The sequence below is a fragment of the Acipenser ruthenus genome, chromosome 4 (genome assembly GCF_902713425.1).
Source record: "Acipenser ruthenus chromosome 4, fAciRut3.2 maternal haplotype, whole genome shotgun sequence".
Lineage (NCBI taxonomy): Eukaryota > Metazoa > Chordata > Actinopteri > Acipenseriformes > Acipenseridae > Acipenser > Acipenser ruthenus.
Genome location: NC_081192.1, coordinates 46,368,092 through 46,429,825, shown reverse-complemented (window position 1 = coordinate 46,429,825; position 61,734 = coordinate 46,368,092). Strand labels below are relative to the sequence as shown.

The 61,734-nt window shown below is 39.5% G+C and overlaps 1 protein-coding gene across 2 annotated transcripts; it reads left to right on the top strand.

Annotated features, from left to right (window-relative positions):
• The first annotated feature begins 6,655 nt into the window (after window positions 1-6,655).
• Window positions 6,656-46,145, top strand: LOC117400647 (probable C-mannosyltransferase DPY19L4). 2 transcript variants are annotated; one of them, XM_034000876.3, is made up of 20 exons: window positions 6,656-6,765; window positions 15,397-15,498; window positions 16,438-16,551; window positions 20,802-20,926; window positions 21,559-21,649; window positions 23,994-24,115; window positions 24,431-24,576; window positions 24,685-24,808; window positions 26,301-26,435; window positions 27,027-27,158; window positions 27,261-27,362; window positions 27,772-27,842; window positions 31,740-31,898; window positions 33,044-33,163; window positions 36,694-36,814; window positions 38,460-38,516; window positions 40,400-40,482; window positions 42,213-42,345; window positions 43,359-43,517; window positions 45,213-46,145. In XM_034000876.3, exons 2-20 carry the CDS (start codon window positions 15,402-15,404, stop codon window positions 45,375-45,377), a joined length of 2,256 nt encoding a protein of 751 aa, XP_033856767.3. In that variant the 5' UTR covers window positions 6,656-6,765; window positions 15,397-15,401; the 3' UTR covers window positions 45,378-46,145. The 2 variants fall into 2 exon arrangements, with proteins under 2 accessions (XP_033856767.3, XP_033856766.3); XM_034000875.3 differs by lacking the exon at window positions 6,656-6,765 and adding an exon at window positions 13,442-13,669.
• Window positions 46,146-61,734: the final 15,589 nt, after the last annotated feature.

The following is a 61,734-nucleotide window of genomic DNA, read 5'->3' as shown; positions in this document are numbered from 1 at the left end:
AGTTATAATTTATTATATATATATATATATATATATATATATATATATTACACACACACAGTATATATATATATATATATATATATATATATATATATATATATATATATATATATATATATATATATATATATATATAGGAAATAGAGGTTAGTTGCAACCACAGTTTCTCATTCAAGTTCAGTGCTGGACTGTCTCCAGTCCTTAGGCTCATGCACCCCTTATATAACCTCCCGTTGTTTCCTGCCGCTGTTCAGTCAACCAGTCACATCCAAGCTCTGCAACCCCCGAAAAACAGCAACACACATTCTCCCCACTCATTCACTCACTCCCCCTTCCCATGCTAAATAACGGTGTGACCCGTTCCCCTTAACAATACATGTAACATAAAAGACAGACGAGACAAACTGAACAGACAGCAAGTCCTGCAACATAGCAATTGTTTGGGTCGTTACAATATATTTTTAAATTTGAAAATAAAAATATATGAAGGCATGACGACCTTTATGTACAAAAATCTTCACTAATATATAACTGAACAATAACTATTGAGTATTTATTTTCATTTCATACAGTATTAAATGGCAGTGTTTATATCTGCTAGTGAAAAATAAATAAAGATAGATAAAGAAAGAAAGAAAGAAAGAAAGAAACGTCTATGTATTGATGTATGTATTCATTTATTTCAAATATACAGTGGCTCTCAAAAGTATTCACCCCCCTTGGACTTTTCCACAGTTTACTGTGTTACAACATGGAATCAAAATTGATGACTTAGGAGTTTTTGCCACTGATCAACACAAAAAAAGTCCATAATGTCAAAGTGAAAAATAAAATCTACAAATTGTTCTAAATTAATTACAAATATAAAACAGAAAATAATTGATTGCATAAGTATTCACCCCCTTTGCTAGGACACACCTAAATAAGCTCTGGTGCAACCAATTGTCTTTATAAGTCACATAATTAGTTGAATGGAGTCCACCTGTGTGCAATTAAGGTGTTTCACATAATTTCAGGTTAAATACACCTGTCTCTGGGAGGTCCCACAGTTGGTTAGTACATTTCCTAACAAAAACTACATCATGAAGACGAAGGAACATTCAAAGCAAATCCGGAATAAGGTTCTTCAAAAGCACCAATCAGGGGTAGGATATATGAACATTTCCAAGGCATTGAATATCCCCTGGAGCACAGTAAAGTCCATTATTAAGAAATGGAGAGAATATGGCACAACTGTGAATCTGTCTAGAACAGGCTGTCCTCAAAAACTGAGTATCCGGGCGAGAAGGGCACTCGTCAGGGAGGCCACCAAGAGGCCTATGGTAACTCTAAAGGAGTTACAGTCTTCCACGGCTGAGCTGGGAGACACTGTGCATACGGCAACATAGCCCGGGTGCTTCACAAAACTGGCCTTTATGGGAGAGTGGCAAAAAGAAAGCTATTGTTGAAAAAACTCACATCAAATCTCGGCTAGAGTTTGCCAGAAGGCATGTGGGAGACTCTGAGACCATCATCCTGAGAACACCATCCCTACCGTGAAACACGGTGGTGGCAGCATCATGCTATGGGGATGCTTCTCTGCATCAGGGCCTGGAAAGCTCGTGAAGATAGAGGGCAAAATGGATGCAGCAAAGTACAGAGAAATCCTGGAGGAAAACCTGCTGAAGTCTGCAAGAGACCTGGGAGAAGATTAATCTTCCAGCAGGACAATGACCCCAAACATACAGCCAAAGCCACACTGGAGTGGCTTAAAAACAAAAAGGTCAATGACCTGGAGTGGCCAAGTCAAAGCCCAGACCTCAATCCAATTGAGAATATGTGGAGAGTTGAAAATTGCTGTTCACCAAAGGTCCCCATCCAACTTGGCGGAGCTTGAGCAATTTTACAAAGAAGAATGGGCTAAAATTGCAGTGTCCAGATGTGCAAAGCTGGTAGAGACTTATCCAAAAAGACACATGGCTGTAATTGCTACCAAAGGTGCCTCTACCAAGTATTGACTCAAGGGGGTGAATACTTATGCAGTCAATTATTTTCTGTTTTGTATTTGTAATTAATTTAGAACAATTTGTAGATTTTATTTTTCACTTTGACATTATGGACTTTTTTGTGTTGATCAGTGGCAAAAATTAATTAATTCAATTTTGATTCCATGTTGTAACATAATAAAATGTGGAAAAGTCCAAGGTGGGGGGTGAATACTTTTGAGAGCCACTGTATAGGCTATCCTTCAGCATATAGCTAATTCTCAGAAATTATCGTTACTTTTTGTCCAATGGGGACCACAAACAGCATTACTGTCATCAACCAGTATCGAGAGGAAACCGTACTTCCTTGCATCAATAGGGACCACAATGAGCGTTACACTGACAGGAAACAAAACTTTTTTCAGATCTAAACAAAGTTATAGATTAAATATATATAAAAGGCAGGATTTGAACCCTAACTAGTCATACTTTCACTCAACTACATAACCACTACGTTACACAGATTCACATCTTAACCCTTTCAACAGACTAGGCTACTATTAACATTTACCCTATCCAAACAGCAATATATAGGTTGAACAATTTTGCTATTCCCGTAATATGTGTGTGTGTTATAAGTGAAAAAAGAAGTGATATCTGAAACAAAAACACACTGGAAATGTGATAAAACCCCAAGTTACCAAAAGTGCCCAGCCATTTAAAGTGGAGATATCAAAAACACCAGCCAAGTTTGAACAAACCATTGGGCCAACCTTGCCCAGCACAAAGCAAATAGGCACAATTGTAAAAGCGGTGGGGGTCAAGGTTCTTCTAACTTAGCTTGTGTTTTTTTATGTAAGTTAGAAGAAACAATTGGGGCAACTTTGGCCCCCATCGGTTTTACAGTTGTGTCTATTTGCTTTGTGCTGGGCAAGGTTGTCCCAATGGTTTCTTGACACTTGGCTGGTGTTTTTGATATCTCCACTTTAAATGGCTAGGCACTTTTGATAACTTGCCGTTTTTTCACATTTCCAATGTGTTTTTGTTTCAGATAGATTTAACTATTGTCCTAACATCCCTACACCACTGGGCAATAGTCTCCCTCTGACATGTGATTGGTTCACTTCACTGTCAGTCCCGCTCCTTTTCAAAGGAATGTACCGCTCGTCCCCTGCACTCCCCACAGGAGAAAATGGCTGAATGTGACGAACTGCTCAACAGCGACTCTGTGAGTTAACAGAAAATTAATTACAAAACATACTACAAAAGAAAGATGCTCCAAACACTAAAATGGTGAACGTCACTGTCACCGTTTTCTGACTTTCTGAAATTTAAACAAATTCAACTCGACGATGTAAACAAATATGATGGCTGGGATCTAAACTGTATTATGCAGCAGTCAGCAAGCCAGACAGAGAGCTGTACACCAAAAAGACTTTGATAACTATGCGGTATGAACTTCAAAAACATTTTCTGTTATTTATTTATTTACTTATACAGGATCAGCTATATTTAAACAAGATATATACTCGCCCTCCTTCTCCACCTTCTTGCCCCTCTCAGACTCTGACCGCTCCTCCCTGCTCCAGGGTCACAAACCCACCACGTGTGCCTTGGACCCCCTCCCCACTCACCTCTTTCAAGCTGCTGCTCCTGCTCTACTCCCCTTCATCTCCTCCCTCCTCAACACCTCTCTACTTTCTGGTATCTTTCCCTCTGCCTTCAAAAAAGCCTCTATCACTCCCCTCCTCAAAAAACCTACCCTCGACCCCACCTCCCTCCAGAGCTACCGTCCTGTCTCCCTCCTACCCTTCCTCTCCAAAACCCTCGAGCGGACTGTACACCGCCAGCTCTCTGCTTTCCTGTCCAACCACTCTCTGCTTGACCCTCTCCAATCTGGCTTCTGCTCTGCTCACTCCACTGAAACCGCCCTCCTGTCTGTCACCAACTCACTTAAGTGTGCCCGAGCTGCCTCTCTCTCCTCTGTCCTAATTCTCCTCGACCTCTCTGCTGCCTTTGACACTGTTGATCACTCTATTCTACTATCATCTCTTGCTGACCTGGGGATCTCTGGCACTGCTCTGGCCTGGTTCTCCTCCTACCTCTCCAACCGCACTTACCAGGTAACCTGGCGCGGAGCAACCTCCACACCTCACCCTCTCTTAACTGGAGTCCCCCAAGGGTCAGTCTTGGGTCCTCTCCTGTTCTCTCTCTACACCCGCTCCCTGGGCCCCCTCATCGCATCCTATGGTTTCTCATACCATTTCTATGCTGATGATGCTCAGATTCTCCTCTCCTTCCCCACCTCTGACTCCACCATCTCCTCCCCTATCTCTACCTGTCTGTCTGCTATTTCCTCCTGGATGCACTCGCATCACCTCAAACTCAACCTCTCTAAATCTGACCTCCTTTTCTTTCCCTCCTCCTCCTCCCCCTCCTCTGATCTCTCTATCTCTGTTCCTCTGGAATCTACCACACTCTCTCCCTCTTCCTCCGCTAAGAACCTTGGAGTCACCCTGGACCCCTGCCTCTCTTATTCCCAGCACATCTCCACTCTGGCACGCACCTGCCGATTCTTCCTGAGCAACATCCGAAGAATCCGACCCTTCCTCACCAACTACGCTACCCAGCTCCTGGTCCAGGCCCTGGTACTCTCCCGCCTAGACTACTGCAACTCCCTCCTGACTGGCCTCCCTGCGTCCGCCACCCGTCCGCTCCAGCTCATCCAGAACTCTGCTGCCCGCCTGGTGTTCTCTCTGCCTCGCTTCGCCCACGCTACTCCACTACTCCGCTTGCTCCACTGGCTCCCGATCACCGCTCGCATCCAGTTCAAGACTCTTGTACTAGCCTACATATGCCTTGACCAGACTGCACCCAGCTACCTCCAGACCCTCATCTCTCCCTACACCCCCACTCGACCTCTCCGCTCCGCCTGCACTAGAAGACTGGCTCTACCTCCGCTACGCTCCCCTGCCTCCAGAGCCCGCTCCTTCTCCACCCTTGCTCCGCAGTGGTGGAATGACCTTCCTACAGATGTCAGGACTGCCCAGTCCCTGAACACATTCCAGCGCCTCCTTAAGACTCACCTCTTCAAACAGCACCTGTAGAACTCCTCTGTTTGTATCCTGGGACACTGTCACCCTTCATTTAAATGTGCTTTATTTTGCTCTTATCTGCCCCCTATTTTACTGCATTTAATCCTGTACTTCAGAATACTGTAATCTGCCAAGTGTTTAACCTGTAGTATTTTGTATTTAATCATATCTTGATGTAACTATCACTATTATCTGCTGTATTATTGAATTGTGGTTTGTCACACTTGAACAAAAGTTATTGTATTTCTTGCTCTTATTGTATTACTTGTATTGTAACACTTGAAATGTATTTGCTTACGATTGTAAGTCGCCCTGGATAAGGGCGTCTGCTAAGAAATAAATAATTATAATAATAATAATATATAAAGTCATATTTACTATCTAACCTTGCCTCACTTATTTTCTTGACAGATTTGTGTATTAAATACATACTGCAGACTCAGCCATAGTGGAAAATTAAATGCCCCTCGGGAAGACTATTGTTACCTCCAGGGTGCAATGCCACTGTTTAGATCAATTGAACAGACCCCAGAACTAATTACAGGTACCTGAATACAACCTTTTTTGGTAACAAATACACATTATAAGGCCTGGTTTATGACTACTTTCACTCTTATATTGCATTTGGGTTGTAGCAGCTCCCCAAAATTGTAGTTTTAGTAACAATTTTAAAAGTAAAACATTCTTGGAAAGGATTACTCAATTCATAAGCAGACTTTCTATATAGCAGTAAAGTCAGTCATCTAGAATCGTGGCTGCTTTTCAAAACCTCTGGAACTCAGCAAGCTGGCAATAACAAAGGACCTAGCTGCAGACATGTGAGGAACCAGCCAGGCTTTGCTGTTTTGAAACGGTATGAACAGTATGTATAATAAAAGGTCCAATAGGAGTCTTTCATCTGGTAAAAGATTTCTGTGAAAAATAATTAATACAAAGGGAATTCACGCCCCCAAACTGAAATCAAAACAAAACACAGTTAACACTGACCTTGTTACGGCATGTAGTGTTGGCATAATTTGAACAAAAGGGAAAGCCAGTTTCTGTTAACTTGAATTCATGGATTAGTAGGACTCAACACAACATTATGCAGTATATGCTATTTCCCACAAAAGTGCTTTATTTACAAGTCATTACTGAATTCCAGTGAATATGTATAGTTAGCAACACTTACCACATAAAAACAAAAACGTGAAAATAAAGAGCTGTAAAATATATTATTGCCTATATAAAAATTGAAAAAAACTTGGCACATGGATTCTATTTCTAAGAATGCTATGGTCTCTACACAGGGCAATAAGTGCAGGTCTGACAAGTACAGGACCAAAGTTACATCCTTATAAGGGAGTGGGATCAGAGACAGTTACACGTGATGCATGTGTACTGTCTGCTCTGACTGTGCTTGACAGCTATCCATGTTTAACCAGACTGAATCTTCTGCAGAGGGGTCAGGCAGCACTGGCAACACTTGTTTATCACATTGCAGAGAAGGGCTAAAAATAAACTAGTGGTTAATGGGTAATATTATTTGCAGTGCAGTGAGAATATTTAGACTTGCATTTTATCCCAGTGACAACAAGAGAAGGTCAACATCAGATGCTGGGAGGCCTGGAGGTTGATGTGGCCAATAGGTAAATAGAAATGTTAAAGGGCCTACAAATTATTCGCAAAAAGTGGTCAACAAAGAACTGGGAAAGCATTTTGAGGTAAGGCCAAAAACATTCAGAGTATACACAGCTTTGTTTATAGTTCTTTAGAAGGTGTATATCAGAAAGCTGTTGTGACTTAACTGTCTATTAAAAATCTGTATGATATGTGAGTTTATTTGGTTACTTATTTATTTATTTATTTATTTTATGTTGACAACGAAGAGAAAGCAATTGATCTAAGACCAAAATAAATCTGAGTGAGAGCAGAGAGAAACAAACAAAACAGAGAAAAGGTAACAAAGACGTGAGGTGTGGCAGAAACATTCCTTCACCCACCCTGTGGAACACAGTCACGAGTCCCCAGAAAATGTTAGGTTACTTAGTGTAACCCTTGTTCCCTGAAAGAGAAGGATGACCACCAACGAACATTATGTATGGGATATGCCTGCCCATTGGGTAGGTATCGCTGAGCTGTCTATACCAGAGCTGCCGATAGGCCCCTTCCTGGGATGATGCACTCGGTCCCACCCACCGAGGGATTAAAACCATCATCCTGATGAAGCCATTTCTCTTTTTCCATCGAACCCGTGAGAGCGAACGATGCGACCTCGCGGTTGGTGGTTATATTCTCTTTCAGGGAACCAGGTTTACGGTAAGTAACCCAACGTTCCCTTTCAAGTCGAAGATGACCACCAACAAACATTATGTATTGGATAATGTATACCAGAGCCGTCGCGATGGAGAAGTAACAGCAGCATATGAGGGATGCATCAGAACCGCATAACCGAAGGGTTAGCGGTGTGAGCTTACACCCTCAAGGACCCTCGTGCCTAACGAAGGCAGGGCAGGATCTACCACCTTAAGGCGGTAGAACCTGGAGAAAGTATGCGGTGTAGCCCAGCTAGCTGCAGTATAAATGTCAGACAGAGGCCCCTCTGAAGATAGCCCAAGATGTAGCCAACCCTCTAGTGGAGTGTGGGGCTACCCGGCCAGGTGGGGGCAAGCCAACACCATCATACGCCGTCGAGACTGTGTCCACAATCCAATGTGACAGACGCTGCTTTGAGAGGGGCTGTCCTAGGGTCCGTGTCCCGTGACAGACAAAGAGCTGGTCAGACTGACGCAGAGCTCTTGTCCTATCCACATAGCATCTCAATGCCCGCACTGGGCAGAGGAAATGCATGCTCTCATCCTCCATTAAAGCAAATGGTGGTGGATGGATGGACTCCAGTTCCACAGACTGATTAATGTGGAAGGCTGTGATTGCCTTTGGGAGGAAAGCAAGGTTGGTGCGCAGAGACACCCTGCTGTCATCTTCCCAAATACGCATGCAGGAGCTGTACACAGACAGCGCCTGCAGCTCACTGACCCACTTAGCGGCGGTGATAGCCACTAGGAAGGCTGTCTTCATAGACAGGTACTTCAACTCTATGGAGTGTATGGGCTCAAACAGGGCCTTGTGAGAGCCTCCAGTACAATATTAAGGCTCCATTCGGGGAGAACAGTCCTCCTGGGAGGGTGTAATCGCAGAGCGCCTTTAAGAAATCGGGTAGCCAAGAAATGCGCACCCGGAGACACCAAATCTATGGGGGCATGGCATGCAGAGATAGCCGCTAAACACACCTTCAAAGTGGAAGGTGACCTACCAGCATCAAGCAGTTCTTGCAAAAACTGTAAGATAACTGGCATTGGGCAAGATATTGGGTCATGGCTACCAGCCAGACACCAAGCTTGGAAATACCTCCACTTCTAGGTGTACAAAGATCTAGTGGAGTCTGCCCTAGCGCACTGCAACATACCCACAACCGCATCTAATAGCTCTAGGGCTAACCAGCGGTTCCTTTCAGGGGACAGACCCATAGCCAGAACCTGCCCGGTTCCTGGTGCCAAAGAGTGCCTCTTGCTTGCCTGAGGAGATCCATGCGCAGTGGGATCTCCCAGCGCTGGCCATGTAACAGCTAGCACAGAGTCGAAAACCAGATACTCCTGGGCCACTTGGGGGCCACTAGGAGAACTGACGCTTCCTCTAACCGGACCTTTTTGAGAAAGCTGTGCTCGTAGCACATGCGAAGCATACCCAGCTGAATGGCCAATATGGCTGCGGCCATCAGACCCAATAGTTTCTGGCACAATAGGAGGGTGACCTGCGATCCCTGTTGGAACATAAGAAAGTTTGCAAACGAGAGGAGGCCATTCAGTCCATCTTGCTCGTTTAGTTGTTAGTAGCTTATTGATCCCAGAATCTCATCAAGCAGCTTCTTGAAGGATCCCAGGGTGTCAGCTTCAACAACATTACTGGGGAGTTGGTTCCAGACCCTCACAATTCTCTGTGTAAAAAAGTGCCTCCTATTTTCTGTTCTGAATGCCCCTTTATCTAATCTCCATTTGTGACCCCTGGTTTCAGTATCTCCCATATGATATTTATAATGCACATTTGTATTGCCTGCATGCAATACTTTACACTTGTCTCTATTAAATGTCATTTGCCATGTGTCTGCCCAGTTCTGGATAGCTGTAACTCTGTTGTATGACAGGTATGTGCGCATCCTACTGGAGTCCAGTCGGAGCCCTAAGTACGTTGTGCATCGTTGATGGCGAGGCCCAGCCTCGCCAGATGCTCTGTCACGACCGCTGTGTGGGCTACTGCTCCCTCTCGCGACTGGGAATAGATCAACCAGTCGTTGAGATAGTTTATTACTCTGATCCCCTGCAGCCGCAGGGTGGCCAGGATAGCGTCCACGCACTTTGAAAACGGATGAGAAGCTAGGGAGAGGCCGAATGGCAGCACAGCAAACTTGTAAATGCTTCCCTGAAAAGATAAGAGGAGATACTTCCTGTGCTCTGGACGAATGGGAACGTGAAAGTACATGTCCCATAAGTCCACGATGGTGAACCAGTCGCTCGGCCAGACGGACTGGAGGACGTGACAATGAGTCAGCATCTGGAACCTCCTTTCTTTCAAGGACCCGTTTAGGAGCCTCAGATCTAGGATGGGGTGAAAGTCGCCATCTTTTTTGGGTACCAGAAAATACCTTGAGCAGTACCCCTCTCCGTGAGAGGTGGGGTCTACAAGACAAATGGCTTGCTTGCACAGCAAGGTGGCCACTTCCTTCTGAAGTCGAGGCCTGGAGAGGGTCTGTCACGAAAGTATTCGTGATACCTCGAAAGGGAGGTCCCAAGCGGAAATGAAGCTCATAACCATTTTGCATGGTGGCGAGAACCCAGGTGTCCGAGGTGCAAGCACGCCAGTACTGTAGCTGTTGTCCCGAAAAGGGGGTCTGAGGCCGCCAGCCTTCAGGGGCCCTGCTCGGGCTGCTGAGGCTGCGGCGGGGCACATTTGGGTCGGCTGTCTAGGGCGCTGGCCCTGGAAATGTCTCCTGGGATTGTGTGGCTGGTGTGTGGGCTGACCACATCCTGCATTCCTTCAGCCGGCCGGGTGGGCCTGGTTGTTTGCTGCTGGTGTGCCCTGTAGGCGATGCCTTAGGTCACCCAGCGAAGCTGTGAGGACTGGAACTGTCCTGGTGACAGTCCGCGTCTGAGGAGCTGGCAAGCGGTTCGACCTGCCCCACGCGGAAGTGCGGGGAGGGAGCAACGCGGCCACCTGCCGGTACGCCTCGCATTCCCGGTGGGATCTCTGTAAGATCTCCTCCACAGCTGGCCCAAAGGTATGTCCTGGGGATATAGGTCTAGCAGCACGGCCGTATCCGCATCAGGAACTCTGGCTTGCCCTTGGAGACCGGAGATCTGCAGCAGTGTGCTGGACAGGAGACATAGCTCCGTGGCCACTGGCTCAGGGAGCGGGGCATCGCGCAGTACACCGTCCATATAGGCCGTGAGCACACTCTTCGTGTTTGACAGTTGCCTGCATACACCCGCTTGAGATGCGTTTCCGTCACCTTGCATTGAGGATTCTGGCACGCCGGGTCTCTAGCCAATCCACCCACTGACGGGGACTTAACCAGGGCCATGATGGTGTAGTCTACTTTCAAGAAAGACAACCACACGCGGGTGACTGCACAGGCAGTCGCTCACACAAAACAGACAGATAACAAAGAGCGGCCTACCACGCAAGTGAGGAGGCCGCTGAAAAAACAAAAAGGAGAAATGCTCGGAATTTCAAAGTCGTTGATTCTGGGAAAGTGGCGAGCCAGCTTTCAGCATGAATGCAAGGAAAATACAATCAACTCGTTTTGACTTGAGAAGCTCTTTTCTATCAACACGCTCAGCTCAACACAGAGGTCTTACCGTACAGTCTTGAGAAGGAAAAAAGAGCAATGGCTTCCTCAGGATGACGGTTTTAATCCCTCGGTGGGCAGGACCGAGTGCATCATCCCAAGAAGGGGCCTATCGGCAGCTCTGGTATAGAGAGCTCAGCAGTACCTACCCAATGAGCAGACATATCCCATACATAATGTTCGTTGGTGGTCGTCTTCGAATTGAAAGGGAACATTCCTTCACCCACCCTGTGGAACACTGTCATTTTTTTATTTTTTATTATTGAAAACCCACTTATTCATAACGCTTTTCTTGCAATCCAAGAAACCAATAATAAAATGTGTGCTAATGACTATTTTCATTTTCGATAGAGCCAACATTCCAACATTTCAGTACGTTTAACAAACATTTGTCAAGGAGGTGGAGGCACTTACAGCTTTTGATGCATTGATAACTAGACTAGTTCAAGATCTGCAGTTAGCAAAGACATGGAACTCCAGGTTTGTGTCTGCGGCTGGAGCAAGGCGACAACGGTCAGGGGTTTGAAGATTCATCAAGGGATTGATCAGTACTTCTTACTAAGTCAGTCAAGTCAGGTCGAAAGAAATCCAGCAACAGGAAGCAAACCACAGTTCGCAGGATATCAGCACCCCTGTCATAGACGTGAGGAGGACTTGCATGGACACAGCTAGTGATGAACCTAATGATCCTTGTGAACCCGGTCAGACAAACCAGCATATGAGAGAAAAGAACCTCAACGGGCACAAGCCTGGAGTTAAATGGCCAAGAGCTTGTGAGAAAACTGCGTGGGACACAGTAAACACAGATCTCTATGCATTGGAAAGGTTAAGTGGAACAGTTGAAAAGAAGCTGGATAAATTTGGGGACATCATCTACGCATATGGAAGCGAGAGGTTTGGAGTTGAAAAAAGGAAGGAAAAAGTACAAACTATTCCTGGAAAGTCTAGACGGTAGCAGGAGATTGAACGCTTAGTTGAGCTGAGGAAACAATGGAGAAGAGCAGAACTCAAACTCAAAAGGGACTCAAACTGTTACAAAAGGGTCATAAAAGACAAGCTTGCAACATTGCGCAGAGCTGAGTGCTACAAAAAGAAGGAGGGTGTGAGAACTATCTTTTATAAAGACCCATTCAAATTTGTAAAGAAGTTATTCCAATTACAAATTCAATTAGCTAAAAGGAGAGGAAGGAGTTCCATGTGACATTCCTGGATTTGGCTAATGCATATGGTTCAGTGCCACATGAACTTCTTTGGGCAGCATTTCATTTTTTCAGTGTACCGATGACAATAACAAAGTTAGTGAAAGCCTACTTTGGAGATTGCAATTTAGTTTTTCAACTTCAGAATTCAGCACTACATGGCAATGCCTAGAAGTTGGAATAATGGCAGGATGCACCATTTCACCACTGGCTTTTACCATGGCAATGAAAGTAATCATTAGGGCATCAAAATGGGTAGTGGGAGGACAGCGCTTGGCTTCTGGAATGCAACTACCAATTCGAGCATACATGGATGAAATGACAACCATGACTACAACAGTAGCCTGCACTAATTGGTTATTGGGCAGATTAACCAATAACATTGAATGGGCACGAATGCAATTCAAGCCCACTAAATCAAGGAGCATCTCTATAATTAAAGGTAAAGTAGTAGATAAAATGTTCAACATTAATGGCGAGGCAATACCAACAGCGTCTGAGAAGTGAAAAGTCTTGGGAGATGGTACGATGGGGATCTAAAGGACACAGTTCTTACCAATACCCATCATACACATTTATTTATTTATTTCTTAGCAGACACCCTTATCCAGGGCAACTTACAATTGTTACAAGATATCACTTTATACATGATTTCACATTAAACATACAATTACCCATTTATACAGTTGGGTTTTTACTGGAGCAATCTAGGTAAAGTACCTTGCTCAAGGGTACATCAGCAGTGTCCCCCACCTGGGATTGAACCCACGACCCTCCGGTCCAGAGTCCTGCTGCCCTACACATGGGGTATCCCCTCCAACTCAGCACGACAGGACCATCATGACAGTAAAAATAGGCATAATTAAGCGTTCTTACCTTTGTATAAGTTAGTGATCTGTGTCAGCCGCACGAAGAGCACAGCGTGTGGTTTTCCCTAACTCTACTGCGCAGAATAAATTATTTTTTTTTTCTATGGGTAAATATCGAGACTTTCTTCCTATGCATCGGGATGCGGGACATTTGCTAGGAAATCGGGACTGTCCCGACCATATAGGGACTGTTGGCATGCACATATTCTGTATATCATTCATAAAATGCTAAGGCATGAATTAGAATGCAAAAAGTAAAGAAATCAATAAGTGTACATAATGATCTTTCAGATCATTGATAGTGCAAACTGAAGTGCAATCAAACAATACACAACAGCTCAGCCCCACTTTAAATAAAGTGAAAAATGCATGTTTTTACATGCCTATGTATAACACAATACGCCTCGGATACCAGCCGGACGCAGTTCAATGTTACACAAACCAAACGATGTGCTTTTTTTTTTTGGCGGATGAGGAAGTGAATACGCTTTCCCGAATGACAGTCAGAGATTATGTTATTTATTTTGGTTAATTGTTAAATTAAAAGCAGTGATCTGTTTTTTTATTTAAAAATATTTGCTTTTTGTAAATAGCATACCTTGATTTGTTGTTGTTGCTGGCACTCTGGATGGACCAGGTTTGACTGACTAAGCCACCGGTATGATAAAGCTTAACCATTTGTGTACTCTACGTACTCTACTTTCTCTTACTTTCTTACATTTCCAGTGGTGTTTCTTGTTAACTTATCACAGCTAGACCAATTAGCGAAATAAATTAACAAATTATACAAATCGTGTACACGTGGGGCGAACTAGTCGTAATAATACGTTTGCAGGGCAAGCCGTTTTTCTTCATGAACATAACTAACTATACTGAAAATGCTGTGAATTGACAGAGTTTCATTGCAAGCTGTTTGTTTACACGCGGACTGTCTCAGCTTTCAATAAACAATGTTGATATTTTTCTGGAAGCTGTCAGCCAGTGTATGGGTCCAACATCAAATTCACAAATTAGCTGCAGTAAGAGTCGCAGTTTAAACATTTTATAAACATAAATAGAATACTGAACATTAGCACTGAAAGTCATATAGGTTTAATTAACTGTTCGTGGTTTTAAGGGAGGCAGGAAGCTTGTGTCCTTTAAACCACTAATCTTGGACTACCTTATCTTAAGGTAACATTAAGTAGTTCAAGATGAATGCTAAACCAGCCGATAATGTGCAATGGAGCCAACTGTCCTTTATTTTGAGCCCAGGTTCCTCATTAGCTATACATTATGATTTGATTGAGTGACAATGAAATGCACAATTTCATTTTCACCTTTTATGCCTGGAATGTGGGCAGCTGCAGTTGTACTCTGGAAGTCACCTTTTTTGTTGTTTGTTTGTTTCACAACAGATAAGACAACATTTGCTACAGGCAAATTATGCTGTGATTTGTAGTTCATGATTTAATAGGCCTAATACCAGTTTTCATTTGTCATTACAAGAAAATCTAGAACATTTGTGGTTCACTAATTCAAAGAAATAGGTTCACTCCGTGACTATTTTTAAGTTGTGGTTTGCAATGGTGGTACTATTTGAAGCATACAGTGTACCAGCTTGGCAAGTGGTGGGAGTCTTCTTGAGTTTACCTGTAGAGTCACTTGCAGACCAAGGTTATAGTCTCTTACTGCAGCCTGTCTACTGTCTTTCGTTATTTATGAATGTAGGGATATTGCAGTGTCTGTTCTGACCTAATCTCAGCACAAGTGTAGCAGAACTGTTTACCCACCTCAATAACGAATATATCGTTATACACTTGTCATGATCAGAAATCTCTTTTTTTACATTCAAGACACGTTTTTAAAAAGTATCTGTTGCAAATATAAATAATGTGATTATAAGGTTTTTCAACATGCCCCACTGATTAGAACAGTAGGGATTTTGGTGTGACTCGGCAATGCGTCGCAGGCAGATCACACTGATTAGAAATTAACTAAAATTGTTCGGCAAGTGGTTTTTATCCCTAAAATTGCCCAGACACTATAATTACTGTTGTTTTGACAAAGGAACAATTTTGCCTTTGCTACAGTGAAAAAAATTCTCTCTTTTTTTTTTGTCTAAGTGGAATACAAATCTATTTCAAAACTACAAAAAGCACCAGTTTATTAAAATGTTTATTTTTTTAGAAAAGCTACTCTAATTGTCTTTGTGTTTATTTTGTCACCATATTACTTGCCTTCACAGTTTATTAACAGTACAGAATACAAGATGCAGTATTTTCTCACAAATAGTAATTGGGGAAATATAATTTGTGAGCTTTTGTTCCTGTAGACCTCTGGGTTTCATTGTACAATATGATTCAGATTCAGATGTACATATTTGAGTACTCTTGCTCTTTTCAGGTGAAATGACAGAGGTGAGACAAAGGAAGGAGAAAACAAAAGAGACCCTTCCAGGGAAGGACAGTCTGGATTGTTCCGAAACTCCACTGAAAGACAATGGATGTAAGTGAAGCAGCACTTTTCCACTTTGTGGAATTGTTGTAGATATATTTTTTTAATGGCGCATCCTTATCATGGTGGTAGGTGTTTTGCTAATAGGGCCCCTTCTGTGTTACACAGTTTGTGATCAGCTTTCATAAACTGTCCAGCTGTTTTGTACCAATTGGCCAATGCAACAAACCATACTATACACACTGGACAAAATCCAAGCTTCCGATTTGCAACACTGTAAATATGTTATGGGACTGCTACAGGATCAGCACACAGTTTGGTACAATTATTATTATTATTATTATTATTATTATTATTATTATTATTATTATTATGTAATTATTTAGCATACACTTTTATCCAAAGCGACTTATGGAAATTAAACAAAATATAAAAATAATAAATTACATTTTAAGAAGGAAAAATAAGGGTACAGAGATAAATGGCAGATGAAAAGACATAGCAGACATATAAAAGCAAATGAAGAATTATAAACATTTAAAATACACAGCTAACATACTAATAAAATAACAACACAGAAACACCCCAGACAGCCCCAAGACAGCCAGTGTCCTTTCACAATGCTCTTGCATGATTTCCGCACATGCTGTCACTCACACCAGCAGGGAAGATGAATCTGTAGCAATCCTTAATCGGAGGCAGCAATCATACAATAAATGAAAGCAATTTAATTTCAATATCGTTTAATAGTTTAAATATGGCTAGTTACTTAACATTAACTATAGAAAGAGGGGTAGTATTTTAAAATCTGGCACTTGTGTAGGCCTTGACTTTTTTTTTTTTTTTTTTTTAATAAACAAAGATACATTTTTTATACTATTTTCCTTTTTTTTCCCGGAATGCTTGTGATATTTGGACTTGTGTCATTGGCAGTAAATCCTATTATCTACCTATATTTTCTGCTCATAGAACTATTTAAACTCTTCATAGGTGAAATGACAGAGGAACAGGCATGTCAAGAATCAGAAGAGAGTGTTCTGGCAAAGGAGAATTTGGATTGTCCCAGAACTCCACGGTCCAAAACTCCACAGTGTAACAGCAAATGTAAGTTCTAAAATATCTCGGCTCATATGTTACATCTCATTCGCAGTAGGGTTCCTACTAGAGTGACATTAGGAGGGGACTCCCGCGGGATTCCCACGGTACGGGAATACGTTTCTCTTTATGTTTGCGGGAATGGATGGAAATGGAAATAAAAATGGCAGGAACGGGTGGGTCCAGGAATAAAGAGTTTTAAATCTCATGGGGACAGAATTGAAGGCTACGGGAACGGGTGGGAGCAAGACTGAAGGCTGCAGGAAGAACAGTACAGTACCAGACTTTAGTTTGTCAGGCGAGCTACAAGAACTTCACCGTCTGATCATTAACAACGCCCACGGTCACTTTTCGTTTTCCCCAATCAAATGCGTACTCAGACTTCTGGGTATACATATATTTACCAAGACGGACACTATAACCGTCATATCAGTGACACTCATTTTAATTGACACATTTAGTGATGGAAATATCCTGCCTGAAAAGTATGTCATACAGCAAGAGATTAAAAGAAATCAAGTCTCTTCTCTTGTTCTTAAATATCACGGGACAGGATGGGACGGGACATATTTTGACAAGACGGGATGGAACGAGAATGAAAAAATTATGTATATGGAACAGTATGGGATGGGAACATTTTTGGTGAGACGGAACTCAAGTTTCATTTCCATGTCACTCTCTAGTCCCTACTAATGCCAAGTTTGAATGTGAGCAAACTGGGCCTCTGTTTCATATTGTTGTTTTTTTTTGCCAATTGAATAAAATGTACCATGTCAAACCATAGAAAGCTGCTGCCGCTGCTGTAATACTGGCAATTTTAGATGAAGAGGAGCAGGAAATGAGGAAAAAGCTAATTTACCTAATTAATATATATATATATATATATATATATATATATATATATATATATATATATATATATATATATATATATATATACACACTACCGGTCAAAAGTTTTAGAACACCTCAGTTTTTCCAGTTTTTATTGAAATTTACGCAGTTTAATGTCTCAATGTTCTCTGAAATTAAAGCATAGAACAAATAAACAATTGGAGATAAAAAAGAAATCATGGAATCGTTTTGTTTAACAAAATTTAAACTAAATTTTTGACTCATCAAAGTAGCCACCTTTTGCAGATATAACAGCCGAACACACTCGTGGCATTCTTTCTACAATGGAAATCAAATATTGTTCGGAAAGTTCTTCCCAACACTGTTGCAGAAGTTCCCACAAATGTGTTGCACTTGTAGGTTGCTTTGCTTTCACCCTTCTGTCCAGTTCATCCCAAACCAGCTCAATGGGGTTTAAGTCTGGAGACTGTGCTGGCCATTCCATGATTTGAAGCCTACCGTCTTGTTCTTTTCTTCTAAGGTAGTTCTGACATAGCCTGGAGGTATGTTTTGGGTCATTATCTTGATGTAGGATGAACCCCTGACCAACTAGGCGTATACCAGAGGGTATTGCATGGCGCTGCAAAATGCTGTAGTAGCAGTTTTGGTTCAGGGTGCCACTCACTCTGTGCAAGTCGCCGACTCTGGATCCAGCAAAAGAGCCCCAGACCATCACGCTTCCTCCTCCATGTTTGACAGTTGGTGTCACACACCGAGGAACCATCCTTTCGCCTACTCGACGGCGTACAAAAACCCTGCGTGATGAACCGAAGATTTCAAATTTTGATTCATCGGTCCATAAGACCTTCTTCCAGTCTTCAGTAGTCCACTGGCGGTGCTTCATGGCCCAGGCAAGCCTCTTTTTCTTATTTTGCCATCTTAGCAATGGCTTTCTTACTGCCACTCGACCTGTCAAACCTGCAGCTCAAAGTCTTCTCTTCACAGTTGAAACTGAGACTTGCTTACTTCGACCAGTGTTAAGCTGTGCTTGAAGCTGTTGTCCTGTGAGCCGCCAATCACGCAAGCTGTTAACTCTCAGAAACTTGTCTTCTGATTCTGTTGTGGCTTTGGGTCTGCCAGACCTCTTCCTGTCAGAGTTTCCTCCAGTTTCCAAGTGCCTTTTGATGGTGTAGGAAACTGTACTCACTGACACCTTGGCTTTCTTTGCAATTTCTCTAAAGGAAAGACCTACACTTTTAAGGGTTATAATGGTCTGTCTGTCTTCCTTTGTTAATTGCCTTTTTCTTGCCATTATGAGAGCAATATACTACTTCCTGCAGTACAATACTGTCCAAATAATGCTTAAGAGGGTGTAGTAACACAGTCTGTTGCAACACTGCTTTTATACAGACAGAGGGTTTGTAAGTAATCAACAAAAGTTGGGACACCTGTAGGAATTGTTAGCATCAACTTTCAAGGCTTAATTTACTTCCATTGCTGCAGAACAGCTGTAAGTTGTTAACCCATTACTTGTTCCCTGAAAAAGGCCTTTTTGTATAACTCTGAAATGTACATTATTTTTCAGTTTTTGGTAATCCAAACTTTTTTTTTAACCTCTGGCAGTTTACCGCTTACCTTTGTACCATTTCAGGTTATTCACTGGACTTGAACTGCTTAAATTTCAATAAAAACTGGAAAAATGGGGGTGTTCTAAAACTTTTGACCGGTAGTGTGTATATATATATATATATATATATATATATATATATATATATATATATATATATATATAAGGAATACATCTGTACAGTATTAAACAAGAATGCATTAAATACATAAGGAACAAAATACATAAAAAACAAAACCTACTAAAGAATTGGCTACAATTTTTGTTGCATTGACTTCATGATTTACCAGTAATTTTATTAAATTGTTTTATTGACCAGGGTCAACAAAAAATGCTTTTAGCTGTAACTGCTGAACTTCAGGTGCCCTCTAGAAGAAACAGTCTTTTAAGTGTGCTGTGTAACACATTGTAATACGATCTTGTCGGAAGTCTGTTTTTCAATCTGTTGTTAGCCAGCAGCTGCTGTTAATTTGAACCCCTGCTAGTAAACACAGCATCATAAAAAGATGTTTTCTTACACAATGCTTAGACATGAGCAAGCACTCAGAATTGTGCAATGTGCAGTATATATTTCAGAGATGAAAAAAATACTTCAATTACCATATTCCTTCGAATTTAAGACACCCTCAAATTTAATCCACAGCCCAAATTTACCACCCTAAATTTGAGGAAAAAATAAAACATCAAATAAATATGAATTTACAAAGATACAACCTCAGTTATGCTGTTGTATCGTTAGTGTTCTGCATTTTTGGTTTTTATCCTTTAAAAAAAAAAAAAAATTGGGGAATTTTACTGAGTTTATTTTACATATATTAAAATAGGGATAAAATCAGTAATAAATAGTTTTTAATTGAAACATCGATTAATTGAAACTGATTAAGTCCCTGGCATGTATGATGAAGCAGAATCTGTGCAAGTCAAGGTCACATTTTCCCAAGTTAGCTGGTACTTTGCGAACGTTTGGGCAATCGCTGTGCTGACGGAAATAGTATCTACAGAAGGTATGAACATGACATCAGCACAAAACAAGCCAGGTTTATTTGCCTTGAAATCATAAAAAAATAAAAGTAAATTGACAGAACTGGGCGGTGCAAGCCATCGGGAGACGCGTCAAAAATCACACAGAACATTTCCATCAATGCGTTCCATAAGTTTACCATCACCATTTTCTGTCAGATATTTTTACGATTAAGACTGGCAGTGTTTTAGCTGATGGACAGTACCGTCGCACGAAGTCACCAATACATACCTCTCTGCAGTCTGCAATAAACAGTGGCTGTCCAGCAAAGCACAGCGATCTGACACTCATTAACATTCAGGCAGACGTCTTTTCTCGGCAGTCAGTCACGTTGCTGTTTGTGTATTCGGGGAGACGTCTTTTCTCGGCAGTCACGTTGCTGTTTGTGCTGTTAAAAAAGTGCATTTTAAATTTGAAGGAATACGGTACACATTAGTTTGATCCATTCCATATTTCACTATCACTTTCTTTCCATGTGGTAGCATTTTTGTTCACTTTAATTGAGGGTTACATATTTTTGAAGCACACACTGTAGCAAAAGAATGCCTATAGTTCATTCTTACTGGCACCATATCACTTCCTGCGGTAAAGGTCAGTTTCCTTGGTCTGTCCAAAGGGCCTCATTTTAAAGCTTCTTTGTCACTTCTTTAATACCATTCCTGAATAACCATAATATGTACAGTAATACAGTTAATACACTGTGGTATATAGTGTATTGTTTTAGATTTTCAGTTCACAGATGATTAAGGCTGTTTCCCTTATTTAAAATCTTGACAGCTGCCTTGTTTCAACGTTTGGCAAAACTGTTCTTTGGTTGCTTGGCCGCTGTCACCAGTGGTATGATGTATGCTATGTACCTCTCAACCTACCTTGAAAGGAAATTCTGGTTTTCCAGCAGACAGGTAATGGAAAAAGGAATATTTTTTATTCAATTTTATATCTGTTAGTCCAATAATATTAAAAAAATATAAAGTGCATACATTATTTACTTATTGGATAACTTAATAGTATTCATAATGATACATTTCTTTTCACTCAGTGAGCATTTTAAAGAAAAACTAAAATTTTTCTTAGCTGGTGAAAACAAATGCATCATTATGAAGATTTTAACAACCTTATATTCTTTATTATTAATATGGCACTACAGTATTTGGAGTTTTGCGTTGAATCATACATAATAATAATAATAATAATAATAATAAAAAAATAAACGTTAAATAGTCACTTTCATACATGACCGATTTAGGTCCCAGTGCAACACATACGTTTGTATTGATTCTAGAAATTGTATTCACATTAACTTCTGCTGTTGAACAGGAGGGGTTAGAATGTATTGTATTATAGCCTTTACAGTTTTAATAGTAAAGTACAGTAAATAAAAATAAATACACTACCCGAATAAGTAGTGGGAAACCCTGTGTTCCGATAAGCTGTATCTGAAAATTGTTTGGTAGGAGTTATAAAGATGAAATATGCTATAATACAACTGGGAAAAGCTTTGAAGCATGTGCCTGACTGACTGTGCTTTGTTTAGGAGCTTGAACGAGAAATAACATTTCAGAGCGACGGCGGGGTTTACTACTATTACTACAAGCAAATGCTAGAAGCGCCTTCATTCCAAAGAGGTAATTTATTTAAAAAAATGAAGTATTCTTGTACTAATTCATGTGCTTCTACCTCAGTTCTTTTGAGTTGTTCTTTGTCTTTGGTATTGAATTTCTTTGTTTAATTAACTAACAATGCTGCACAAAAGTTTGGAATATTCAGGACGGGGGAGGCACATGATATATATATGCTGTCCTCCGAAACGTGTGCCGTCAGCCGACCGCTTTTTTTCACACTGCGGACTCACCATGCAGCCACCCACAGCTACAGCGTCAGAGGACAACGCAGCCCTTGGCAGCTTACAGGCAAGCCCACAGGCACCAATGCCAGACTGCAGGGGTCGCTGGTGCACGGTGAGCCGAGGACACCCTGGCCAACCTAGTCCTCCCTCCCCCTGGGCGGCCAATTGAGCGCCGCCCACTGGAAACTCCCGTGCTCGGTCGGCAAAGGAATAGCCTGGACTCGAACTCGCGACGTCCAGACTATAGGGCACATCCTGCACTCCACGTGGAGTGCCTTTTACTGGATGCGCCACTCGGGAGCCCCCAGACACATGATATATGGCCATTATGGTTGTACTATAGTTTTGATTCAATAGGTGAGAGATATTGGGGTAGATATTAGCACAGTGCAAATAATTACGGACGCAAAATTCAAACTGCATTGCAGCCAGGCAATTATTTTGCACTGCGCCCTATGTAAGCTTAAGAGCAGTGCAAATAATTACTCAACACACACAAATAATGATGTGCAATTATGATAATGAGGGTTTCAATGAGCGCATCGGTTTATTTAGCGGCCGCGCTTGCAGCCCAGGAGTGACGGAGCTAGGAGTACAGAGCAGTAGGCGCTGTATGATATTTGTGGAGCATGAAAATACAAACCAAAAAAAATTTGTCGAAGGAAGGGCAGCGAAGTCTTCAAAACTTTTTCTGAGAAGGAGCTGAGAGTCCTTACGGCTGAGGTCATTCAGCATGATACAGAGTTGTTTGGAAAAGCCTCAACTAACATCAGTTATGCGAGTATCCTTAGGAAATTATATGTATTGGCCTGCCCTTTTCAGCATGACATCTAGAAATTTGCCCAGCACTCTGGAAAAGGTGGATTGGGCTATCCCTCCAGACATTCCAACTTAACCAGAGGCTAAGTAGTGCAGAGAACACAGCACTTTCACATGTGCAGGGATAACGGTCCCTAGATTGATGCTGGGATCTAGCTCAATCCTCAATTAAGCTATGAGGTCAAGGATGACCTGCGGAGTGAGACGATAACGCTTTGGCACCACGTCCTCCGGCATCCCAAACAATGTGACCCTGGGATTGAATATCTGGAGTCTTCTTCGTCTTGCCCTTCTCCTCCGAAGGTTTTCCTGCCTGTGCTCAACAAGAGCCAAGCGTCGCTGCATCAGGCAGTGTACCACAGCCATCCTGAAGCCAATGCCAGGTCTCTGCAGGTGTGTGCTTTTATACAGCTCTTAGTTACTCACTTCTACAATGGTTTGCACCTTGTAAAAAGAGGTGTAAAGTTTTTGGAGGATCAGCAATTGCCCAAGTGCAAGGCAAAATGTTTGCACCCACTTAGTATCCAGATCCCTCTCAATTCCATGCTTTTTTCTTCATTTCAATGCATTTTAATATAATTTTAATGGAATAATAATGGCAAAGTGCAAATTTGATGGCGGGTGCAGAACACCAGGTGAACACCATTCTTTACATACGCCGCATTTTTAGCGGACGCTAAAATCCCTTGCACGTATCCTTACATCTACCTCATTTAATCTACATGTGTCCAAGGCATGAACAGTACCTTATTTTTCCACAAGATGTCACTGTTAATCATACAGTATCATCACTGTTGATAAACTGAACCTGCTTCGGAAGAGGGCCTGTTAGTCCTGTGTAGGCCCATTCCTGCACCTCTATGTTTCAGGACAGACACATCCAAGGTATAATATGCAATTACTGTAAATACAATTCATGCCAAGCAGCTGCCTTAACTGGATTTTTTGAGGAATTATGCAGTATTATCTCTCGGTATCACTGTAACAGAGTTGCTAAACAGGTTCATACCATTGTCACTTACCTAAATGAACTCCTTTAACACTTACAAGCAAAAAAAATACCAAAAAACAACCATGACTTTGTTATTGCATTCGGAAAAGGATTATTAATAAACATTTGTTACTACAGGTTGCAGGCATGCATGATTTCTGTGGTTTTATTAAAGCAGAGTATATATATATATATATATATATATATATATATATATATATATATATATATATATATATATATATGGGTTTTTTTTACCTCATCATATTCAATTGTAGCAATTTGTTGATGTTCGTTTAATTGACAATTTCAGGTCTTTATGAGCTAACATGTGACAACAGGACGATATCAGCACGAACCATAAATGTAATTGAACAATTATCATTGTATCCAGAGCTGGTCACTAGCTTTTTATATCAAATTACTGGAAGCCAGGTATGTTTCTTTTTTTATTTTCTTGTTTTTACTGTTGATTGTTGAATTCACAGTTATTCCTTTATTATTCTCCAATCAGGAAGCATATCAATATAATGGAGGCGGGTGTACATACATTACACTTCGGAGGTTTTTATGTAGTATAGAGGAAATTACAATTTTTTTTTTTTTTAAATACTGCTGTGGTTGTGTGTGTCGTTCAAGGCATGGGATTGCCTGTCTGTGGAATAGGCTGATAAGCAAAGCTGTTCTCATAACTGTGGTATGAAGATTACATGTTCTGTTTATTTAAAATGTTTTTCTTTCAAATCCTAGGATGTGATTGAGCCAATCTATTTCTACATCGGTGTGGTATTTGTACTGCAGGCTGTGCATGTGACTGCACTGTTTGTCTCCAGCTGGATTATGAGTGGAACGTGGATAGCGGGTATGCTTTCAGTGGCGTGGTACATTGTAAACAGGTATGAGAGAGTGCCAGATAGTCTTGAAAACTGTAGTTCAGTGCCTTTGAACTGGCCCATTGGAACACATATTTTGTGTAAGTTAATTTCTGCACCTCTGTGTTTCAGGGCAGACGCATCCAAGATAGAATATGCAATTCCTCTGAGGGACAATTGGGCATTGCCTTATTTTTCCTGCCAAGTAGCTGCCTTGACTGGCTTTTTGAGGAACAATATAAACTCTTCCACAGAGGTAAGCTTGCATATTATTTTATTATATAAAACTGCCACAGGAAGTAGCTATAATTCTATGTTTGGTAATTAGCTCAAGTAAGAATAAAAGAACTGTGTACAAGACATTGACATGGAATAGGAATAAGGGTTTTTAATTTTTTTTATAGGCCTCATTGATTAATTTAAATAAGTTGGGCTATCTTTTTGTGCCTCTTTAGGAAATCAATGTGTGGGATGCTGTTGTAGTTTTTTGGCCTACTCTGGGGTTTTAATATGGAGGGGAATGGTTTAAATCAGAAAAAACTCATTTTTAATACCTTTTGGTTCCTGTTGTGGATAAAAGAGGAGAGGAGGTATGGCAATGGTCAGTTACATGGATGGAAATAAGACTCCTATTACATAGCAGCTTCACTCGATCCAGGTTTTTAAATGAGCCTAATTAACCACAGTGTATAGGTAACAAGCTCATGTGTGTCTTATTAAAATAGGAATGGATCAAGCTGCTATGCAGTTGGAGTCTTATTCCCATCCCTGTGTCAGGATATGCAGTTTTATCAATATCAACAGGCACATACAGGAGAGAGCTCAGTACAGGTGTATCTGTATCTGGATGGAATGCCTGCACTTGTGGTCTCTCGGTGTTGTATTGTCTGTGTTCAGTAAATACTTTAGAAGCTGTTATATTCAATGTAATTGGTTCCAGAGGTCCTTTGGATATGTGAAAATATAAATGGCTCAGAGGGAGTTGTTGTACCACACTGTAGTTGCTTTATGAACGTTGGGTCATTATAAATGAACTAAATTCAGGTACAGCAGGGTGTCTAAAACACCAAAGTACAGTGTTGGATGTGTACTATTCAGAAAATCATTGAAAATATATGCAACAAAAAGTGCAGTATTAAAAACAAAACCCTGTAATACAGTATTTGGAAATATACAAAACGGCATTCTGAAAACAGTTCTTATTGTACTTTCTCAGACCATGCCAAAGTACAGTAATCTGACAGGTGGTTTTGCACTGAAAGTGCATGTAAACCTGACACAGAAATTACATTTTTTTAAAAAAGCATGCATACAAGCATAAACTGGCTTTGGAGGTCGGCAATGTTGTTAAACAATCTTCTTGTTTCAGCTTTAATGCTACAGTAATTATATTAATCCATTGCTTTCTTGTTTTCTTTTATTAAACATGGTTAAACTGGAAAGTTTGTTTTACATAAGGTTATAGCATTAAAAAAAATGAAACTGCATCATCTTTTCAAGCACTTGGCTTTTATCTGCAACTGACAGCATTCTGCCCTCCAAAGAGCTGAATATAGTGTTTAAGACTAGTATAAAATGTGCATTGATCAGTTTCCATCTTTACCGTTCAGTTGGTAGCAGTGCAAAGGATACTTGTTAGAGGTCCAGCAGTTTCTCGAGGGTGTTGTATCTTACAGGATGGGACATGATAGGTTCTGCTCTGTGTAAAGTATATCCATTTAGTTGTCTTTTATTGGAATGTTCTCCAGATCTTCTGCTATCTCCTTGTGAGTGCCTCCACCTTCACCTTCATGGTGATCTGGGAGCACAGTCACTATGTGCTGTTTGTGCAGGCCCTCGCACTCTTCCTGCTGGACAGCTTTGACATGGTTCAGACTCGTAAGGTAACACCAATCATCATTCTTGTGTCATAAATCTGTCCCTGCGATAGCCAGAGACCCAAAGACCTGATCATGTCTTAAAGATTCAGAAGAGTACTTTTTGGGACGCAGTGAGTTATTAGTCAGAATGTCAATTAATAAACTTTAAGGTTATGTATTGCTGGGTATCACTGACCTGATAACCGCTTATTGCCATTATTAGTCTTAATTTTCATTTTGGTAAGAAATGTTATTATGGGTTGACTGTGTGTAAGTTTCCTCTTACACGGTGTCAGATTCATATCCTAAGAGAGTGTAGTCCTTTTTTAATCAGAAGCAGTGAATGGACATCAGTCTTGCCCTGGCTGTGCCATCTTCTCACTGCATGATAGAGTAGTCTAGTCAGTGCCTGAACTCTAGCCAATTAATGTCATTTGTAATGTTAGCAGCCTAGAAGTTATTGCTTTCAGCCACTCGGCTCCATTTAACACAATTTGCTTCTGTTGTTGCAGTTACAGGTACTCTAGACATTTCCAATAGCAAATCATTTGTCAATTTGTGTGTTGTAAATGACAGGCTTTGTTGTCTTCTAATTTGTTTTAATCTCTTTTAAAGGTGATTGATATATATATAATCTACCTGTGTTCTATTGCACTGGGATATTTTGCACAGTTCCAGAATACCAGCATGCTGAGCTCCCCATTGCTAAGCCTTGTAGCTGGTTCAGTGCTTGCAAGGTACTTACAGGTAGTTAGCCAAACTCTTTAGAATGTGATCTTTAGTGCTGCACATTTAGTTGGTGATAGTTACAAATGTCCTGCTGACCAATTAAAAATGATTTCCCTACAGCAAAATATGAAGAAAGGCCCTGTCGTAGCCAGACTGATGAAAATAATGCTGCATTTCTATTTGGTGTTTACGATCGCATTTACATTCAGCTTTGTCGTAAAGGTAAGACATACATTTGATAACGAATTTGAAAACATTTGTGTGCATGTTGTGGTGGGGTTAAATTGCCTTTATAACAATGGTAGTAAAAAAGCTTTCAAAGTTTTTGGACTTTTTTTTTATCTGGACAGACTAGGGACTTTCAGCCTTCAATGTGAAAGCAGAGACTTCTATATAAGCTGCAACTACAACAGAGTTGGCTAGGAAGTATCTGTGTGTGGGTTAGGTGTTAAAAAAGGCACATTGCTTAAGGAATAATGTTTGCATTTTTAGTTATAAGCCATATATTCTTCACAAAGCTTTCTGAGGAATCTTTACAAAATTGTCCTGAAGTTTGATTTCCTTTCAATTATATTACATCATATTAATTTTAATTGGAAAATTCAATGCATTTTTTTCTTCTTTTTTTTAGAAAATATTCCCGAGTGATAGTGGTCATTTATTCAAATTACTTGAAGTCAAATTTGGATTTAACACCACAACGTAAGTTCGATTTTTTTTTTTTGAACCCTATTGATACAACACTGTTCTTTAGAGGTCAACAGCTAAATGTTGAATTAATCTAATACTGTGCATATATTGTGAGCGTGTGGGTGCACACAGATGAAGCAGACAGTAGTTTTCAACACAATCAAAGTTTTATTAGGGTTCTGAACTCCAAAGAAAAGGCTCGCTCATAAACAGAAAAGACAATCCTGTTTGTGAGAAGATGGCAAAAGAAAATAAACAGTTCAAGATTCATAAAACAAAACAAAAAAATAGACGATGTAAACGAACTGGACTGTCAACCACATCCAGCCAGGTTGGAAGACAGAGCTGACTGGCTGCAAAGGCTCTCCTTTAAAGGGGTGCTGATCATCCAGGCTAATGAGACCTAATAATGGGATAACATTGATCCCCTACCTAACCACACCTGCAGCCTGTTAACTCTGTGACGTCATGGCTAGCAGGTACGCTGGCCACAGGTCTATCTGGGTGTTATCTGAAGCACCTGTGGGCCACAAGCGCCTCCTGGTGGTGAACCTATGAGCTAGCTCACACAACCTCGGATAACACCGTTGCTTAATTCGACAGACAGCCTTGGTCCTGAATTTTCTCCATATAAAGTATATGCATCCTGCCTCTTAATTTTTTTTAATCGAAACCATGCTTTAACTCAACACTTATTACCAGTACTGAAGGTATACAAACTGTTAAAAAGACTAGTGGATAACTCGACACATGACTGAACTCTGACTGGAAATGGATCGTTCATTCATTCATTTGCAACTACCAAGTGCAGCTGGTTACAGTGTCAGTTCATAATGAGTGAGAAGCGAAAAATGAGTTCTTATTCAAGTTATTCGGGATAACAAGCTTATCAGCAGAAACTTTCAAAATGCGTGTTTTTGCATGTGAAACAATCAACAATGCTTGATTTCTGTGTGAAACTGTAAGTTGTTTATTAGTGTTTTTGTTCACCGAGTTAATTCTGTATAATGTACATTTGTTAACTTTTGCTATTTAAGCAGTCAAATTAGACAGTACAAACCAATAACATAAAGTATAGTCAACAGTTTGTGGTTGGATTGTTTTCAAAAAAATAACGCTGTAATTCTTATTTGAATCGAACTATACGTGTTGTACCGAGTTTGTACAGTACTGTATACTGTAATTGATTCATTCACTGCAGTTCTTTCAACCATTTTCATAAGGACGTTTAACTAAAAATAAACTTGTAAATACTTTAATACTGTGTGAGTTCTGTTACTTATATGCATTAATGCCATGGCTCATGTGCACCCTTGGTTAACTCGACACTTTGGATAAGTCAACACTAAATGGCATCCCCGTGGGATGTCGAGTTAACTGAGGTTGACCGTGTGTGTGTGTGTGTGTGTGTGTATACAGTGCATTGAAAAAGTATTCAGACCCCTGACCAATTCTCTCATATTACTGAATTACAAGTGGTACATTGAAATTTCGTTCTGTTTGATATTTTATTTTAAAACACTGAAACTCAAAATCAATTATTGTAAGGTGACATTGGTTTTATGTTGGGAAATATTTTTAAGAAAAATAAAAAACTGAAATATCTTGCTTGCATAAGTATTCAACCCCTGTGCTGTGGAAGCTCCCAGTTTACATCGATGAAAGAAATTGCCCTAACGAGGACACAATTACCTTACCATTGGCCTCCACCTGTGAACCATTAACGTTGCTGTCACATTTTCTGGATAAAAACCCCACTGTTGAAGGATCATTGGTCAGGCTGTGAATCTGAAGGAAAATGAAGACCAAAGAGCATTCTACAGAAGTTAGAGATAAAGTAATACAAATGCATAGATTAGGGAAAGTTTACAAAATAATATCCAAGTGTTTGGATATCCCAGTGAGCACAGTTGGATCAATAATCAGGAAGTGGGAGCTGCATCACACCACCCAGGCACTGCCAAGAAAAGGCCGTCCCTCAGAATTCAGCACTCAAACAAGAAGGAGACTTGTGAGAGAAGCCACGGAGAGGCCAACAATCACTTTGAAGGAGCTACAGAGTTCAGTGGCTGGGAGTGGAATAATGGTGCACCATCAACCATATCAAGAGCTCTGCATAACACTAGCCTGTATGGGAGAGTGGCAAGAAAGAAGCCGTTACTCAAAAAGTACCATCTGAAAGCATGATAGTGACCCAGCTGCGATGTGGGAAAAGGTTTTGTGGTCAGATGAGACCAAGATAGAGCTTTTTGGGCAAAACTCAAAGCGCTATGTGTGGCGCAAACCTAACACTGCCCATGCCTCAAGACACACCATCCCTACAGTGAAGTATGGTGGTGGCAGCATCATGCTGTGGGGATGCTTCTCATCAGCAGGGACTGGGCATCTTGTTAAAATTGAAGGAAGAAGGGATGGAGCAAAATACAGGGAAATACTGCAAGAGAACCTGCTTCAGTCCGCTAAAAAACTGAAGCTTGGGAGGAAATTCACCTTTCAGCAGGACAATGATCCCAAGCACAAGGCCAAAGCAACATTGGAGTGGCTCAAGAACAAAAAGGTGAATGTCCTACAGTGGCCCAGTCAAAGTCCTGATCTCAATCCCATTGAGAATCTGTGGCACTATTTGAAAATTGCGGTCCACGAGCGTCGTCCAACCAACCTGAACAACCTGGAGCAAATCTGCCAAGAAGAATGGGCCAAAATCACTCCGACACTGTGTGCAAAGCTGATACATACTTACCCCAAAAGACTTAACGCTGTTATTGCAGCGAAAGGTGGCTCTACCAAATATTAATGTGTGGGGGTTGAATACTTATGCAAGCAAGATATTTTAGTTTTTTATTTTTCTTAAAAATATTTCCCAACATAAAACCAATGTCACCTTATAATAATTGATTTTGAATTTCAGTGTTTTAAAATAAAATATCAAACAGAACGAAATTTCAGTGTACCATTTGTAATTCAGTAATATGAGAGAATTGGTCAGGGGTCTGAATACTTTTGCAAGGCACTGTGTGTGTGTGTGTATATATATATATATATATATATATATATATATATATATATATATATATATATATATATATATATATATATATATATATATATATAATTAGGGCTGCACCAATTAACAGATTAATCAGACCGATTAATCCATTTAAAGAGTTTTTTTATTTTTTGGCTGGGCATTTTGAACTTCATTTTACAACATCCCCTGCTGAAAAACAATGCTCACGAGAAGGCTTCCCGCGTCAGTTCGTATCTGGTTTGTTGTTGCTTCACACGCACACACACACCTCTTACATCTTCTTCTTATGTTCCGGAAGCCTTGAATATAATGTAAAGAAATATATATATATATATATATAATGTAAAAAAAATGAAAAGAAAGGGTTGTTCATAATGAGCCATAAGTGTTATATATGTTTGCATGAAAGACAAAAAAAAAAATCCTTTCTCAGTTCTTGTGCATTATATTTTTCTATTAAACTCTTTCATGGATTGACGTTGTTCTGTGAAAATGTGTTACATTTACTAAAATAATAATGCTTTTAAAATGAACAACGTTGGGAATGAAAGAAAGACTGCACTGGTTTCAATATTGCAACCTTCCAGGTGTGCACCACTCCCTAGTGGTAAAGGCACCTTCAAATAGAAAATACCTAAATGTAAAAAAATAAGAACGAGGAATTGCAATATAACCCACTAGAAACGATTGCAAACATGAGTGGCAATGAGACAGTAAAAAATACAAACAAACTTTGAAGCTGCTTACTGTTTAAACAATAGCAAACTGTTTCCTCTAACAGTTACAGCAGTGTCCCTCAGAGTGGCCCTGACCACCATACCTCTAGTACCCAAGACTTTCAGGGCTGCAGAACTTAACCCTTTTCCTCTTTTCCTCTACAGAGACTTCACCACAAACCTGCTGCTTTGTCAAGAAGCTTTCCAGGTTCCAAGCCAGGATTTATTTTTAAGACTGACACAGGCATCTGTGCTGCCTTTCTATATACTTGTATTGCTTGTCTGTATTGTGTCAACAGTACAGATGATATACCGGAGGCTAAGGTATTTTTTTTATTTTTAAATGTATTTTTACTGCTTTAAGCTAGGGACAGACACCGCTGGGCATTTTCACGGTGCGGTACCGCTAGTCTGCACCCGGACACACGGGAGCGGTATGCACTACGTGGTACAGTAGCTGTCAGTACCCCACTGTAGGCTATGTACTCAAATATAATTTACATATATGGCCAAAGGTTTTGCATTACCTAGTAGAATATTAGGATGCAGACATCAATATATATATATATATATATATATATATATATATATATATATATATATATATATATATATATATATATATATATATATATTCTTGTTTGTTTTTCAATGTTGTTTTTCTGTCATCTATATGCAGATGTATGAAATGAGCGATCTGAGCTTAGCAAAGAAACACAATACGTTGCTGACAGCAAGGAGCCTACTGCTAAAGTGTTATATCCTTTTACAGCCAGTTATTTAATAAAAATAGTAGTGAACTACAGAAATAATAAAAAAAGGCAGGAAGGATGCTTATCAGGGCCAATGTATAAAATACTGAGTTGCCTGTCCTTGTATGAAATATGGGCGGGGTCAAACGCTTCAGGGTGCTTGGACAGCTTCGTAGACATTCATTCATGATTTTTCCTGACAAGCACAGGTTGTCAGCACTTGGCTGTGATTGGTTAACCCACAGAAAGTACCGCGTGGCAGCCAGAAAAAATCGCTCTGGATTCGATTTGAGCGGTACCGCTCAGCGTCACCACAGGACTAGCAGTATCATCCAGCGCTGATCTATCCAACACCATATGAAAGCAATGGCAGCGATACAGGCGGGAAAATGCCTCACGTGCCACGCCTGTCTGTCCCGGGCTTTAGTCAGGATTAAATAAACCACATTTTGGTATTAGCTAAATCTGGAAGTACATTTTTATTGTATCCTAATTTCATAAAAACGAGTGTCTTACAAATGAAACTGGTGGTGGGTACTGGGATTTTACAGTATAAGAGTCAGTTCAGGTGATACAATAACTTTGTTTTTACCTTAATGCACAAGCCAGTTTGAAATACTTTTTATTTGTCCTTCAAAGGTTCTTCAAACTGTATGTTTTTTTTTTTTTCAATATTAGTCTTCAAACTCTGAATCTATGAATTATTATTTCTTCCAGCGGTGAACCAATGGTAACAAACCCCAGGCTGGAAGATGGGCGGATAGGAGAGCAGCCTGAGGTCATCTATCATGTATTCCACACAATCCTCTTCGGCTCATTAGCAATGGTGTTTGAGGGGTAGGCACAACCTGCCACGGAGCAGAAGCCCATTGAAGTTTTTATTTTGTTTATTTTTTTTCAGAACTCGATCCTTTTGAGTGAATTTCAGAACAGTACAAGCTTTTGTCATTAAAGGTGGTTGTCTTATATGCATATAATTTTAGGTCTTCATTTGTATTTACATGCAATACTGTATGTTACATTTGCATGCAGCTGCTTCAGTCATCTGACAAATTACCTTTCATAATGAGGATTGCCTTTTGAATTTCTTTTTTAATGGTAAACAACTTAATTAACCTTTTTCATGCGAGTGCTTTTGATGCAGTTTATATAATTCAAGCCTGAATTCTATTATATATAAACTTCTGGAAACTCTAATAAGATCCAAAATGGAAAATTACCTATATGGTAACAGTATCCTGGAAGACAGTCAGCATGGTGTTAGGAAAGGCAGATTTTTTTTGAGGATGCAACATCCATAATGGATACCTGCAAAGCATATAACATTTAGATTTCCAGAAAGCTTTTGACAAAGTCCCGCATAAAAGATTAATTCTCAAACTGAACGCAATAGGGATTCCAGGAAATGCATGCACATGGATTAGGGAGTGATTAACATGTAGAAAATAGAAAGTACTATTAGAGGAGAATCCTCAAAATGGAGCGAGGTAACCAGTGGTGTATCACAGGGATCAGTATTAGGTCATTTGCTACTCCTAATCTACATTAATGATTTAGATTCTGGTATAGTAAGCAAACTCGTTAAATTTGCAGACGACACAAAAATAGGAGGAGTGGCAAACACTGTTGCAGCAGCAAAGGTCATTCAAAATGATCTAGACAGCATTCAGAACTGGGCAGACACATGGCAGATGAAATTTAATAGAGAAAAGTGTAAAATATTGCATGCAGGCAATAAAAATGTGCATTATAAATATCATATGGGAGTTACTGAAATTGAAGAAGGGAACTATGAAAAAGACCTAGGAGTTTATGTTGACTCAGAAATGTCTTCATCTAGACAATGTGGGGAAACTATAAAAAAGTCCAACAAGATGCTTGGATATATACTAGGGGACTAGGGGTCACAAATGGAGATTAGATAAAGGGGCATTCAGAACAGAAAATAGAAGGCACTTTTTTACACAGAGAATTGTGAGGGTCTGGAACCAACTCCCTAGTAATGTTGTTGAGGCTGACACCCTGGGATCCTCCAAGAAGCTGCTTGATGAGATTCTGGGATCAATAAGCTACTAACAACCAAACAAGCAAGATGGGCCGAATGGCCTCCTCTCGTTTGTAAACTTTCTTATGTTCTTATGTTCAATGTGATTCAGAATCAGTGAGTGGATTTTAGTTTTTAAATTTTATGTGTTGAGCTGATATCTTTTGGAATGCTACTTTTTTACTGGAATCTGGACAAAAATGATAATACCCCATGTGCAAAATCAACAAACAATAGTTGCATAGGACTATGCTAACACCTGCCAAGCTCAGTTTGGCTCTTGCAGTGGTTAATTAATCTCTGATGAATGTTTCAGACTGATGTGCGCTGTGGAAATTGCACAGAAAAGAACAGACAAATTGGAAAGTGTTGGTGTTTCAATCCCAAAAAAAGTACTTGTGCAGAAAAAATGTTAGATAATCCACCAGATCTTCCACAGTAAATTCATTTTTCATTATTTAATGTTGGGTTGCAGCGATACACCAGTTATACCGTTATATCATGATTAGGAAGTTGTTATTATTTGTATCATTTGTCAAATCAATTACCTCGATATTACAGGATAAGGTCAGTAAGTCAGAGATATGTAGCATCATACAGGAATCCACACTTAAAAAACGTCCTAACTTGTCAGTTAAACAGTGTGAAAGGCTTATGGTTGAGTCTAGTTCCCATCAGAGAAAAGGAACGGGAGTGAGGAGTGTGTGGTTTCACCCAAGGGACAGCTGTGATACCAGTGATTTATGTGAATGCCCCCCTCCCCCAAACTTACTATAACCAACTCCAAGACCACAATGACCTTATCTCTGGTCTCTGGCTGTTTAATGTTAACGCTTTTCATGCATGTGCTGCATGCATTTAATCCTCGTTGCATAAAAATACATTTTAAAAAACTACACATATTAAGTTTAGAATTTTAAAAACATGCAAGTAGCCTAGATGTAATTCAGAGCATTTACCTGTGTAACGAGAAGTTTGATTTCCTCCCCAGAAAGCCCTGGGCTTATTTTGTATATATATATATATATATATATATATATATATATATATATATATATATATATATAAACATTTAATGACATTTCTGTGCAACAAAAAGATTAAAATGGAAACGTGTTTGGTATGCCTTGTATTGAAAATAAGCACAGCGTTTCATAAAGTGAATCCAGTTTGTGAACAATTGGATTTATGCATGATAAGAATAAAAATACAGTTCTCTAATGCTCAGCAATACGATTACTGCAGTTTTACCAGACGCTGCGTTTCTGACTAAAGAATACTTTTTCAAACCCAGTCAAACACTTTTCCATTTTTAAAATTAAAAAGTTTTATATAGTAATATAAGAGAGATGTGTGTATAAAAAGTGATTATTTTTACTGTAGTGATGATAGCAAGTTCTGTGAGTTTTTGCACATTCATTTGGGTTTTTTCTTAATCTATTTGCTACACACTGAGGGCTGTGTTAGATAACTAATAGAAAGCGGTCCCATACACTTACACAAAAATTATGCATATAACGTTGACTAAGTGCATACAAAGCTGTGTTTTATCTTGTAAAAAAAATAAAATATTATTTAAAAAGTTCAGACCCCAGAGTAGTGGCTCAGAGGTTTTTATGTAACAGTACTACATAAAATGGGTGCAGGGCTAGTGCTGTTGTCTAACTTTGCTTTAGTGAGTTAATATTTCACTGAAATATGAAAACAGATCTTTTATGATTTATATATCATGAACATTAGTACAAATGTTCTTTGCTTTAAAAATATCCAAATGTTGAGAACTTAATTCAATATAATACTATATAATAGGGGTCCTTCCTTCCAGTAAAGCATTCAGTGTCTATATTTTTATCTGTAGTCAGCATAACTGAGTTTAACTCCTGATTGCAGGCAACATTCTCCTCTTTCTTTCTTAATTCACCACCATTCACTGAAATCAAAGTGTATTTAGTGTATTTAGTGTTATAGTCTGTCTACTGTCTGGACGTGTGCTATTATACTACTTTTGGAAGTTTACAAGAATAGAATTCTGTGATATATATATCTATATATATGTGATATATTGTTATTATTGACATTAATACAACTGTTCCTTTCTTTAAAATTATCTAAAAGAAGAAAATAAAATCAGTATCAGATCAGGGTGATCATTTGTAGTGATAATATCGTGATATCGTCATTTTCTGTTCAGCTTGTACTGTGATGTGAACTGTCTTGTATCGCTAAAAGCCTACTTTCATGTTGACATACTAACTCATATTTAGAGTATAAAGCCTGTGTTTTCAATAGTAACTTTCCTTGCAATGCTTTTATTTTTTGTCAGCCTGAAGCACCTGTGGATTCCCTACGTCTGCATGTTCGCAGCATTTGGAGTCTGCTCTCCAGAGCTGTGGATGACTGTCTTTAAGTGGCTGAGACTGAAATCTGTTCACCCAGCAGTGCTGGTGAGTAACCATGACGGTATGACATTTTGTTGTGTCCTGTGGTCCAGTGACTTTTGCATAGGCTTACTACTATTCAATAAAGCTCGTTAAATGTCGAATGCCCCAAAAATATGAGTTCAACTGAAATAAATTTACATAGGATAAACGTCAGTAAAACCACTCGCTATTTTTTATTTTCTTACCAAAAATAATAATTTAGAAATCCTCTCTAGTTTGTGTAGTTTTTATACTTGCTCTGTCCCATCTCCATTCTTCTCTGAATGGCTAGGGGTCGCTGTCAGTCATCTCAGTGGTCCCTTTGTAGGCTACTGTAGTTTCACTATTGGTCCTTTCATCATGTTCTGACAGATCTCGTTGACTGAAGCAGCGCTAGAATGCTCTCATTTGTTTAAATGACTGTCAATCAAGACCTGCACCGACTGTGCGCTTTCATTTGCCAGCTACAGCGCCTGTCATTCAAAGCGCCTACTTTATTATTATTATTATTATTATTATTATTATTATTATTATTATTATTATTATTATTATTATTATTATTATTTATTTCTTAGCAGACACCCTTATCCAGGGCGACTTACAATTGTTACAAGATATCACATTATTTTTACATACAATTACCCATTTATACAGTTGGGTTTTTACTGGAGCAATCTAGGTAAAGTACCTTGCTCAAAAGTACAGCAGCAGTGTCCCCCACCTGGGATTTAACCCATGACCCTCTGGTCAAGAGTCCAAAGCCCTAACCACTACTCCACACTGCTGCCCTTTGAAATTAGAGTTAAGGTGTAGGTAAGCTTTTGCTATAGGTATACAGTGACAGTTACTGGTTTGATTTGAAAATGGGACGCAAGGTGAAAACATTTAATGAGTAGTGTGCACAATACCCTGACCGACGGCTGAAGTCTTCGTGGCAGGACGAAGCGGGCATGTCTGCCTTGCCTTCCAGAGTCTAGCTGTGCTGAATCAGGAGAGGGGTGGAGCTCAGACTAATAAGTGCAAGTTAGTTCTGTTCAACTATCTAATGTTCTGTTCTGTGCATATTATTTTACTGTAAATTTATGGTATAAAAGTCTGTGTAATACGCTTTTATATGCTGCGTTTTCTAAGGTTTATTTGAGACAATTTTTTAATTTGTGTCTTTATCTTTACAAGGTATAGCTCCGCTGTGACCAAATGTTATTTCAATTAGAATGTTGGTAACCATGGTTTTGTTGCATGTTAAATATGATTAAAGGGTTTCGCTAAATGAGACGTTATATAGATAGATAGATATATCGGAAATTTAGATTATTGGACGCACCCTACGTGTCTGTGTATGTCAAACATACATTTTTACATTAACATACATTGAATATAGGTCATAAGAATGAACTTTGCTCATGTTGCATATCGCTCTTTTTTTAATTCACAGCTGTGGCAGGGGATACATGTCAATGACATGCTTTCTTTCTCAGTTTAGGTTTTGCTAATAATTAATTTAACCCCCAAATGTTGATGCTATGCAATTATATTTTATACATGCTTTGAATACTGTAAAAAGAGTGGTGTTTGGTTTTAATAATAGGCAGAGAAATAATTACAAAATAAACAGGTAACAGTGTATTCCTAATTAATCTCATTTGTTCCCTCTCTATGTCTCTAACAGGCTCTTATATTAAGTACTGCTGTTCCCACAATAATAGGATTCAGTTTATGGAGAGAGGTAAAGTGTTTTTTTTTTTTTTTGGTCAGTAATCTTTATATAATTGTTATTCTTAGGCCAGACATACACAAGCGTTTTTTATTGTCAATTCTAGTTGACAACAAAAAATTGACAACTAAATTGCTGTTGCTAAAAGTGCCGTCTGTTCGCAGTAAACATGTTTCAGCAGTTTCTGTAGTAATTGGAATAATTTTGAAAACATGTCAACATAGAAACACTTTTGGAAAATCATCTGTTGCAGTTCTTCAGTTTGTCTTTTACCTTGTCTTCTTTTTTTATTGCAGTCTTTATATTCCACACATATAACATCCCATAAACGTTTTCTATCATGAAAAAAAAACAATCAGCACTTTATTAACATGAAAAAATAACTCGCACTTAGATTTTACAAATTACAAACAGAATTAAGTGCCATAAAAAAAAAACACCCAAGCTACTGTGCTTTTCTACCCCTCCTCCAGTTAGGTCAGGCCTCCATTTCAAACAACACATTTTCACATGTGTAGTTGGATAAGCATTTGAAAAGATTTACTGCTCAGAGACGGGTTGTAAACCCATAACATATAATCTGTATTTACATTACTTACAATATGCCCGACCACGCTGGTCTATACTATAGATATGATGCATGATATATATAAGGATCTGTTTAAGTGAGGGATTTCATTGTACAGACAGATGAGGTAAACACTTCTGAAAGAGCTCTTCTAGTTGGACTGTTTCAGCTGTCGTCTTTTCTTCAGTCATTCATGTTTTTGTTTTGTAAGTGCAGTTGCTCCTCGAGTTGATAGGGTGCCCCTGGAAATGACCCATCTGTATAAATATATATATATGTATTTTTAAATAAATAAATGGGTTTCTCGACACAGCGTTTATAAAGGGTACTTGCTATATACTCCCACTGTAGCATTTGTGTGCTCATTGGATTTGCTTTTCAAAGCTTAACAAACTTGACAAACACAGTGTGAATTCAAATGAATGTTTCCAGGAATACCAATAGTGGAAGTGGCAGCTCTTCCATTCCAATGCAGCTGACAGAGTCAATTGTATTTCAAACTGAATAAACCCTTGAATGCAAACTTGCAAATACTGCAAGGTGATTGTTATAGATATGCATTGTAGGTTTTCTGTCAGTTACTAGTCATTTTTTCCAATTGAATGCTGGATGTCATTCTCTCCCTCATGGTTATAGGATTTGTATGTTGCCGTATGCATTGGATCACATCTTGCATTGTTGAAGAGTGCTGCAGAGTGCAAACAAATGCTTGACCTCAGCTGATGAATTTCCAGCAATTGTTAATGTTTGCATTAATAATCAATATTTAAACAGAATGGCATCGTCCAATTGCGTTGGACTAAGTCAGTATTACTTTCCAGGATTCTGTGCATAAAAATGATTCATAAAGCCAACACTGGAAAATTCTCAGTAATAGTTATGTACAATAAATAGTACTCTAACTAGAAAGTGAACAAGAACAGTGTCTAATCCTTCGGTTTTCCGTCAGCTGCTGATATCTCTGTGGTCACAGCAGTTGAAAAATCTCCTTCCTTGCACAGTGTGTAGACCGCTGGGAGGGGTGCAACGATATGATACAATGTTGGGTTGCTTACTATGTCTTCATGATCACAACTGAATAATACATTCACTGTTCATTGGGCGGGGCGGGGGTAGAGTAGTTTAAATAATTTTCAGCTGAATTAAGGGTTTAATAACATTAAAAACAGGGCAGCAAAGGTTTATAAGCTGAGATGGGATTTGTATGGCACTATTATTACAGGCTGTCTGTTTCTGTGTTTTATGCTAGCAGAATTATTAAAAAAAACATTAAAATGAATCTCCCTCAAATGCTGACATAGTTGCTGTATTCCCCCTCTGCTCTCAGTATTTTCCCAGATTAATAAACGAGCTGTCGGAGCTCCAAGAGTTCTATGATCCAGACACGGTGGAACTGGTGAGCTGGATAAAGTAAGCAGCCAACTCCCTCTTCATTTACTAAGAGTGCTGTCTTGTTTCTTATGTGAAGAATGTTTAAATGTAGGGGCTCATCTGGTAAAGGCGCTACGTGTGGAGTGCAGGATGCGCCCTATAGCCTGGAGGTTGCCGGTTGGAGTCCAGGCTGTTCTATTGCCGTCTGTGGACGTGAGCTCCCAGGGGGCGGCGCACAATTGGACGAGCGCATCCCGGCGGGGGGTTGGTCGGCACTGGTTTAGGTCGGCCAGGGTGTTCTCGGCTCACCGCGCAACAGCGACCCCTGTAGTCTGGCCTGGGCGCCTGCAGGCTTGCCTTCAATGAGCTGAGCCTAAAAATAATTGGATGCCAAATTGAGAGAAAATAATAAATGTTAACAATTGGCGATTACTAAATTAAAAAAAAAAAAAAAAAAAGTTTAAATGTGTAGTTTACTGAAGCCATTAGTATATCATGAAAACAGAAAGGAACTTACCCTACATGAAAATAAATTGTTACCAGATGTGACTTTGCTGCAAAAAGGTAAGGCTTCTGAAAACCTGCCAGCGTTTCTCTTAACTGTTTTTAAAATGAAGGTATTTGCCCATGTTTCTCTTAACCATTTTTTAAATGAAGGTATTTGCCCATGTTTACTGCATATCACATCTTGAAGCACATGAGTGACAGTGAGGTAAAAGTAGGTTAAGTGACTTCCCCCAGGTCATAGCAGTTGTGAATAGCTGATTTTCTAACTAGAATAATCCAATTTCAAATGCTAGAGTAGCAGAAACCCCTATGATGCACTGTGCTGTACAATGTTACAATGCAGCAAAATTCTGTTTTTGTAAAATCGTGAAAATCGTTGAAGCAGTACAATATCAGTTGAATATTTTGTAAAATATTACACTGTTCAGGATTTTCGTGTATCGTTGAAACATTTTAAACCTTTACAGCCTTGGTAAAATTGGGGGAAACAAGAAAAAGCCAACTCTAGCCATTTTGTATTGGCCCTGTTTCTTTTTATTTGCACTACCCTTGGAAATGTATGATACAGACTGCTTTCATGTGGTGTCAGGCTTAATTTGCACTGCTGTGCCATGAATTCTATAAATGATGACCTCTGGGAGCTGTACTTTCAGTTATTGTTCAAATGGGACCCTTATTTTCTCAAGGGATGTCCCCCTATTTTAACATATCTTAATGGTCACTAACATCTGCAGCCCTCCCTACATACATTATTATTATTATTATTTTGTTTATTTAGCAGACGCCTTTATCCAAGGCAACTTACAGAGACTAGGGTGTGTGAACTATGCATCAGCTGTAGAGTCACTTATAATTACGTCTCAGCCGAAAGACAGAGCACAAGGAGGTTAAGTGACTTGCTCAGGGTCATACAATGAGTCAGTGGCTGAGGTGGGATTTGAACCGGGGACCTCCTGGTTACAAGCCCTTTTCTTTAACCACTGGACCACACAGCCATGGCTTAGCGACTTGTCCAAAGTCAAAAAAATTCTCTCTCTCTCTCTCTCTCTCTCTCTCTCTCTCTCTCTCTCTCTCTCTCTCTCTCTCTCTCTCTCTCTCTCTCTCTCTCTCTCTCTCTCTCTCTCTCTCTCTCTCTCTCTCTCTCTCTCTCTCTCTCTCTCTCTCTCTCTCTCTCTCTCTATATATATATATATTCCATGTAGAAAAAACATAAGTGTGAACAACAGGCTGGTTGGACTTACCCCCTTTTTCTATGTTTGCAGAAAACAGGTTCCTGTGGCTGCTGTGTTTGCAGGGAGCCCCCAGATAATGAGTGTTGTAAAACTCTGTTCAGGTTGGACAGTGACCAGTTTACCTCTTTACAATGATGTTGACCTTTTGAAAAGGAATGAAAATGTAAGAAAGCTCCCAGTGGAAATTAACTTGCACGTTCTTTCATCCCATTAGCACATTTTATGATGCAATTTTTACATGCAATGTTATAGTACTGCCTAAATCACAGTCCTCTTGGTGTGCTTATTTCTATCATTTATTTATTGTGTGAAGCGGAGCAGGAAAGATTTTTAAGTCTGGCAGATTTTTAACATCTCCTGGTATTTTACACTTTGCAGCAGGCATCAGTCAGTGTGGTCTCTGGAATTCTGTATCGTATTCCTCATTGTGAAGGTTGTGTTTCAGGCACTTCCTAATGTGTTAAAACCTAAACTACTCGCAAGGAAAATCTTATTGCACATACTGGGCCAGAGAAACTCAAAAGAGCGTATTATTAGGATTATGTTATTATACGCAGAGGGATGTTTGCAAAATCCTTACCCCCCTCATTCCTGATTAATAACCAGCAGAGGGAGACATCCTCACATTTCATTATGTTCCTAGACCAACAGAACACTGCAAGCACGTTTCTTCAGTATACCGGTATATAATTGATAGCACATTGTCTCTCATAATAAAATACATAATATAAACCTTTTCTTGTCAGTAATTTGACAATACTGCTGCCGATGCAGTGTCAGAGCCTCAGATCAGATACCAATTCATCAGATATGCCATTCTCCTTATATTAAGCCCCTCAGATGTTTTTGTTCTCAACTACTCCTTTTTTTCAATAGTTTTTTTCACCACAACAGCAGATCAGAGGCCAACTGAGTTTTTTAATCACCCAGTACGTATTCCTTTATAGTGTACAATGTATTGTTAAATATTTATAATAACAGCCATACTGAATATGTTAGTTTCTCTTTGAAATGGAAGACAGCTCATGATTTATTAAAATGGTTAACTACCCGGTTCTTAAAACTGCTACACAATTTACAGTCTTTGTTCTAAATATTCCGAAATGCGTATGTTCATACAAAGTGACCACCTAGCAGTTTTTATTTAAAAGACTTTTTTCCCCATCATTTTTGCAGATTTACCAGGTCTATGCAATGAAGTCTGCAGAGGATATTTATAAGATCCTCACGTCATACAAAGCTAATTATGTGATTATAGAGGAGGCTGTCTGCAGTGAGATGGGTCCAGCAAGAGGTTGCCGAGTAAAGGACTTGCTGGATGTCGCTAATGGACATGTGAGTAACAGCCTGCGCCGGGGAAAAAAATAAATAAACGGTATAAAAATGCAGTAAAAGCCTGCCTCTCAGCCTTCCAGCATTAAGATTAGAGCCACTGGCATTAAAATGTGTGGCGGACAACCAAAATCAAGGCCAGAGCATGAATAATTGAAAAGGGTACATGTGAATTGGTTTTCTTAGCAGTTTATGTAATCTAACAAGTTTTTAGGCTCATAATCTTCAGTTTAGTTCTTCACGTTCCTTATAGAAGTTTAGCAAGGTATGTTTGCAGTTTTTCCATGCATTTACCATAGTGTACTCTGATTTGCCATGTTTGATTAATATGCTTTACTATACCTCTCTATTCTTTACAATGCTCACCTATGCTTTACTATGCTTTCACTAAGCTTCATTACACTTTGCAATGCTATTACTGTAGTAAACCTTTTTAAGGGATAACATGGAAAACTGAGACTTTTCCCTTTTGTTAGAAAAGTGCAGTAGGTAAGTGAGAGTGAGAGCTACACGGTTTAGCTAAACCTCTTTGAAAACATCCTCAATGTTTTCCTTGGTGGGTTCTATAGCAACAGAGGTTACTTACTGGTGAAGCTGTTGAGATATTTTTCATGTCTGCAGTTTCAACCTCGTCAGAAGTGATGGATGAAAATGTAGATTTAGTGTTCAATCAAAAAATACAGGGCCATATTTGAGATATATGTCCATTTATATCTGGATGAATGAATAGTGCCATAGAACAAATCATGGGGGTCACAAAGCAGTGCTATTAAATTAAACAAAATATAACAATATATAAATTACAGTAAAAACAGACTGCTTACCCTCGGGGACTTTGCTGAATGGACTCCCTGGGAAAGCAAAAAGTTGTGAGAGCACACATGGTAACCTTGCAATGTATATTTAATACATTAGTCCAGATAAAAAAGAGACAGATGTTAATGTCTGTACAACAGTGTTGACGTTTCGACGCTGCCAGCGTCTTCCTCCGAGCATTCTGGGGAGGCTTGTGTACACAGGTCTTAAATTGAAAAAGAAAAGAAAAAACAAAAAATAAAGAGAGAAATTGCAGATGGAAAGACATAGCAGACATATAAAAGCAAATGAGGAATTATAAATATTTAAAATACACAACTATCTAATAAAATAACATAACAAAAATATCCTAGAACAGCCCCAAGACAGCCAGTGTCCTTTCACAATGCTCTTACATGATTGCCGCCACTCACACCAGCAGGGAAGATGAATCTGTAGCAATCCTTAATCAGAGGCAGCAGAAACAGGAGTGTGATGGACACAGGTGAAAACAACAAAGTCCAGTGTTCTGCATGGTTCATATAACACGCGTTGAAAGAAATCCAGTTGGATACATCTGAGGCAACTTCTCTGTTAAATTTGAATTGCCAGCTGCTGGAGCGGGTGCTTATCAGCTGTCTGTGTTGTAAACATGTATTGTACTGCTGTTTTAATTAGATTAGCTCATTTATTAGAGCACTTACATACTAAGCGATGATAGTCCAGAAAACATCTCCACTAAGGGAAAAAGGTGAATCTCTGCTGGGGTGGCTAGAGTTTGATTTGTATTTATTCCCAGAAGCTGGCTGTTTTACAGTGGCATCCGTTTACATTAAGCTAAGAATGTCATTTGTGATATTATTTTATTATTTTTTATTTAACAACTTCTTCTTAACTTTACAGGTGGTGTATGATCAAGGTGACATGTATGCCTTCTCAAAGCATGGAAGATTCTGCCACGAAATTAAATTGAACTTGTCGCCTTACGTTAACTACTTCACCAGAGTCTTCTGGAACCGATCCTATCATGTGTACAAAGTCAACACTGTCATCTCTTTCCAGTACTAAGGGGGACTGAAGCCTTATCTCTCTACCAGTTGGTGCTGCCTATTATTGTTTTTTATGTTTTTTAATGTTAGAAATGTCTTGTCAACCCTATATTTGTGCAAATGAAAATCTGTCAAACATACATGCTATAGACAGTGTAAAAAATAAATAAAAGGGTTTATTTTTCATTTTACTGAATAGCCAACCTAAATGTAGTACTTGGCTAAAGCCCCAAGATAGAGGACTAGTCAGATCATAAAACACCACTATCAAGCACACTTTCACTGACATGTAGCTAACTTTTTTCAAGGTGGTGTATATTTCAATAGATTTCTGAAGCTCAGCAGCAGATCTTGCAATCAGGTCTAGTGAATGGATAAGTCTGCTCAAGCCGGCTTGTACTATGAGGACACTGACTACCATCATTAGATTCCTGAGATCCAGCAGGCTGAACTGCCAGCCACTTTAAACAGCGCTGTCACTTTGCCCTCAAGTCAAAGTATATCAAATCAATCAGGTTGGGCCTTTAGGTTCCAGCTTTGAAAAAGATAAAAGAATGATGCAAAGATGAAAGATGTGCTGCATTTTACATTTTGACATTCTACTTGAGAAAGCTGGGTCAGTCCTATTATTGTGACATGCTTTTTTTTTTAATAGTTGCCCTACTGGTTCACAACAGAAAAGATTCAATATTACCGAACAACCCTCTTTCAAACACTCACAAACACACACACATACAGTTTTAATATTACCGAACAGCCCTCTTTCAAACACACACAAACACACACAGTTTTAATTCTGTCATAGTAAAAGTTGAGGTTCAAGTTACCTGTATTTGTTGTCATTGAAAAATAATCAGTGGCATTAATGACTCTAGATTCAATGTAAAAAATAAAAAAAAACTGCTGTAGTAAAATTAAGGTGTTCTTTAAAATGTATTTGTTAAGTAGAGCTGCAGAAACCAATTATTCACAGATGAGGGTCATTGGTGTTGATTGGGCTAATTGGCAGAGTGAAACAAGTGAAGAAAGCTTCTTGGATTTGTGCCACTTTGAATGGTACATTAGCCCAATCGACACCTATGACCCTTACCAGTGGAGAGCTTATCTGACTAATCGTTCCGTGCAGCACTAATGTTGAGTTTGGTACAATTTTGTTACATGCAGTGCATGTATATACTGAGATAGTAGCATATATATATATATATACCAGATTCTGCCGAGTCAACCCCCCGGTTTGAATGATCTCCTCACCCCAACTTTTAGCTGTAAGTAACATTTTCACCATTAATTTCAGGTTTTTAATAACCGTGCGCAAATAATGAGAGCTTTTGACAATAACAAGCATTATACTGTATAAGAATTCTTAGACATAGAGTCATTAATTATGATATATTAAAACCTTTTTTTACTGTTTCCCCTGTAGAGAGTGGTGTGAGGCAGACTTGGCCTTCTTTATCAAGGCATCACTGGGCTTCCACTCAAAACGAGCAGTCAGATCGCATGTTCACTTTGGTTGTCAAAAGTCCCATCAGCACCACATTACTAAGTTTGCTGCGAGCCTCAGTCCTGTTTTTCCTCGTGATGGAGAGCCCTCTCTCACAATCTGCAGTGCTGTGCAGCAGTACAAGGAGTTGCTTCATTACTCCGTAGTAGGTAGTTTTTATTTAAGAGGTTTTTACAGTGTAAGTCTGCTTCTCATTCACACTGAAGAAGAAGTTGCAACCCAACGTAAGTTTTTCACGGGCATCTACACAAAGCTATGTCGTGCATGGTAGGGGAGGGTGATGCATTGCGTGAGCCCCATAAAGTAAGATTATATATATATATATATATATATATATATATATATATATATATATAAAATCAGCATATATAATATATATGCTTGTTTTAGAAAATTAACTTAGGGTAATAATGCATTACAATTGGCAATCTAAATTATCGGGAGTTTCTTGAGTCTCACCGGGAGACGGGAGATCAACTCTATGTCGGGAGTCTTGGCAGGTATGGAGATATCACGGCTCCCGTGAATAGAAACTACCTAGAAGTAGTTGCTCTGTGCATTGAATGATTCAGGCAATTGGTTGCTTCATCAATGGTGAACATTCAGATGATAAAGACGTAATCAATCAGACTCCGCAGTCTGATTGATTACGCTACAATCCATATTTTGGATATTTTTTTAAAAATATTTTAGACACTGCAAGAGCTTGTAACTTTGTGAAAAGATCTGAAATGACAAAACTGGACATACTGCAGCAACTTTAAATTGTATTTCACGTTTCATTAAATATGTTAACTGCACTTCTTGATTCTTTAGCGTGACTGTGTGCTGTGCTCTACCTTTGAATTTTAAGCATGCCTAATTGTAAACGCAATCTATCAACCTAATGTAAAAAATGCTCCCTCTGCAATAATGCCTGTAATTTGACTCGGGCAGGGGTGAAAGTACAGGCATTATTGCAGAAGGACTTTACATAATTTCCAAGTAAGAGTGTCCTGTGTAAAAAGCAACACAAAATAATACTTAACATCCAAAGTAGACCTATAGCAATAGCATTAAAAAAATGCCTCAGTTAAAACCTCTTGCAGTGTCTAATTTTTTTTTAATCCAAAATATGGATTGTAGTCTGTATCATCTGATCCAAAACCGTCGAAATCCACGTCTTCATCATCTGTACCTTCATCATTGATGATGCAAGCAATTGTCTGAATCATTAATGCACAGAGCAAATACTACTAGGCAGTTTTTTCATGTGAGCCGCAATATTTTCCATCAGGCATTATTTGCATATTAAACCGTAGATTAAACCGGAGATTAATGGTGAAAATTTGCCTTTGCTAAAAGTTGGGGGGGGGGGGCGGGGGAGGGTAGTTCAAACCGGGGTGTTGACTCGGCAGAATCTGGTAAACTGGTATATAATTTCTGGTATCATTACTAACCTTCCCCAAACATTAATGTACTGGTGATAATAATGAAATTGACCATATGGTGAATGATCCAGAGCTTTAGCTATATGCATTAGGAAACCTTTGTATGAGTACGAGCAGAGCTCACTTCTATGTCCTGTATGGGTAACGGCTGGCCCAATTTGTACCCAAGAAAATGTGTGTTTGCATATTTTAGAGCTTGTGCATAACCTGGAAATATCTGATGTCAGATGTATTTGTGTATTAGTCATCGTGGTATGATTCTAATTATCGTGGAATGCAATAAATTGTAAAAAAAAAGCAGTGATCTGGTTTATTTAAATCTTAAAATGAATCAACCGTGAATTTGGAGAAATCCAGTCAAACCAGAAGATGCAATGTATTCTGTTTTTTAACCCATTCCTCCTTTTAGGCATCATTTGACCTCCACAGGAAGCATTTCTATAATGGTTGAAACATAAATATTGAGGCAGCAATTTAACAGTAGGCTTTGTATTCATTTAACAGACACTGTTGCTGCAGTTCAGTCATGATCTGCATGAACTAGTGGCAGCTATTCAGTGAGACCATTTAAAGTGATGTGCTGTATGGCCTTGATTTGAAGGGATTGCCTTTGTTCAGCGTGATACACTGAATTATATTGCATATGAATCAGACTGGTGAGGCATGATTTATTTAAATCATCTTTAAATCATCTTGTTAAATCAGTAGATCTAAAACTGCTATGAAACTTGTTTAAATAATGTACCTGTATTTTTTTTCTTTTTATGATTAACATCCTGACAACTGTTTACACTTTCAACTTTAAAGAATGTTTCAAAGCTCTTTTGAGTCACAGCAGGCAGAGCGATTTAAAGAAAAAAAAACATAACAAGTGCTCTGGCTTTTCTTTTCTGTGCCACATCATGGATTATTATTGCTGTGTTACACTATCAGTGCACTAGAGCAGATATTTTGAAAATAACTTTGAAACTGATTAAAGTTGTAAGTGTAAAAAGTCTGGATGCTAACAATGAAAAGAACAAATCACAGTTACATTATTTAAACCGTTGTATTTTTTTGGAAATCCGCTACTTACTCTTTAAACATAAGGAAGTGTTTGGTAGTTTTGGAGCACCTGTTGAGTCCTATAAATCTGGAGGACTTTATTGCTATAATTATTATTATTTATTTATTTTAATAATTCTTCACGTTATTTTGAAATTATATTCTTTATAAATTATTTAAAAGTATTAGTTTTAATCCATTACATGCTGTTAATATATTCTAAGTAATCTGGGTCGGATATTGGTAACTTTCATTGTGCATTAAGATTTTAAAACGATGATTAAAACGTAGTTTGTTTACCATGCACTCACTGTAATGGAGGTCAATGGGAAAAGTGAAGGCCTAGACAAATGTTAATTGCGGTTACTTATGTTGTATTTTTAATGTAAATATAATTTCGGTAAGAAGTCAGGAGTTGTATACAGTATTGTTTCCATCGTTATTGTTTATATTTAGTATCTATTATTAATCTGTATGGTAACAGTCATATGCACTTCTGGGTAAACTTGTTCAGTATACACATGCTCCAATACTGTATGTATAGGCCAGTGGTGTAGTGGTAAATAAAAAAAGTGGTTAAACTCCCCTGTTTGGTGCTCCAGGCCAGACAGTGGCATGGCAGGAACTTGGGATGACCATTGTGTACATGTTTTTTAATTGGGTTTTTATGATGTTTTTTTTAACATCGTCCGACTACACTTGTCATCCTTTCAGCGCCTTCCTATTAATTACCAAACCAAAGAAGTAACATCGCACACAGTATTATCTACGGTAAAATAAAGAGAAACGCAGTGAGCACACACCTTTGCAGTTAATCAAAAAGTCCATGTACTAAAATATACTCTAACTTGTCTAAGAGACTCTAGGCATTTGTATTATTTTTTATTTTAAATGGTGTTGTAGAGATGATGCCGTCTCTACAAGTTTTAAGACAGCAAGGTCAGTTGTGTTGTAGGGATTTATGTTTTATGTACTAAAAAATTGACACAATTTATTCCCATTGATTTATTTTTATTAAAAAGTCCCCTAGATCCCACTTAACTTTCCCCTAGATCCCACCTACCTTTTCTTCTTTCCTTTGTGTTTATTGCTGTTAACATGCACTCAGAATTAATAATAATAATAATAACAAAAGATTTGCAAACGCCGTCTTCTCATCGTAATTAGTGGATGGGCACTACATGTCTTAAAACGCACTCGATTGGCTATGCTAGGTAACTCTGCTTCTCTTAACCAATAGGATTTCCCTGCCGTCCAAACTGATATACCCAAAGCAGGTGATTGACATCACTGCGGCAGTGCAGCATTAATATCCAGAAAAATATATATTCTCAGGGTCCAGAGCTAGATGAGTGCTGTGCATGTGATTTTATGAAGTGAGTGCGCAGCAACATAACAGACACATCGCTGGTTACAGCAAAAGTATACGTCTGCCCCTTATATGAGAAGTGGGTAAACGCTATATCGCCGTTTACCTGCGTATACCCTCGACTACACCACTGGTATAGGCCCTAGTGGAATCTAATCGTTGTAAAATGAAAAAGTATGTATGGCATATTATTTTGTTGAATAAGTCCAATGCTATGCTGGCTCCAGGAATCAACCACAGTGCGGCCTCCCTAGCGCATCAGCATGACAACCGTCTGGACTGAGCTGAGTAGGGTACTTCTCTGGGGTCTTCAAGTGGGCACCTTCCATCCTTGGTGTTTTGTCGACTAGCCCACGACACCTTAAGAGGGCTCGACAGTGCCCCCACTCAACTAAGCCCAGCTTACTTAACTTCCTTTACATCAACGTTCCTTTCTTTCTACTGTTCTTGAGATCCCCAGCCAGAATCTTTCAGTCTCAGCCAGAGCCAGTTGCTGCTCCTCTGCTGCTTCAGATAAGTTCTTCACTATGCGTCGCAACTCTTGACCACTGAATCCGATGTCTCTGAGAAACCGGGTTGTGGAGTGAACCACAAATCCTCCACAACCCACCTCCACTGGGTAAACCTGGACTCTCCATCCTCGCTGTTCCGCTTCAGCAGCTAGTTGAGCGTACCGAAGTTTCTTCCTTTCATACGCCTCATCTACAGCATCCTCCCATGGCACTGTTAACTCTACCAGGTGAACAAGGTGTGCTGATCCAGACTACAAGACAATATCAGGTCGAAGGTTAGTGGTGGCAATCTCAGGTGGGTAAATAAGCCGTTGTCCAACATCTGCCAGCATTTTCCAGTCTCTAGCAGCTTCCAGTTGTCCTAGACGAGTTTTGGTTTTAATACCTTTTCCTGAACCACTGCATAAGAAAGTAACAGTTAACTCTTCTCAAATTATTGTGGTCAGGTTTTATCTTTGTTGTGATCTCTAGTTTTATGTCTGTCTGACAGGCAGTTTATAAAATGATCCTTTTCTTTCATGCAGCTATACATGTGTCATTTTCTGAAGGGTAGTCCTTCGTCGCATTGTGTAAAGGGGGTGGGGGTAAATAGACCTCTAGGCTGCCTCTTGTTCATATAAAAGAACAGGCTTGTATAACCTGCACTTAGCCAGCCTAGATTTTCTTATTTGATATTGTAGTTTGTCATGCTATAGTACTGTGGTGAGCTCTGTTACCAAAATGATATGCTGTCATATTAAAGAGAATGTAAAAACACTGTTATTAAAACTGTGAAAGATAAACATGAAAATATCTGACTTGTTCTTTTTTTGAATAAATAACACCAAAGCATTTTTTTTTACAGTCTCCTCATGGCAGACTTTATTATCAGCATTAAAATGATATTGCCTCCTTGAACATCTTAGCTGAAAAATGGTCAGTGCCGCATGATGCCTTAAGTCTTATAAAATTGCTTGTCGCTGAATTTTATAGCGAGCATTTGATGTCTTGAATTCAAGCTATTTTGTGAACAGTATTCAAGCATGAACTTCAATTTGCTGTTCATAAAGGGATTATGCCTTGGGTTGTATAACTCTCTACCTACCCTTTACTTAAAAAGCACAACTGCATTTTGATTTCACAGCATCCAGCGAGTGCTTCCAACACTATTCTTTCTCATATTCAGTGTCCATTTTAATAACAGCCATTGCAGTGGTCTGTAATGATTACAGGCACAGGGGAGAATCAAAAGCTTATAACCCTGGTTAGAAGTCAAAAAGAAAAGTTTTATTTTGTTGTTTGGGTGGGAATAAATATTGCAAGTGTATAGTAAACACAAATATAATTTTGGAGACAATAGGCATTATATCATATACTTGGTTTAAGGGGTCTTTTTCAGTCTGATGGGTAACAAGCTTACTGAAAAACCCCAGTGGCAGTCATGATCCCCACCCATCCCTCTTTAACTACAATACTAACAAGCAGTCACTGGCAGTCCCAATGGTCACAAGTCAGCATAAGTTATCTGTCCAGGACTTGACTCCTACTTTAATGACTGTAACATAGCTGGGCCCACTTGTAAATCTTAATGCTTTCATGCATAAAATATTGAAAACAGCTGAAAAAAAATGGTTTTGGACACATAGAGTACATATATTGTAATTGAAAATTCAAAAACAGACCAAAAAAAAAAAAATCTTTATATGGAGCAAAAATGGCATCCTCATGTGAGGTCATCATGCATTTGAGTCTTCCATATGTCCCCATATAAAGTCTAGACGAGAGTTGTTTTTTTGTTTTTTTTTTAAATCGGTTCCCATATGAGGTCACCATGCGTGAAAGAATTCATTCTCGCCATATTTGGTACCATAAGGAATATTTTATATAAAATCTCAATCTTTCACTTTTGTAGTGTTGTTTTTTTGTTTTTGTTTTTTTTTAAATTGTTAGATGTTTATGTTTACTGGGGAGCTATTTTTCCACTGTAAGCAGTAAATCAAAATACCATGAAAACATTTTTAGTGGCAACTTTGCCGTTTTGAAAATGTGTGCTGCCTTGTAATAACTGAATGTTTACCATTGAGACTGTAATAGAGGTACACAGTATAAAGAATGCAAGAATACTGCTTAGTGCAGAAGAAGGTAGTATATGGACTGACATCAAAATCAACATCAAAGTTATTCAAGCACTTTACAATATCTTGTGAAACGGTGTTGTAATTAACAGCCTGTAGGTAAAGTGTATCTGCAAGGACAGCTTTCAGTTCTAGTATGTCAGATGCATGTTCACCATTTAGTTCTTGTAAAACAAATACCATTTGTAACCCATACTGATCTTGGGCATCAGTTGACTGGTCAGTGACCACTGACAAGCAACCAGACTGTTTTACTAATTCCATAATCTCCTGCTTCTCCGGCAACTTTAGGTAAGCATTCATGTCTCAGCTGGGCTGATCAAGCAATCGCTCCACCATTTGCTACACTCAGTCTGAAGAATTTATGTAACTTTTGGTTGTCCAATTTTTTAAAAGGGACGTTTGTGCAAACAAACGCCTCTGTCGGGTCAAAATGTAATGTGTTTCATGCTTCACGGTTTTCAGTGGACTTTTGGAACATGGAAGTCACCGTTTTTTGTTTCTTTGCAAGTAAAGCAGTCGCTGTACTGCTCTGGATTTCCACCTTTCTCTTTCAGTGAATACTTGAATCTAAATGCCTGTCAACAGCTGATTCTCGGTAGTGATCTACAGTAACGTTACAGGACGTGTAGAAGAGCTTACCTCCATCGCTGTTTAAAACTGCTGGACACTGCTTTATGCGATCTGCTGCAGACACATTTTTTAGAGACATCCATTTTCTTGTTTACAGTGTGTAGTATTTTAATTTCCCGTGTAGATTGCATATAGGTTTGGTTTACATGCACTTGAAAATCGACTCTAGAGTCATGACTGTGTGACGTTGTCAGGCGAATACATTGTGAAACAGCAAAAGGACGTCCTTTTGGCAGCACGACTTTCAGGGCAGGGTCAATCGCTTTCTCACGATAAAAAATAGCTGTAAAAAACCAAGTAAACCTGAGCAGGAATCGTGGCTCACGAGGTTTCAGCAGTCAAGATTCCTTTTTTTCTGACTTAATATCACGTAATCTCCAGCAGAAAGGCTGTACAAAACATAGACCCCCCCCCCCCAAACGCACACACACACACACAAATATAAATTCTAAGTAGTAAAACTTGTAGAAATTATATTTTATATAATTTTGTGTGTGTGTTAGAAAGGTAACCAGACAAACAAGTAGCTAATACGCGGCATAATTCAGAATGTGCGTGACAACACGTGAATTAATTTCTCTTGTTAAATGTTTTTATCTTCATGGCAACGCATGAAGTTCTCCTCAGGATATTCAGTCGTTCTTTTCCTACTTAGTAAACAGACACAGACATTTAAATATCCCCTTCCCTAAATGACTATGAATTGAGTAATCTGCATTGGTACGGTCGATTTTTTTTTCCTAAATCAGAACTGCAAAGCAACACATTTCCTGAAAAGTATGGCAAACAGGTCATGAGTTAAACTGTCATGACTTGTGTATGTAAACATAGTCATATGACATAATCACTGCACAGCACAGTATGTGCATGGTGAATAGTACACGCAGGCACACAGCAGAGCTGTACAGTTTTGTTAATGTGATTTTTTTTTTTTTGTATGAACTACAAATAATAATTATGACTTTTATTTTCTTAAGAATATTTTAAAAATCGCAGTATTGGCTAATTTCACGATTTCCGCGCAGCCTGTGAATTTACACAGGGCCTTATTTATTATCGACATGGGGCAGATTGATTCAGGGGGACAGTTTGATGGTTACACTGGTGTAGAATCTCAAGTAGCAATTTAGACAAAAGCTTCCAGCGGGTAGTATAGTACAGGTGCGTAGGTCATACATCGTAGACATGCACTAGATTTATTTTCAGCATGAGGATGGTCTTGAATTGACCAAAATATCTGCACTTTGTCCAGCGTGTTTGGCCTGTACTTTTGTATAAAGTAAACACTCTGGTGTACCAATTGTACTTGGAGGTTAGACATGATTTTGAGAGCTCTATAGATGATACAGGGATGCTTTAAAAAATGATTTTAAAATGTCACCGGGATGTGATGGCTGAACAGAAAATGTGTTTCTAAAGAATGAGAAGAAAACATTACTGAGAGAAATCTCATATTTCACTCCCGTAACTCGTTGTTCTTTAACCTTTTGATACCTTTTTTTTTTAAACAATGATGGCCTTGTTGACTTGGTTAAAATCATTATAAGGAGTAGAAAGGGATTGTTTTGAGTTATTTACAGGTGTTATCATACAACTAGCATTCAACTGAAAAGCAGACGAATTCTCTCTGCCATTCACATTGGGAGAGGATGGAATCATTCTATGTGTTTTTATTTTTTCATATATAAATGAGAACTTCCCATTCAAACACAGTTGCCAAAGCAACCCAGTGCCTGTTTATAAACCAACTGGATCTCTAAGCAGTGGAAAGATAATCAATCTTGTTGTACACTTAACACTTCCTGTTATGTGTTAATTAAATATCCCATTAGAATCTGAAGGGGAAAAGGGCAGTGGATGTTTTGCACATGCCTATTTGCAGTGTGTGTTGCCTGTTCATATCCTACTAATGAATTGGGAATTGAACTGTATTTCTGCCACCTCTGATCGCAGCAGTATGGAGTAGTGGTTAGGGCTCTGGACTTGACCAGAGGGTCGTGGGTTCAATCCCAGGTGGGGGACACTGCTGCTGTACCCTTGAGCAAGGTACTTTACCTAGATTGCTCCAGTAAAAACCCAACTGTATAAATGGGTAATTGTATGTAAAAAATAATGTGATATTTTGTAACAGTTGTAAGTTGCCCTGGATAAGGGTGTCTGCTAAGAAAAAAATAATAATAATAATATTGCATTTTAAGAAAAAGGTTCAAGTTTCATGATGCTAGAACATATTTAGATTCTCTTATGTTTAACTGATAACTAAGTATCTTCTTTGTGGATAAAATCTGATTTTATTCTAATGATAGAGACTGTTGTCTCCAAGTACACTCAATTAAAAAAAGTCAGTCATTTGGCTCTGTGATAGGTTTCTGAGAGGTTGCAAAAGGACCACATTGCAAGCAGTCACTTTAAAAGGTCCTCCAAAAAGACATTGATAACCACTGCAGTAGGTAACTTTACTGCACACATACATTTTGGAGGTGCATTGAAGAATGGCCATAACAATTTGCACAGTATGGTACAATGGAAATAAACTAAACAATTCATATTTAAGTATTGACGACTCTACAGACCATTGACTTGATCTAGTTTATTACATGAATGTGTTAGACCAGGGCTAGAAGTACATTTTATTATTTTTTTTATTTAGTAGTAGACAATTGATTTTTACTCCGTTTTTCTCCCAATTTGAAATAGCCAATCTTTTTTTTTTTAGACTCAGCTCACCGTTACCACCTCCGCGCTGACTCGGGAGCGGCGAAGATGAACACACACCGAAATGCAGCCAAGTCAGAGTTACAGTGTTGGAGGACAATGCAGCTTACAGGCAAGCCCACAGGCGCCCGGCCAGTCTACAGGGGTCGCTGGTGTGCAGTGAGTCGCGGACACCCTGGCCGACCTAAGCCCTCCCCACCCGGGCGACGCTTGGCCAATTCTGTGCTGCCCCTTGTGAGTTCTCGTCCATGGTCGGCAGTGGAATACCTGGACTCGAACCGACGACCTCCAGGCTGTAGGGCGCATCCTGTGCTCCACGCGGAGCGCCTTTACTGGATGCGCCACTCTGGAGCCCCCCCAGAAGTTAACATTAACATTAACTTTAACTTTAAAGTTAAGTTAACTGCCTGGAAAGTAGGTAGCAAAATGGTCTTCGACTAATAATAATAATAATAATAATAATAATAATAATAATAATAACTAACAAATCATACACACCTATAAAGCGACAAAAAATAATAATAATAATAATAATAATAATAATAAAAATAATGTTTGCCACATTATCGTTGAATCATGCATTGTAAGACCTTAACCAAGCTTTTTGAAAATGAAAGCTAATTCCAGCACGTACTGCTACATTTAAAAGTTTTATGCAACGTGTTTCACTAACTGGTTTGTTCATAAATATCTATGCTCTCACCCTGCCTTTCACTGCATTTTAAATGCTATACAATTTTGAAGAAATTAACTAAGAAGTAATAACAGAATAAGGGATATCAACACAAAAAAACACGCTGGGTTAGTTTTATTAAACGGTGACATTAGTTAGCTATGCGTATAAGTTAGTGTTTGATGGTGCAGTATATACACACAATTGTAATACAGTACATGCTTTTAAATCTGATACCTATTGTAGCAGTATGTAAAATTCCCTGTTAATGACCCAACAGCAAAATTAAATCAAAATGTTACCCATGCACAGGACTGCATGAAACGTAAAAGTTAATGCAATTTAGCAAAAGATTAGAAGAAAAAATTCACAGGGCGCCTGCCGGGACTATAGTGTAGTACAGAGAAGGCAGAAAGGAAGTGCAACAGTAATGGGCAAAGGGACCCGACTTTAGAGAAGTGGACAGCGGCCCGAACCTCTGAACAGACTGCGTTCTGGATAGAAAAGAGATCCCCCACCAGAGAGCTGTCCTCTGCAGAGGAGAGGGCTTGGTCTTGAAGCCTGCGGCCCCGGGGATCTGAAAAACATGAGAAAAACTCTGCTGCGACAGAGCCGCCTCGCGGGGCGAGAATAGGTCTCGCGAAGACCTGAAAGGAAATAAAAGGAAAACCTCCCTTAAATAAGGTTGAGGAAGCGCAGCTTGCCTAAGGTCGGGGAAGTGAGACTCACTTACCCCCCAAAGAATGGACCCCCGGCTCCCCGCAAAACCTCACCATGAGACAGACAACAGAGCACGTGCCAATGCATAACATAAATTCAAGGATGAAATTACATACAAGACAAAGAAAGAGGGGTTAGTGTGCAATGGTTTATGTGTTTACCTGCCGCTCAGTGGAGAAGAAAACAACCCCCTCTAAAAGGGGAAAAACCTGGTAGCCCAGGCGGTCAGGAAGCCCCTACTCCGGGCATGCTAACAATTTTCTGATGGGCTGTGGCAATGTCGATGGGAGATGGGCGAATGTATGTTTCTAATGCTGATGAAGTTCAGCGCCCCATACTCTTGATTAGGTGGAGACAGATGTTCGTGCCGGCTTCTGAGGTCGCTGCTCCTATCCTAAATGAATGAGGGGTGGGTATAAAATCAAGGTGAAAGACCTGCTCTGGAAACGAGAGTAGATGAATGTAATGACCTATCTTGCCGCTGGGAAGGTGGAAACTGATGGGATAGTAAACTCTGAGCATCTGAGGAATCTGAAAAAGCAGTTAGACATAGTACTTCCATGGTCAGGTCATTGAATGGACAGGAGCAGCCTTTTCTGAGGGTAGAGATTAAAGAGTGAAGGATATGTATTGATATAAAGGAGCCGGGAGGGAGCAGCAGGTGGAAGGGGGAGCTCTTGAGGATCCCTCTGAGTGTCAAGCGGACTGATGGGATGGATAGGAATGATAGGAGTGAGTTGAGGCGGTAGAAATACTGAATTCCAGAGATGTAGGCTTTAATGGTAGTGGGCAGCAGTGTGGAGTAGTGGTTAGGGCTCTGGACTCTTGACGGGAGGGTCGTGGGTTCAATCCCTGGTTGGGGACACTGCTGCTGTACCCTTGAGCAAGGTACTTTACCTAGATTGCTCCAGTAAAAACCCAACTGTATAAATGGGTAATTGTATGTAAAAATAATGTGATATCTTGTAACAATTGTAAGTCGCCCTGGATAAGGGCGTCTGCTAAGAAATAAATAATAATAATAATAAAGTAGTGGGGCTAAGTGAAGAGAATCCCTTGCATGGGCGATGGAGGCTAGAATCCATTGCTCATTGGAGCAGGATGGGATGTATTTGGTTTTGAGTGCAGAAAGTTGTAAATCTTTTCCATCTGGTGGTGTACAATGATTTGGTCGCTGGGGCGAAGGCTGTGGTCATGTAGTGGAGAGCAGCTTGCAGAAGGTTGGAGATTGTTGTATTTAGTTGAACAGCAGATGTTGGTGTTGCGGAGTTTGATGAGGGCTGGGGTGGCAGCTGGAGCTGAACGAATATATGAAATTGACTGCTGAGGAAGCTCAGCGCTCTTTGCGCCTGATTCTGGAAACAAGGGCAGAGAGATGAGATGCCGACCATCCTATGTGTTACTTAATACGGGATCGATCGGCGGTTTGCTACCATCATGTCTGCTTGAAATGGAAAAGGTGAACTCACATTCAGAGATTTGGGTTTCATAACTCCAGTCATTCTCCTAATAGTTATATCAAGACAGATTTCCGGTCTCGCACCACGTCTCTCACCTTGTATTAATGCTCGTAGTATTTGAGAGGATGAGCGGACATATGACTAGATAGCTGAGGAAGTCAAGCGGCCCATATTATTTGATTAGATGGAGATTAGCGCTAGCGTTGCGGAGGTGGCTGCCACGATCTGAGTATTGGAGGAATGCTGGAGTGTTGGAAGCGCTGGAGGAGGGCAGTTGCAAATTTAAACATTGAACTAAAACAACTTTTGCATGCTACAGTGGTGAGCCGATCTGAAGAGAGAGCCAAGATCTGCTGTAGTGAGGAGCAATTAACAGTAGAGGATAGGATCTGCAGAACGGTGCGGAGATCTGAGGAAGTAAACGATGGAGTGCTGTCAGAGTGTGCAGTGGCCTGCTGTAGGGAGCTGAGATCTTCTAAAGCGGTGATCTGTAATAGTGAATGGAGGACTGCCATAGAGAGCAGAGATCTCCTGAATGCTGTGGATATTGGTCTTTGAGTGTTAAGGCGGTTTAGCTAGAGCCGGAGATGGGCTAGTTTTGGGCAGGGATGAAGAATGCATAGATCTGAGGCCGCTGCAAAACCTATTGATTTGATCAGGAGCAGTCTATGAGTGTATTGTCTATTGCGGGGTAGGAAGACACTTTGACTGAAACGTTGATAGGACATGGTTTCCATATCTGACTGATGGCTCAGTTGAATGAAGTGATGACTTTGAAAGTTGAATGAAGTGTGTTGTGATAAGCATTAAAAGAAGAAGCGAAAGAGAAGTTGTGGGCTTCTTGCTTTTGAGTCCAGATAAGTGTAGTTTTTAGAAGATAAAAGTTCTGAGTTGCAAAGTTACAACCAGACATCTTAAAGGTTACATGATGACAACAGTTTGCAGATATACGCTCTCCAAGCACGGATCAGAGTAATACAAAAAAACATTTCAGTATTCTCAGTTTAAATGCAGTCTTTCAGTGACATCATGATTTCTCTTTAAACCAATCACAAGAAGACAATTTTCTTTTGGTTACAGTTATACAATCTCTTAATCAGTCCAAGTATCTAACACTGTCCAGATCTCCCTGAAGGGGCTAGCTTTTACGACACCATCATAAACCAAACTTGTTCCTAAGCCTGAAGGTAATTTAACCTTTTTAGTCAAGGAGATAACCTGTCCTGGAACAACCTTATGGTCATCCTTTTGTTTAGGGTAAGAACAGGAACAACTGAAAGATCTTAATCACCTCTTCAGGTTCTGACCAGAATTCAAGACAGAAAGATTTTGTCTCTCTCTACCTAAATTTAACCAAAATTTACCTTCATAGTAAATTCAATCTATGAGTTGTATTATAAGATCTAATAATGAATTTATCTCTATTTAAATGTACCAACAAAGTGCATTGATGAAGTTTGTCGGTTTCGAGGAGTGGAGCCAGATGGGTTAGTGCGAATCCGGGAACAGGAAGAGGCAGCAGGAATGGATGCTTGATGCAGGGAAGCTGGAAGTTAATGTGATGGTGGATTCTGAGCATCTCGGAAAACCGATAAGCTCATTGCTTCATGACCAGGTCCTCGAAGGAGGGAGAGTTGAAATTGAAGAAAGTCAGTTAATTTAGGTAGTTTAATTTAAGGTTGAGGCAGGAGGGGACTCCTGTGAATCCCTCGGAGTGACAATGAACTGCAGGAATGGATAGAAAAGTTGGAGTGTGTGAGATTCACAGCGATAGCAAACCAGCTGCAAATATGTATAACTTGTGGTGTTATACTGCTGTCTAGAGGTTGCAACTGGAATTAAAACCATTGGTTTCAGTGAAGCAGGGTAGAATATATTTGGGTATTGTGATTAAAATCCTTGTCGATGTATAAAACATTTGCGTATTCTTTTTAGATTTGAATAATAAAAACATTTGATGCATGTTTTTTGAACAACCCTCTCTGTCTACCCCAACTGTCCTGTTAGGTGACTTCAATATCCATCTCTCCAACCTCAGCCACTCTGCCGGATTCCTCCCTCTCCTTCACTCCTTCGACTTCTGTCTCTCTCCATCCCCCCCTACCCACAAAGCTGGCCGTCAACTGGACCTCACCTTCTCCAGGACCTGTTGCCCCTCCACCCTCTCTGTCACCCCCCTGGACCTCTCTGATCACTGTTTCA

Bases quoted from the DNA above. Each gene is read 5' to 3' on its own strand.
- LOC117400647 (XM_034000876.3), top strand. From the start codon at position 15,402: ATGACAGAGGTGAGACAAAGGAAGGAGAAAACAAAAGAGACCCTTCCA. The intron at 27,843-31,739 runs GTAAGTTCGATT...TTTCCTCTACAG, and splicing joins TTTGGATTTAACACCACAAC to AGACTTCACCACAAACCTGC. The intron at 33,164-36,693 runs GTAGGCACAACC...ATTTTTTGTCAG, and splicing joins TTAGCAATGGTGTTTGAGGG to CCTGAAGCACCTGTGGATTC.